General features: G+C 40.6%; 1 protein-coding gene across 1 annotated transcript; it reads left to right on the top strand.

The window, feature by feature from the left end:
• Nucleotides 1-15009: 15009 nt before the first annotated feature.
• CSTF3 (cleavage stimulation factor subunit 3) lies at nucleotides 15010-71268 on the top strand. Its single transcript, XM_035118292.2, has 21 exons — nucleotides 15010-15322; nucleotides 24912-25013; nucleotides 25139-25234; nucleotides 54795-54827; nucleotides 57052-57149; nucleotides 58700-58766; nucleotides 58863-58897; nucleotides 59003-59129; nucleotides 60589-60666; nucleotides 60852-61014; nucleotides 61627-61736; nucleotides 62323-62439; nucleotides 62619-62693; nucleotides 63262-63405; nucleotides 63490-63592; nucleotides 65103-65172; nucleotides 66550-66745; nucleotides 68013-68166; nucleotides 68481-68575; nucleotides 68722-68782; nucleotides 70551-71268. The coding sequence occupies exons 1-21, from the start codon at nucleotides 15293-15295 to the stop codon at nucleotides 70751-70753; spliced, it is 2157 nt and encodes a 718-aa protein (XP_034974183.1). The 5' UTR covers nucleotides 15010-15292; the 3' UTR covers nucleotides 70754-71268.
• The last annotated feature ends 821 nt before the right edge of the window (nucleotides 71269-72089 follow it).

Genomic DNA, 72089 nt, shown 5'->3' with positions numbered 1-72089 from the left:
AACACAAGTAAATCTGAACATATTCCGAGTACCTATCTACAGCTACCCCCTCGCTTCATCACCTGGCTCAAAACAGTGCTATAACTAAATATTATTACATTTAACAAAAAAGGAATACAAAAGGTGTGTGAACATTTTTTTAATTGAAAGATTTTCTAAGTCTACATTAAGTTGGAAACATCCCCCCAACTGTGCCCCAGTGACAGCATAAGCAATGATCTCTGCAATGAAACAGGAAAAAAATAGGCTTGATGAAACTTTAAATTTCACCCTACTTCAAATTGACAGGTCCTTCTCCCCCCGCCCCAATTCTGAGGCTATCTGGAATTAGTTGTGTGTTTTTCTGGGCTGGTCTCCTGTACCTGTCAGATGTCTCAAATTGTACATAGCCACTGGTATTTCATAATCTTTGCTAATGCCTGTCTCCTGTGGCTTTTTCTTTTGCAAAGCATTCTCCGAGGCTTGCACAGAAAATACAGACCTAGGTGCCGTAGGAATGAATTATTAGAGTACAAAGTGTAACCTGGAAAGGATTCAAGAACGGTGACGCAGTTTTGCAAGCCTGTTGACATAAACTAAGTCTCTGCGCTGAGGCTTCTGAACAGAGCCAGAGAGTTATTTGAATCCAGAATCTGAAACCCAAAGACTGTGGGCCATTTTGGCATTAGGAAACAAGTAGGCAGGAGGCAATGACTCTAGCAGATTACATTGAACAGGAAATGGATTTGTTTATAATAATCATCACTGTTTTCACAGGAGCCTTTTTATTATTAAAGCAGGGACATAAGGTTGGAAGGAACTGAGTAAGGGAGCGGGGGACCTGTCACTGGTTGAAGTTATCCCTGCCTGGCAAGTTAATTTAGCATAAGAGGGGTGTGGGTGAGTGTGTTTTATTTTACTGTTAAATTCAGATCCTCCTTTCCTCCAAGGAGCTCTGTGTGTTTTCTTTCCCTTCTCATTTTATGCTCATAACAACCCTGTGCAGTCAATTAGGTTGAGAGATAGCGACTGGCCAAAGGCCATCCAGTGAGTAAATGGGAGTGGGAACACAGACAAAGAAAGGGTGGCAGTGCCTCCGTCAAGGCTTCAGGCAACTCTGTTGATAGTTACCCAGGTAACCCTTTGTAACAGGATTCTGGTCCAGGTGCTTGACACAGTTGCTTCTAAGCTCCCAGTAGCCCCCTTGCTGGAATCAGGTAAGAGGAGAAGCTTTGAGAAACGGGGGAAATTTTTTCCTCTTGCCGTGTGAGCTCAGTCCCCTGCTCTCCTGCTTTTACAACGTAATTAACAGATGCACCCACCAATAATTTAAACACTGATTTAGTCAGCAGGCTTACTTCCTCCTCTCTCTCCACTTCCCCTTTTCAGGCAGACTGTCTGCCTTTTATAATATATTTGAAGTGCCACAAAAACACCAGTAAAAGTTAATTTGTCCCCTTGTGGATATGGAGTTTTCTGGAAAAAACGGGGGGGGGGAGAGCTGCAGTCCTCCTCAAGAAAGCAGGAGGGAAGTGATTGACTGGCACGTGCGATATGATGATCGACCAAACAATTATGTGCAATACTTTTCCTGCCAACTTGCAGAACTGGTATACCTCTAAATACCAGTTGCTAGGAATCACAAGTGCAGAGAGCGCTAGTGCGTTTTTGTCCTATTGGTGAGCTTCCCTTAGGCATCCAATTCACCCCTGTGGGAACAGAATGCTGGACCCTTGATCTGCTCCAGTAATACTCTTCTTATAGTCTGTGCTAAAAACAAAACACCCACACATTTGCTTGCACAGACCATTGTGCCACAGCAATTCCACAAACAAGTAATGTTTCATTGGGAGGATGTATTTTACTGGAACACCATCACCTGTGCATGTTATGTGGTACAAGAAGCTAAAATGGGACATTCTTAATCAGTAGGACATTCTAGTCAAAGCTTTCCACGGACAGGTGGGGAGGGGAAGCAAAATAATGCAAGCAGGCGGTCATTGTGCAAAGGGATGAAGATTAGCCTTAAGATCTGGGGTCTTCTAGGGAAGCAGGAAGAGTTGGCAGATATGCACAGATGGCCTTCCTTCTTTAAACATGAAATCTCTTTACTCACTCTGGCAGCCCAGCAAAGTGTTCACTGTCTAGCTGTGTTTCCAGCACCATCATTTGTGTTGCTTATTTATTTTGCTATCTCCCTGCTTAGAGAAATTCATCCAAACCACAATCAACAGGAGTCCATGATAAGACTAATTGTATACAGTATATCCAGTAGGAGATAAACACGTGGACAAATATAAAAATAAAGTGGGTGACAGATATGAAGTCACTGCCCAATAATCTGAAGCCACCCTGCACACGTCTACCACCCAATCATTTTTTGCCACTCAACTACGGGGCTCACGCAGTTTAAAATCAGCCTCACAGCTGGGAATGTGAGAAGACTCTCTGATGGCTGCCTCTTGCAAATAAATCGACCTTAATGTACAAAAAAAAATTGTGAACATTGTACAGTACTGAATACTGTAATGGGCAGCAGTGCGTTCCCAAATTAGTTAAAAATAATAGGTGATACCGAGGGACCCAGGTGGCGCTGTGGTTAAACCACTGAGCCTAGGGCTTGCTGATCAGAAGGTCGACGGTTCGAATCCCTGTGATGGGGTGAGCTCCCATTGCTTGGTCCCAGCTCCTGCCAACCTAGCAGTTCAAAAGCACATCAAAATGCAAGTAGATAAATAGGAACCGCTACAGCGGGAAGGTAAACAGCGTTTCCATGTGCTGCTCTGGTTTGCCAGAAGCGGCTTTGTCATGCTGGCCACATGACCTGGAAGCTATACGCCGGCTCCCTCGGCCAATGATGCGAGATGAGCGTGCAACCCCAGAGTCGGTCACGACTGGACCTAATGGTCAGGGGTCCCTTTACCTTTAATAGGGGATACAGATAACAGTGTCTCAAGGGCCACATTCACTTCTTAATTTTCTTCACTGAAAATATTTGTATGCCACATGTACTTAATTATTGGCCTGCAACAGTTAAAATACAATAGTTAACACGCTGCATCAGTATAGTATTCCAGTGCCCATCATTCCTGACTATTGGACATGCTGGCTGAAACTGATATGAGTTGTAGTTCAGCACCATCTGGAGAACCACAGCTTCCCCATCCCTGAACTATGATTCTGTGTCTACTCGTCGTCCCCCCCCCCCGCCCACTCATTGAGTTCAGTGAGACTCACTCCCATAAAAGTGTATATAAAAGGTAAAGGTAAAGGACCCCTGGACGGTTAAGTCCAGTCCAAAGCGACAATGGGGTTGTGGTGCTCATCTCACTTTCAGGCCAAGGGAGCCGGCGTTTGTCCACAGACAGCTTTCCAGGTCATGTGGCCAGCATAACTAAACTGCTTCTGGCACAACAGAACACCGTGACAGAAACCAGAGTGCACGTAAACGCCATTTACCTTCTAGCCACAGCAGTACCTATTTATTTACTTGCACTGGTGTGCTTTCGAATGGCTAGATTGGCAGGAGTTGGGACAGAGCAACAGGAGCTCACCCCATTGTGCGGATTCGAACTGCTGACCTCCCAATCCGGCAAGCCCAAGAGGTTCAGTGGTTTAGACCACAGCGCCACCTGCGTCCCTAAAAGTGTGTATAGGACTGCTTTCCTGAAGGTTTTCACAGGTATTCCAATGCACAGGCTGTTAACTGGGTGTTAACAGGGCATGAATACTTGTGGCAAACTCATGTTTACCCAGGAAGAGCCACCAGTGGTTTACTACCAACTGATGCAGGTTCAAGTGTGACATTCAGGCATCTGTAGGGTTAGATGTAACTGAAGGCTACATACCTGATCATTCAGGGGGAATGCAACCCCACACAGAACACACTGTATGCCAGGTACTTGGTCCCTTGTATCCAACAATGGAAGGATGGGATAGCCTGCTACTTTGGAGATGTGCACATGTTCAGGAAAAGCTTTGGGCCAACAGTGAAGGGAAATAACAAAAGGGAGGGGGTAGAGAGTAGATGGGGATGCAGTGCTAACTTTAGATCCTGTGGTGCTTCACAGTTAAAATGATCCAGCCTCAGAGTGCTTTGAAACAGTCAGGAGAGGTGGGAAGCAACCTGACAGCTGCTTCTCCACAAGTCATAAGTGTGCGGGGTGGGGTGGGGAGCCAGGCATTTCCAACCTAAAGCAGAGGCTGATATGGAAGCAGCTACCTAAACCTGCTCTAAGGAATAAGGAAGCCTAAGTGAAGATGTTAAGAGGGGAAGAAAAACACAGAGAAAATCATTTTTATTTTTTTATTTTACCTGCCTGCCTTCTCCATATATTTCCCCCCACATAGACTTGCAAGAAAGATTTGGTTAATTTTTTTAGTTGCCACCCCTTTCTGGACTGCCTTATTGGTTTAAAAAAAATAAATCAAAATGTTCTTCATTTTCAAATTGGTATTTATTTAAGATTATGATGGGCATTTCCCTTTGTTCTCTCCTGACTTTCCTGCATTTTTCTTCTCTCAGAATCTATTTCATCACAATTTGTATTCATCCTGTGTTTCAGATTAACCAACACTTGGTTCTATTTTTAGACAAGACAAGATTACTTATCATGCCACCTTCAGGAGAGTTAACAGACACAGTTAATTTCTATTTCTTGTCCAATTAAAACTGTATTGGAGTCATCAGCAGGGCACTTTCTTCTTGGCCAAATGAAGTTTTTGGCTAAGTTTTTCTTCTGGGAAGGTTTTGGTTTTCTATACCCGAATACAGTATTTAAAATTATACATACTAATGAATTAAAATCTGTGTATGCAAGGTTAGTAGGAAAGTTGAGAGAAACCTTGAAAAACAGCAATCATTATTGTTACTACTACTACTATTAATATTTTTGTTTTATTTATTATTTTTATTAGCCACTTTGAGTATCCCCATTTGGAAATAACTACCGGTATCATCTACTGTAGATTTTGGAAAGTGGTTTGTCCATTGCACAGAATAATAGAGTCATAGATGTGGTTGTCCATAGGTTTGGCCACATCTTGAGATATCTCCACCAAACTTGGCATGAGGGTTCCTGACCAGGAGCAGGTGGTCATCATCAAAGTTTGGATGCCAGACACCATTTTCACACAAGATGGCAGTCCAAAATGTCAGTTTGGTGTGACTTTGCCCGTTTTTTGGCCTAGGTTCAGCTACCCAGTATACCTGAAGGAGCGTCTCCACCCCCATCGTTCTGCCCGGACACTGAGGTCCAGCACCAAGGGCCTTCTGGTGGTTCCCTCATTGCGAGAAGCAAAGCTACAGGGGAACCAGGCAGAGGGCCTTCTCGGTAGTGGCACCCGCCCTGTGGAACGCCCTCCCACCAGATGTCAAAGAAATAAACAACTATCTCACGTTTAAAAGACATCTGAAGGCAGCCCTGTTTGGGAAGTTTTTAATGTGTGACATTTTAATGTATTTTTAATCTTTGTTGGAAGTCGCCCAGAGTGGTTGGGGACACCCAGGCAGATGGGCGGGGTACTACTACTACTACTAATAATAATAACAACCTTTCAAGATATCATCACCAAACTTGGCAAAAGGGTTTCCAAGGTGGGAGCAGCAAACTTTGTCACCATTTGGATGGCAGGTGCCATCTTGAATCAAGATGGTGGACCAAATCATGACTTGGGTGTGACTTTTTTGGCCTAGGTTCAGCTGCCTCTCTATATATTATTACCAAACATGGCATGGGGGTTCCCAATGTGGGGGTGACGGTTGTCATCAACGTTTGGATGCTGGGCATCATTTGATTCAAATATACTTTGGTGTGACTTTGCCTTTTTCGGCGTAAGTTTGGCTGCCTCTTTCCATATTATCATCAAACTGGGCATGAAGGTTCTCGAGGTGAGGGTGGCTGTCTTCATTGATTTAGTCCTCAAAACCAGTCCTTTGCTCAGCAGCACCATGTTCTTTAAGCATATGTCTTTTGAACCTGGCTTCAGTTGATAGATCTCCATGTTGATTCTGCAAGCCTCAAGTCTGTCCTTCCCTGCCTTCCTCATTTATTCTCTCTGGTCTTCCACCTTAATCTTACACATACCCATCCACTACTCTTATGCCAAAATTCTTTACCACTTTCTCATAACTTGGTGGTGCAGTTTTCTCATTCTTAAATCCCTACATTGGTTTTCTTTCTTCTTTTGTATCTTGCACAGGCTTCTCTTCCTGATTTTCAAAATCCCTTCATGAGCTTGCACTCCCCTTATTTCTTTTAAATTCGTCTAATCTTTTTTATTTTTAACAACAGCAGTGACAAATTTTAGTGTTAATAATAATTTAAATTCTCAGCTTTATAAATGGACACAACCCAGCTAATAACCTTTGCTTGTCCAGCTCCACCACTCCAAAGATCTCATGCTCTTTTATGCAACTCTACCCTTTCTCCTTTGCCCTTTCTCCTTCATATCCCTGGGACTGCCCTACCAGAACGTCTTTGTGAGAACTTATCCCATACTACCTTCAAATCCCGCCTCAACATTTGCCTTTTCTAGGAAGCCATTGGAGCAACCGTTTAGTCCCACTACAAAAAAGCTGAAGTGCGTGTTTAAGATATAATTACGTATTCACCCCACTGACTCCTGCTTCTGTTTCCCTTCCTCTGTTGTTTTTCTTCTTTATTTTTAGATGGTAAAACACGTCCCTTGGGTAGGGATTTATCAAGCACCATGTACGTAGGTGGTGCTATATATAGCAACCAAGTGTTCTCCTTGGTGCATCTAACCAGCAGTCACTTCCATTACGGTAATCAGATCTAGGAACTCTGACCTTCGGATATACTAATTGCTATGCTATAAAAGTAATTAAACGGAAACAACAGGACAGTGCTGGAAACACCGGACAGTGTTAATAGGCGCAGCGATATGTTCTGTTACATCTGATCAAGCAACTCTCTCTTTGCACTATGGGAAACGAAGACAAATAAATTCAACACACAATGTGCAACATGGAAGGTTGGAAAACCATCTGTGTTATGTGTAACTCTGTAACTAGTGCCTGAGATTGCTTTTCTTCCTCCTCCTAATCCCTTTTCCTTTTGTGTGAGGTCCTTTTGTCAAGATCGGGCGTGTTCAGGGTAGTATGGCCGTAGACCTGTGTGAGGTCCTTTTGATTGTAAGTCTGAGGGCAGGAATTATCTTATTCATAATATTTGTATGCCATTCTGGCAGTCTTCTTTTGGCCAAAGACTGGAGTGAATATACTTCATATAAATGAATTGTGAGACAGTGGAGTCATGAACTCAGCTCTCATCTGCGCTCCCAATATGTGTTTCACTTTGCAGGTACCCAGGACACAGGTACTGTCGGGTCAGCCGGGGGCAGGAACGATCCACACGCATAATGCAGGAACAAATCCAGCCAGTCTCTCCCATCAGCGTTCGGCGTGCAGCTCTAGGGAGTTCCGACAGCCCTTCCCGACGATTTATTACGACTCATGTCTTGGAGACACTGAGCACATATTCAGAGTCCAGCAGAGGTAAAACGCGGACAGAGCCAGGCTGAGGTTGTGTACTAAAAGCTACTTTATTAAGGCAGAACAAAAGAAAAACATGTCTCCTCTTGCTGAGAGAAGTCCGGAGAAGAAGGAAACAAACAGAAACAGAATACAGCAAACATCCGCTCCCGTGATTCCAACAGTCTTTGCTGGAATGCATAACACAGGCATGTGACCTGCACAGTGAGAGGAATAGAAAACTAACAGGTACCCCATTTCATTTTCTCTCCACCAGAGCAAACAACAGCAAGAGCAGATAATTTTGAGTGGGGAAAGGGTTAAGAAGCCCTCCTTCCAACAACCCCTCCACTGGAAATCACAATTTAAGAGACAGCTTTTGGCTGCTTGGATTGTGCAGTTTGGCTCCGAAAAACTAAAAACTGCCTCAAACCTATGCCCATTAGCATCATTTAAAAATAAATACAAATAATGAAAACCCATGTGACTTAGGTGGCTTGTGTATCTGCTCAGTGTGTTGTCCAGGTTCTAATCATCAGTTTTTAATTGATTGATTGATTGACACTATACTGAAAGATAAAAACTGATAAAAGAAAAGGGAAAAAGGAAGGAAGGAATGTGGAAAGCCATTGACGAGCAACTTCATAGCCTCTGTTCTCAGAATTTTTATATTTAAACTAGGCTTGGACCAGACAACCCTTCAAACAAAGGACAGTAAATCCTCTGTGAAATAGGGCATGTGGCCACTCTAGGGACTGATGCATAATAACTTATGTCTGTGGCCACCATGAAGAAAAAGGAAACTTCAGAACTGCCATATCACATGGGAGGTTATTTGAATGAAATGGTTCTTCATTCTCATGTTGCTTTGGCAGTTAGGCTATGCCAGCGCAACCACATGAAAATTGTGTGTGTGTTTGTGTAGTGGTAGGGAGATCAAGTGGCAGAGTGACTTCAAAATGATTGTGTGGGCTGGGCATTCAATATTGCATTCAGTTGTTTTGTGGTTATTGTGACAAAAACTCACACAAACTGCAATTTTGAGAAATCTTCCATGTACAGCACAGAATCATGTTCCTCACATCTAAAAGCCTGGTATTTTTTGCCTCGCCAACAAGTGGGTCTATAAGAGAGTATTTCATTAGTTTCCTTTCTAGAGCACTGCTGCCTATAAAATGAGCAAGAGGATATTGAGAGCAATAAAAATTAAACGTATATTTGAAAAACCAAGCAATGAATCATCTGGAAAGACATGTAGGGCAAAAGGCACCTTAGACATCCCACTGTAAATAGCAACTCCAGTGGAGATTATAGAGCGTCATATCTTGTTTCAGTGTCATAAGCAGCTGTATACATGAATACATTCATGAGTTTATTATTTTTTAAAAGGAACCAGACTCAGTGACTGGGACATCCAGTTTCGTAATTTTGGAGAGGCCAGTCATGCCCACATTATATCCCAGGGGTCAGGAGAAACAGATGATTTGTTCTAGCTTACACTCTCTCATCAAGATTTATAATTTGCCGTGGACTCAGGTCAGAAATGCCTTGGCTGAAGTGAGAGGCAAAGAGCTGAAAATATTGGTTACATAATTAGAACAGATTTATTTTACCTGAACATTTTCAATTAATGGATGGAATTCAACATCACACTAAAGCACTCCTGCTTCCCAGACAGAACCATCTCCCCTCTCCTCCTGCTGAGCTTCTGGGAGTTCTCCCAAGCAGCAGCTTCAAGTATTTAGGACAGGCATGGGGAACTTCCAGACTTGGGACCTAATCTGACCACAAGGCTTTTTAGTCTGTCTCTCAGTTCTCTTCCTAAGCCCTCACCCCTTTCCCCCAGGTCATGCCCATCCTCCAACTGTCTCATTATGTTGTGAGCTGCCTATGCAGAAAGAGACCTCTTCTAGCGTGGCCAGCTTGCTCTGTTTATTTTCTGTGTGCTGATAAAGAAGCCCTCTCACTGTGTGAAGAACAGAAGAGCCCCTTCTCAATGTGCGTAAGCCGACGTCACAAGAGGGTGTGTGGGCGTCTACACGATGCGAGTGTGTGTGAGGGAGAATAGCGTACATTTGTGTTTTGGGCCCTGCCCTCTTTTGACATGTGCCCCCAGACCATTTTCCCCCCAAGGGAATTTAGATCTGGTGGGCTGTGTGGGAGAGTTCTCCACCCCTGATTTCAGAGCACAGGGTTGTCTGATCACATATTTTAGACACTCACAATGCTTTAAAGACTATTTAAAAACGCAGCATTTCTTGACAACTAAAGCTGAAGATTTAGAGCCAGCCTTTTATATTTCCACAAGCATACCATGCAAGCCTTTTAGAAAAATTTAGAGACACCCCTTTTGGCAAGACACACCCCTCTTTGCACGCCTATGGTATGCAGCCTTTCTGAAAACGGCTAAATATAAGAAGAGAATGAAAGAAATTCAGCTAGCAAGATTTAAATGCAAATAGCCACTTGCTTTTACCCTAAATGTGAACAGGCACATTTAAAAATTAGCCAGTGACCTTCAGCAAAAGACATTTCATCCATCTCGTGGACTGCATTATATATAGATGCTTTGATTTTAGTAGCACTGACAAATGCTCAGACTTAACTTTGTCTGCATCCAAGACCCAAAAGATTGTGGAATCAGTTGCCTCTGGAGAGTGTTACTTGGTGAAGGAAACTGACATTAAATAAATAAAAAAAGCAATTATTCACTAGTTCCTTTGAAAGATGTTACAATAGCAACTCTGACTGACAGCTGGGAAAAAGCAGTGAGAGAATTCTGCTGGGACTGCCGCTTATTTATTTTGTTTATGTGATTAATAATAAAACTTAAACAATAAAACATACATAAAAACCATGTCAAGTCAAATACAGATGCAAACTGGGATAATCATTTTTAATTAAATGGCTTGCTGAAAAATGAAGGTCTTCAATAGGTGCTGAAAACACAAGCTGGCAATAGACAGATATAGACCATGAGGGAGTTCCAAAGGTACCAAGCTATAATGGGATTTATACTAGTATCAGCACCTTGAACTTAGCCCAGTAGCTAATTGGCAGCCAGTGCAATTGTTTTTAGCTGCCAGGGCTATCCAGCCATGATGATCCTGAATCCATTTATACAATCCTATAAAGAGTCCCAGATAGGTGAAGTTAGGATTGTAGTCTTAGTTATTTAAGGCTGGATTCAACTACATAGATGTGCTAGCAGGATGCAAAACATACATCCAACACACATACACAACTTTTTGATGAGGGCCCCAACTTGTTTTTAACTAACAGGCAATAACAGTTTTATCCCCTGTGAATCTGTCTAATCCTCTTTTGAATCCATCTAGGTAAGGAGTGAATCCATATATGTAAGGAGGGACGCGGGTGGCGCTGTGGTCTAAACCACAGAGCCAAGGGCTTGCCGATCAGAAGGTCGGTGGTTCGAATCCCTGTGATGAGGCAAGCTCCCATTGTTTGGTTCCAGCTCCTGCCAACCTAGCAGTTCAAAAGCACATCAAAATGCTAGTAGATAAATAGGTACCGCTCTGGCGGGAAGGTAAACGGCGTTTCCGTGCACTGCTCTGGTTTGCCAGAAGCGGCTTTGTCATGCTGGCCACATGACCTGGAAGCTGTCTGTGGACAAACGCCGGCTCCTCGGCCTATAGAGCAAGACGAGCGCGCAACCCCATAGTCGTCCGCGACTGAACCTAATGGTCAGGGGTACCTTTACCTTTAGTTAAGGAGTGATTACCATCTCTTGAGGCAAAGAATTCCATAAATTAGGCTGCAATCCTAGCCACACTTTCCTGGGAATAATCCTCATTGTATTCAGTTGACTCAAAGGGGACGGGGGTTAGTATTGTGCTGTTGCTTCTGTTCTCAATTCCAGCTTCTCCACCCCCTGCAAAATTGTTTGAGCCTCCATCCTGTTCCTCACACTTAGCTGCCCTAAAAAGCAAAATAAAACCTCCAAACCCAGGTCCTTGATCATTTCCATTGCCCTTTTCCAGCTTGGCAATATCCTTTTCAAGATATACCCAATATCCAGGGTATATGCCGTACGTGGGATCATCGGAGGCTTAAAGCTGGCAGGCATAAAGTGGCCTCTTGAGCTCTGCAAACATTTGTGTAAAAAAACCCAAAACCCAACAACCACAACAACTTGCAATTCAGACTCCAGCTCGATTGGAGTGCATCTTATGATATTAGGAACTACTGAGAGATGCCTACAAACAACGGGAAAAGTTGTTTGGAAAGCTTGCTGGATTTGTGTCAGTCTGCCATCTAGTGGAGCAGATCTAGTACAAAGCCTGCAGGATGATTAAAATAAAATACCTGTGGAGAGCCAAGAATTCACTTGTGTTGAGTCTCTTAAAAGTCCCCCAAACTTGTCACTTTATATTGAAGTTTGCTCCAGTTTTGACTCCGTACTTACAGTTTTCCCATATCATATGTGGCCTTAGATTAGCAGCATAGCATGAGCACCTATGACCCCAACAGTCCCTTGTTCCTCATTTCCTTACATAGGAGTCCATTATGTTGGTATGCTTGTCCCATTTCTCCAAATGGGGATATATTTCAGGGGTGCAGTTACTCCCCGGGTCTGGTTTCATCTGGAAGGACATCACTGGAGGCTTCACTGCCATTTTGTAACATTTGCAGTCATTTACTACTTGAGCATAGATGAGGTACAATGCCCCGCAAAATTCACTAAGCCCAGATCTGGTCCACTAGCACATTCCAATCCCTCCAAATCCCAGCAAATGTCCTTTTCTCAGGAAAAGGCTGTGAATGGGTTTTATTCTTCTTAGTCATCGTGCCTGCCCTGTGGAACGCCCTCCCATCAGATGCCAAGGAAATAATAATAATAATAATAATAATAATAATAATTTATTATTTATACCCCGCCCATCTGGCTGGGTTTCCCCAACCACTCTGAGCAGCTTCCAACAGAAATATTAGAATACAGAAATAAACAACTATCTGACTTTTAAGAAGACATCTTAAGTTTCAGGGAAGTTTCTAATGTTTGATGTTGTATTGTGTTTCAATTTGTTGGAAGCCACCCGGAATGGAGTAACCCAGTCAGATTGGCAGCATATAAATAAATTATTATTATTATTCCTTAGCTGGGCAGGGAAGATAAGAGATATTCCCCTTTGCAGAGCAGACTCTGGACAATTGTTGGCCCATTCACTGAAGCCACTGACTTAATATCTTTTCCCAAAAGAATTTATTTTTTACTGATTTTTAGGTAACAGAAGAAAACAGAACTGTTCAGACAATTGTCTATTCAGAATCAAGTCCAACAAACTTTTGTGTCTTTTATAAAAAATAGTCATTCCTTAATTGTCTGTGCATTCTAGGAGGGCAAAAGCTGCCCAATCCTCCTAACTGAAAGAAGGAAGGTGGTGGACAACTTTGTCAGAACCACTAAAGTCCAAGGTATGCTTCAGGCAGCCTGCAGTGATAATAAAACCCATTTGCAAGCATCTTAAGTATCAAGAATCACTGGGCTGGAAGTAGGGATGTTGGATAAATTTGATTAAGTTTGCATTCAAAGGCAAACCTACCTAATTCACGCTTTCTGAAACAACACAAAAACTGAAACGAAGTCATCTTATAAAAATTTTCACATCTCTGAATTTTACAATGCAGTTCACCAAACAAAAATACATCTAATGAAGTAAAATGTGTGTAAAAATAGCGAACAAAAATGCTTTTTGATAAGGATAATTGCTTTCCAAAGATGTGTGTGTATTAAGCAAAACGGCATTAGAAATGTTTGCATAAGGGCATCCTTCCTGTCATGTACATAATAAAAAAATTATGTTTGTAAAAGCAGATATTGGCACTCAATTGCTAATGAAGCCCCTCCCTATTACAGCACTCAAAGAACATTCAGCCCAACCACTGGTCATATAGCAATATGCTTGAGATGAAAGCTTGGTGTTTTCCATTTTGTTATGTCCTGTATTGCTATTCTGCTCTTCATTGTTTTTTTTAAAATAATAATAATAATATAATAATAATTTATAATTTATACCCCACCCATCTGGCCGGGTTCCCCCTGTAACTTGGCTTCTCGTAGCGAGGGAACCGCCAGAAGACCCTCGGTGCTGGACCTCAGTGTCCGGGCAGAACAATGGGGGAGGAGACGCTCCTTCAGGTATACTGGACCGAGGCCGTTTAGGCACTTCTAGAGCGAGTAATGATAAAATATAAATAAAACAATGACATACCGGTACATATTAACTTAAAACAACATGAATATTTAGGCAGATAAATTACAACCAAGCTTTTGTCTCACACCAAAAGCTCAGTGTTGGTGCCAACTTAGTTGGTCTCTAAGGTGCTACTGGAAGGATTTTTTTTTTGTTTCGACTACGTCAGACCAACACGGCTACCTACCGTACCTGTAACTAATCATATTTCAGATAGTTTAAATGTATCACATACCTATCCGTGCGCGGATTGAGAACTGCATAGAAGCAGCAGAAGGGTGAAAGATAATACATACTGTATTCAGAAAAGCATACAGTGGCAGCAGTTACTTTTCAGGTAATTCTAAGTATTACTCAAGCCTTATAAGTCTTACAACAAAAGAAATACTGAATGCAGATTTCCAGTCCTCTGTATCTGGCCTTTAAGATTCTCCCCAAGTTCTCTCACCAGATCATGACCCTCATAGGGCCTGCTCAGCATCCCTCTTGAATGCTTTTGCCTTCCTGCAATGTGTCCTTCCTGCAACGAGCTCCATTGAAGAAATTGGAAACACAAAATTTCTACGTGCAGGCACACGTGCACACACACACACCTGTCACCATCACGCACAAATCTATTCTGGGATGGAGTTTCAATACCCTGAAACTAGTTGTGTCTGCTCACGTGGCGTGTGGGGGATTCCTAGTCTACTCATTGTAAAAAGCATTGGAATTTCCGGCGTCCAGGTCTACCCATTATGCGAGCGAGCGGGGGTCGGAAGAAGAGAGATGCTTGGCAAGGGAGCAGGGCTCCCAATTGGTTGAGTTTGTGAGAACGGACTGAGTTCTGTTCTATTCTGGTAAGTCAAAGCAAACGTCGGGGCTCAGCGTGCTTTTAACTAAGTCCATGCCTTAGTTAGAAAAGGAAGAAAAGCGCAGACCACGCAAGCCTACCACCTGTCGTAAGTAGTACATGGCAGGTGTGGGAAACCTTTGGCCAGATGCTGATGAACTACGCCTTCCATCAACGGAAAGGTTGGCCACGCTTCCCGGGGCTGATGGGAGTTGTAGTTCAACAACATCCGGCTCCCCTCCGCTTACGGTATGCCGAGGCGTCAAAGAGCGCAAGCGGCTTCCTTCCCCCATGATCAACCATCCTTTCTACTTGTGGGCGTGTTTCTTACTGCCTCTTTTTTTTCCGCCTTCGTTCCCAGCATCCTCCTCGCTCGCTCGCTCTTCGCTAAAGTTCTGGTCTGTTTGTTGGCTTAACCCTTCGCGCGCCGCTGACCCCCGCCCCCTTTATCGTAGTGTGCCGCGAATTCCTTCCTTCCTTCCTTTTCCCAGCAGCCCTTGCGCCATCGCGCTTTCCCGATTGGCCCCGCCTCCACCCTTTACTGAGGAAGACAAGAGTTGTGGGGCGGTTGGGCCGCCATTTTGTTCCTCGGAACGAGGCAGGAGCGGCACTCAGGGGGTAATTTAGTGGGCTGCCTGGCCGGCTGGGTAGCTTTCTAGGTGTGCGGGGATTTGGGGAAGGGAAGGAGGAAAGAAGCGTGGGTCAAGTGCACACATTAAATAGCCGAGGCCGCTTCTTCCCACCCCCCTCGGGGGCCTGTTTCAGCCTGCCATGTCTGGAGAAGCTCCCGCCGGCGACCAGGTGAGCGACTAGGGCCCTCCCGAGCTGAGCCAGTCTCAGTTGGCGGGGGAGTTGTTGGGGGGCGGGCGGGGGGAATAGGGTTGTGGGCCTGGTAGGACGACCGAAGCCTGGAAGAGGTGAAAATGGCGATTTTCAGGATGGTGCGGGGTCGGGCCTGTGTAACGTGCGCGCCTTTGTGCTGCGGCCTCTTCTCAGTTTTCAGCCATGGTCCCCCAGTTCATAGATCCTGTTGAGTTTCATAATTTAATATTTTCCCATCTTCTAACTCGCCCCAGTTATTTCTCCCCATTCAACTCAGTAGCTGGTTGGAACCATGACCGAAAATGCTTGTCCCTGTGCCCGGTAAGGGTATTTAAGATTAATATTTATCCTAGTATTAAGGACTTATTTTAAAGCTGATCCAGTGTGCACTTAGTCGGGAGCAAGCTCCGCTATGTTCAGCGGCCCTTACGAGAATATGTATAGCGTTGAGGCCTTAACGTATTTTCCCTCATGGACTTAATTGCTCGGGCGCTGAGGGGGCGTCTTTCCATTCAAATTTCCACGTGTGAGATAATAGGCGAATCCTTGTAACTTTATATTACCAGAACGCAGGAAAGTGTTATTTAACACACTGGGTTTTCATGAAGATGGGTTTAAAAGTTTGTACAGGTTTTAGCAAAAAAACCCTTGAGTCCTATGTACCCGGTTTTGTGTATTCAAAGTAAAGTGGGTGTGGATGTGCTCAAACGCTGAATGAAACTGCTTTAAAATTTATTTTTAATAGAAGAGTTTAATATTACAGAAATACTATATTATGGTGAGCTTTGTGAAAAATGCTACTACAGTATTGTGTGTGGGGGGTGTGTGTGCCTTTAAGGTTAGAATTGTATCCAAGGTGGACCTATACTGAAGGCATTAGCCAAAATCCAAACAACACATGCACTGAAGTTGTGAGGCCAGTTTGTGTTTCTTAAAACAGAAGCTGCCTCCCAACTGTGTGGCAAATTACTGTTGAGGTTAGAAACATAATATATGATATAAAACAAATAGAACACAGCTTTTCAAGTGAAGAAGGTTCCACAAGCCCTTTAGCTTATTTTTATTTATTTGGTGATCACATTGAATTTGCAGATCACAAAACAAACATATGGTAACTCTGCTTTTAAAGTTAGGATTGCAGTTAATAATTCCTCCAATGCATTTTAAGTAACATATGCCACTAGTTTCTGTGGAACCAAGTGAATGTCAAGGATTGCTTCCTGTTGGATTTATTTCTGGGTGCTGAGTAGAGTTTAAATCTCAGGTGATCAGATATAAAAGTTTTGTATGTGCCTATGGATAGTCCTTCCTGACTGCTCCCTTTTCTTGTCAGCTGGGGGATAACTAAATCTTTCTCCACCATCTATTATGCCTGTAAATTTTTGCTTATGTTCCTTCTTATTAGTAGTGCTCTTTGGTTGGGTTTGGGTACATCAAGGTAATATTGGACATGGCAGGCTAAATTTCACTAACCAGTCTACGGTAGTCTCCTATACGAGGAAGTACTGTATATTCCGGCGTATAAGATGACCCCCCCAATTGTCTATTTAAAATATAGAGTTAGGCGAGCGGGCAGCTCGGTTCACGGGGGTCCCAGCGTATAAGACGACCCCCCCCCAATTTTGAGAAGATTTTTGGGGCTTAAAAAAGTAGTCTTATACGCAGGAATATGCAGTAAATTATTTTGGCAGACTGCATGAAACCAGGATGGTAGATGGTAGTGAGACTATAGTTTGCTTTGCTTCTGCGAAGGTGACAGAGTTTCTGGAGAGGCATACCTGCCCTTATATAATACAAACATAAGAAGAACCTTCCTTCTGTTTCTTGAAAGTCCATTGCATTTCCCACAGGACATACTCCCTGGTTTTCACTGGCTGCTGCAACAAATAATGGGATTGAGTCAGAAAAACAAATCCAAGTATCTTTGGGTGCAGTAGTCTGGATTAAGGGTTGTTAAAGGGGGGGTTATCTTTTGAGCCCTCCGAACCTCGTTTTATCCAACCTTCTGCCTCAGTAGTACAAGCTGAACCTGGAGACATGGTTTAGACCAGTGTTTCTCAACCTTTTTTGGGCCACGGCACACTTGTTCTATGAAAAAAATCACGCGGCACACCAACTCTGTGCCGCCCTATATTTAGTTTAGTTTGTCTAAATTTTGCCGCGACGTGCCACAGCACTGACCTGCCGGAAAGGAAGCCTGCCTCGCCACTCCCTACAGGGAGCCGCAGCCGTCACCTCTTCGCCCGCAGCGGTGCACACGGAGAGCCCACCTCATTTCCACCGGCGCTGCTGCGGGAGCCGCTTTTCCCGCCCGTTTTACCCGCCGGGGAAATCCAGCCGCCAGATACCGAGATCAAAACAAATGGCGGGGGGAGGGGGGAGTCAACCGCCACCAAAAAATAAACTTTCATCCCCGCCGCCGTCTCACTCCCTGGAGGAGCACGAACCCAAACACATCAGGACCCGCCCTCAGTGGCCGTGCATTGGCTAGCACTGCAATAATGTTAACACTGATTGGCGAAGTTACCTGGCGACCTGCCCCCTTTTCCATCCCCCCTCCTCATTTCCCATTGGGTGACTCTTCAACCATCTCAAGATGCATTAGTCACAGTGGCTGCATATCAAGCAAAGCTCCGCCTCATAAGTTTTTGATAATAATTGGGCAGCGTGAAAACCACCCAACTCCTTATTGGTGAAACCAGCTACCTATGCTGTTTTAACTTGCACTCCTCTGCTTTCTCCGCCCTAGCTTTTTTCCAATTGGACAAAACCACAGCTCATCTGGTCAAGTCACGCATTTGTCCCACCCATATTGTTCCTTACTGCAAGGCTATTGGCTACATATTCCGTCATTATAGCCAGCCAATCATGGCCACCGAATTCGCACCACGGTAAAAACGGAGCCGAAAATAATAATAAATATTTCAAAGCGCGTGCGCTTGGTCTTCGCTCCTGAAGATGTCAATCAATCTTAAACCGGATAATGGCAGATCTCGAAGCCTTCGGTACAGCCGAGTCACGTACCACTCTGGCCTCAAGACTGGAAACGTCATTGGTCGCCTAGGTGACCAGTTTGACGGGGATGGGACTAATTTCTCAGAAGGCGACGTGCGATTGGGTAATATGCCACGGTCCCTCAGATTGCCAAGAACAGCTCCGCCTTCTTATGAATTAGGGAGGGAGGGAGAGGCAAATACTGTAATAACAAGCCAGGTTTGCGCAGCCGCAGTGCCCCACGCTGTGCGCAGTTGGAGTACCGCGTGAGTCCTTGAGGCTGGTGCTCGCACGTGGCCTTGGGCTGCCTCCACGTCGCGGCACACCAACCAGTGTCTCGCGGCACAGTAGTGTGCCGCGGAACAGCGGTTGAGAAACGCTGGTTTAGACTCCTATATATCCATCGCTGCAGTCTGGATAACAGAAGGAGCTATATTGGGATGTCTTCCTTCCTGTTCTGCAGTTATTTATTCCAGCCACAGTATTTTTCTATTCATTGCAGTAGCATGGGAGGGGTAGGCCTCATGATTAAGTGGGGGCAGGAGTGAAGTTGAGTATAACTTGAACATTCTCAAAACCATTCAAGGAATAAATAAATGTGTGCATACACCAAATATTGAAGCACATTGTTGCTTTTGCTTTAAGAGACAGAAGTTGCCAACAAAAGTGTTGGAAGACAATTTCAAAACTTGTTGAAGTTCTTTTCTGTAGAGCAGAGCTTTCCAAACTTCACATTGGTGACACACTTTTTAGACATGCATCATTTTGTGACACAGTACTGTAATTCAATTTTACTAGCAAACCAGAGGTTAAGCTAATCCCTTATAAGAGTGTTCGCATAACACACCTGCACACTGCAGCCGACACACGTAATTTTTCATAACAGTTTGGAAAGCTCTGCTGTAAAAAGACAACTTTAAAATCCGTGGTCATAGTATCACAGGCTTGGGAAACTGAAGTGAAACGGTAGTTGCTAGCAATACCTTTACATGGAAAAGGATTCCAAACATCTTGGTTGTATTTCAGTTTAGGAAGAACAAAGTTAAGAATGATTATATGAAGATGCATGTCCTACTGAGTCCAGTGGAACTTCCTTGCTAATAAATGTGCAAATGATTTTAGTTTCTGCAGAATTTATAATAAAAAGGAGAACTTATCAGGTTGGCTATCTGCCTCAGAACTTGCATGTGTGGAATCTGCTTAATATAAACATAAACAGCACAATTTTGTCTAATCCAAAGCAATATTCACTGGCCAAAAACTGTTGGTGTATGTTGAATAGCATGTTTGCCACATGCTATTCAGTGCAATAAGGCAAACATGCACTGGTGTTACTGCATTGGTTTTCTTAGCACTATATGTCTATTCACATATCACTTTGGGTTGAACGGACCATTGGAATGAAAGTTCTCTATCTAGGCTAGAATTTTGACAGGTGTCCTGCCCCACCATCTATGGGCTCACATCAAGGGGCATGGCTCTTGCCTTCAGACTCAATTCAGCCAGAGTGGATCACTCATGGGAATGCATGGGAGTTTGGGGTGCATTCTAGAGTACAGTTCATGTAAGGCAGTGGCAATAGCCCACAGACCTCAATGTTAATTGAGTTTACATCTTTGACTATAGCCTGAATCCTCTGCAATGTGCAGAGGTTCCTTGACAGACAATAAATGAGGAGATTGCCACTCTGTAACCGAGTGGTTTTCAAACTTTTTAATATGGTCCCACAGGCAAGTGGAAGGAGTATTAGTATACATCACACTTTATCAGTGCTCTGCTCTCCTCCTCCTCTGCTTATGACCAGTTCAACAGTACAACAACAGAGGAGGGAAGGCGGTAAATGCCTCATTCACTGGTTTTCACTGTCATCAAATAAATGATAATAATTGATCTTACAGCAAAGCACAGTCATTTTTTTACCTCATTCATTCCCACATAAATTTTAAGAATGGTAACTCAACATAATTTTTGTCACCTGGCTGGGTTTAACATTTTGCATTTTCATCAGCTGTAATACATCTATGACCTGTTTAAAACTCAATTCCTGAGCCTGTGTTTGAATACTATCCGTTCTCTCAACCCAACAGCAACAGTTAACCAGTCAAGGAAGGTTTCATAATGTGCTTAGTTAAGGTAGATTAATCTAAGAACATCCTTATTGTGTTGTTCCAGACAACTCATTTCAGCTGCTCCATTTATAAGGAAATAGAGAATTGCATAAAATATCTGAAGCTCAGAAATTACACAAGAAGTTTTATGACTGCATCTTTTTGTTAATTATATAACTGTCCCTTCACTACTATATATTGAATCAGTTGGTTCATTGAAGCTTCATATTTCAAACACACCCACTTCTCACATATTCCTCCGTTTGGAAAATATCAGTGTGTGCATCACTGATTGCTTAACCTTGTTCTATTTTACTACAGTGTTCATTATCCATGACAGTAGATAGGCAGCTGTCTTTCTTGACTGAGAAGAAAGACTAGTAGTGAATGTCCAAGTAGTTTTGCTGTCCTGTAGAATGAATACAAAGGCAGTCCTCCAGCCACACATTTATTGCAATGGGAGGCAGCAATGTGCAGCTGAGATTGAGAACTCATATCTGTTGATCACTTTCTTAGGCTTGGAAGGGCAGATAGATTTGTTCTGTCATAATAAGTAGTTTACTGCACCTCTTTCAGTGAGATTCTTTGGCTTCATGCTATTCACACTTAAATTATTGTAGGGTTGATTGATTTAAATTGTAAAGACGACCAATTTAAATCATAGATGTAAATTGTTTCTCATTTTTGGTATTCATATATTTCCTGTGCAATCATACATGTTTACTGGGTGCTGTAACCATTAAAATGCATTGATTTGTTCTCAGCTTTCTAGGTGCCAGTTAAGGATGGTAGTTCCTAGGGAAAAGTGATAGAAAGTAAATGTTCATTTTTGATAAAGAATAAATATTCATAACTGGGGGGGAATGCAAACTGGAATGGTGGGAGGCGTAACAGAGGTACAAGAGCATGTAGTAGATGATTAAGTTGGGATTCATTATGACAACTCTTGAATTCTAGTATACATAACTACTTGCTATACTGGGTCCATGAAGAAATCCACAGTTATAAATATACAGTACTTTTAATATAATACAACACTATTAATCTATTATTATAATCTATCCTCAGTGGACCCCTCCCAGTGCTTTATCTTTTATTCATTTTTAGGACCTTTAATTTTGTTTTTGTTAGTTGGTCATGATTAAGTTTTCAGAGTAAGTGTTAAATAAAATTTCTTGTTAGGCAGGTTATTTTTTAAGCAACATGTTACAAATAAATTTTAATTAGAATTTTTTTTACCCACCCTGCACTGTTCAGCTCCACATATCACAAGCCTGTCCCCATGAAGTTTGTCATGCCTGCCATCTTTTTTCTTTCTTTATACAAATCTGAAAATGAAATGCACGTTCTCTAGTCAAGAGAGTGCTGTAATAAGGTTTGCATGTTAGATCATATATTTTCATTTGTAGCCCATAGGCATGTGGATATAGGAGAAGCCCTGCTTGTACTCCCACCCTTTACATTACTACCACTTACTGTAATAGCTGTATGGTGTCTGTTTGTAGAGGAATTTCAGTGTGAAAGTACCTGATTTTGTGGTTCTGCGCAATTGGGATACCCAGACAATTAATCAGATTACTGTAATGCACTCTAGGTTGGCCTGAAAATGGTTTGAAAGCTGCAACTGGTTCAGACCATTGCTGCCAGAGTTTTGACTAGTTCAGCCAAGTAGAATGCCAGTCTGCACTGGCTGCCTATATGCCACCAACCCCTATTCAAGGTTGTGTTACTTATTCTGGATGGCAGCTAGTGTTGTGCCAATGGACCTCTGCTCAGACAACAGGACTTCACTTTCCATTGCTGTTCTGCTCAGCCACAGACAGCATTGGGTAACAAACCTTTCCCTTTAACATGTCCTTCAACTTGAAGGTTCCCAAGGCAGCTGCAACATTTTATCCTACCTGGGCTACAAGATCTACTGGAGATGCCCTTGCTATTCCATGTAGAGTCCTGTGGGAGAGGGCCTTTAGAATGAATGCCCTGCCACTAAATTGCAATTGACGCCAACTCTGCTTTGTTTTAGGTGCTAATTAATACTTTTTCATCCAGGGCTTTGTTAGTGAAGGTGAGGTTAGTGGTGTATTGTGGCAGGAACAGATCAAGTATTACATGCTGTAAATTTAAATTTATTGTTATTTTTTTAACTTAATGGTTGTCACTGCATGTGTTAGGGATATAATAATAGGGATATAATAAATCTAATTGATAAATGAATACTGTTAGAAATCTTAGCCATAGGACTGTTTGAGCTTATGTGAATGAGTCCATATTGATCTTTTGTAGCTGAGTCTCATCAGCTCAGTTCATTGTGACATTGGTATTCTGTTTTATGCCAAAGTTGCATTTACCTTCATTACCTCTGCTGAAGTCAAGTCAGACTGGTTGTTGTAGTAGTTACTATTTTGCAAAGATACCTTTATATAGAATGAGAGAAACCATGCAAAAGAATAGATATACATAGATATAGGGTACAACGAAGAGTCGGACACGACTAAACGACTAAACAACAACAACAACAACAAAACCACTCATGAATTGCATGAGTAAACAACACAGGGCCCAAATCAATAAATTTAATGAACTGATTATTTCAAATTAAGTGTGGTGTTTTTTTAAAAAATTTTTTTTAGTAAAGTCCATAAAGTCCCGTTTATGGATTGCTCTCCCTGTTCGGATCTCTAGCTGTTCGAATGCTCTACCTGTTTGGACATCCTGGTATAATGTTCTGCTGAATAAAAGCTAAAAGCCAGGGGACTAAGTCAGGACACAGTTCTCCAAACCAACCATGCTCATACTTAAATTATTCTTCTTAGCAGTTTTGCTCATTTGAACCCTTTTACTTTGAATTGAATGGAATGTGAAAAAGTAGGAGTTGGGAGAAGGCAAGAAGAGCTTGCTAGGTTAAGCCAATGGCAGCCCGTGATTCTTTTGCTCTTATCTTTTGAGAAAAGGTACTGCCATGTACTGTAATCCTGGAGACACAGCCTTGTCTTGATTTTATTGCTTTTGAGCAGCTCTTCGTATTTTAGGTAAATAATAATAATAATAATAATAATAATAATAATAATAATGGGAAACTGTCAACTACCTCATATATACTGGCCTGCAAGGCTGCAGTCCTCTAATACACAATGTAAGATAAATAGGTTCAACTAGAATGTTACTTTTTCCTTCTTGTTGTGTAGCTCAGCCTTAAGGTTATACTGCAATCACACTTGCTTAGCATTCTTGAGTGTTGCCAAATCTTAGTGCTACTTGATGTATCAAGTAGTTAGATTCAACTCAGTCTTTAACTCTGTCACTATATTAGTTTTTCAAAATTCCATATATAGCTAGACAACTATAAATATGCAAAGGTTCGGAGTCTTCCCAAATGACTGAACCCGGCACTTACGCACTGTAAAACAGCTAGTGTAGACAAACTCTTCAACTTGCTTCATATTTTAGATTATAAAATAAAACACTAATTTCAAAAAAAATCTAGGCATACGAAAAAGGAAGCTTTCTTATTGGTTTAATATGGGTTGCTTGTGTGTAGTATCTGAAGTGTTGCATTTTTTTTGTTACACAATAATGGGCTACATTCTTTAAAAGAACGGGGAGTTGTTACTACAACTAATATGTCCCGTGTCTTCAAACTTACCTTTCTGGCATAGCTTATTCAGAAGATCCTAGATTCATGGGATTAGGGAAGTCCAGTCTAGTCACCTTACGCAAGCTCTTTGAAATCAGAATTATTTTAATTTTTTGATGATAAGTTGTTACTTTATTTATAAGAATAAAGTAAATCTTAAATCTTTGGAATCTAGTGTCAGGGTGAAAATCTATTGTTATCCTAAATTATTTTGAGGCTATAGAAGGAATTATTGTACCATTAGAGAGTACTGCCAAACAGCAAGATAGGCAACAGCTTTATGTAAAGCAGAAAATAATAAAAGTGTAAAATTGCAGATATTTCATTTAAATTGTATTTTTATTTGTCGTCTTCCCCCTTTCCTCCTCAGTTTGCATTGTAGACCAACAGTGAAAAAAGTTTCTCTCAAAGAATAGAAACTTGTTAAAATGATTTTTAACTAGTGATACTATTTTTGTTGTTGTTTGGGTGAAGGGAGGGAGCTATTCAAATGTTTTGTATTCCAAGACTGAATCAAACATGCATGTATTATTCTTGGTACTAATACAGAAGACTGGTGATGCTTATTACAATAACCTTAAGATTACTCTGTTATTTTAAACTAACATTTTGAGCCATGTTTTACATTGTAATGGAGAGCTTTTCTGTGGACTTGATGTGTGATTCTTGTGCATACTTATCAAAGTACCACTGTGGAAAAACGTGTAGGCTGGCATATATTAATCTAATGATAGCTATGGATATGTAAACATTGTTGATATAGCTAGCAGATGGCATTGATTTTATTAAGATATTTATATACCCTTTTAACCAACTACTCTGTGTTTTCTAGGCTGCTGAATATGTCCCAGAAAAAGTAAAGAAAGCTGAAAAGAAACTAGAAGAGAATCCATATGACCTTGACGCTTGGAGCATTCTCATTCGAGAGGCACAGGTTTAGTGACATAGGATTACATTTCCTTATCAATGGGTCCACTCACAGTGAATGGTTCTGAAGTAAATGTCAATACATTTTTACATTATAAATTTTGTAAATATTTATTGGTTTTCAATTTTTAGAATCAACCTATAGACAAAGCACGGAAGACCTATGAACGCCTTGTTGCCCAGTTCCCAAGTTCTGGCAGATTCTGGAAACTGTACATTGAAGCTGAGGTTAATATTTTCATTTTCTTTCTTAAACATATAATATGAATTTAAGTTGGCACTGAAACATAACTTGTTAGGCACATACACAAACTCAGGTAAAGGAGGGATTGAGCATTTCTTAATTCTGTACAACAGGTGAAAGGGGGTAATTAAAATGATTTCTAAATATTTGGGTCTCTTTATGATCTGATGATTGTTGCATTATGGACTTGCAACAACATTAAAACCGTTTCAATGGTATTGGAGTGCTTTAGCCTTTTATTTACTTGTCGTGTCAATTTATTGCCTCCTGTGTCAATTTATTTAGAGCTCCTTTTCCCCCATAAAAATTAACAAATGGCTTTGTGATTTGTTGGGCTCTAACATTTTTATTATTATTCCTAGGCTGTTTCAGTTTTTGAAATGTTTGCTAGAGGGGGGTTGGAAATGCATATTTTTATTTGAAAATCACTGAATGCGTTAAAACATAAATGAATTATGCAAGTCACATTTTCAAGTACCTGTCTAACAAAATATTTCATAACCAAAATGAATAAGCTTTTTATCCTGCTCTGTTAAAAGTGCATAGGATGACCTGAAATTATGACCTAATTATCATAGTAATACTTTCTCCATATAAATATGCCTTTCTCTGGCATGTGGAGATGCATGTCATAGGTTTTTAACATTATAATGACTTAGTATTTACGTTAAATTAGAGTAAACTTAAATCTTTATCTAAAATGATAAGTAAAATAAGTTGTTAGGTGTTGTATGTGGCATATAATATTAGTAACAGAGTCTGAAGTATATAACTATTGTAAGACTGCACAGGCTATATGCAATTAAATGTTAAGTGTATCTTAAGCACCCTCTGTGCTAATGCAGGTTCTCAGATGTAAGGCAGCCTTTTATAGAGATGTATTCTCTACACCCTGCCAGCAGCATGTGCTGATCCATACCAGAGGCAGTGCGGATATTGATCATACTGATGATTAGTTTCTCTCTTTATCTGTGCTGATTTGTCCATAGGTAGTATCTGACATGTTTGTTCCACAGATGAAAGGAGCATTCATGGAAGGATCTGTCCCATGAATGCTACTCTTGTTTATTCAGTTAACAGAGCAAAAAAGTTGAATGCCACCCCATTTTTCTTGTTTTTATGTGATGTGCTTGGTCATAGCTTTAGGCTGTGGACTTTCCCAGTTCTTCTACTTGTCTTCAGAAGGCTTGAAGAGCTGTTGGTTTGTGAACCCTTGAACCATAGATTTAAAATTTCATTATAATAGCACACTTGCCTATGTGAATCCAGTAGGCAATATTGTCCTTTCTAAGTGGCCAGTACTCACACATTGTAAACTGTTAGACTTAACCGTGAAGGGCAAAAGTAGATAGGGATCCTGTGCATTGTCAAAGTCTTAATCTTCAGTAATACTATTATAATTTCTTCTGGAACCTTAGAACATTCCTGCCCTCTTATCTCCCTGCACACTCTCTGCTCATTTTGTAAATTTGGTTTGACGTGTTGGGGGACAACCCCTCCCACCCACCCACCCTGGAACATTATAAGGAGTAGGCAAGGAGAGGGCAAGGTAGTGAAGTTTTATTGTGCAGCTAAAAGTCCTTGCACTGGCAGAACTATTTAGTTGGATACTGCCCAGCATTGGCAACCCTAGTTGTAAATAATGGTTTATGGTAGAATAAGCTGGAACATTCATCTTTAGTTTAGTATTTGAACAATATCCAGGATCCAAAGGCCTGATTGAACTACCAGGGCCTATTAGTGGAAATCTGCACAAGGACTTCTGCTAGCAACTCAAGAGTTTCACCCTCTCCTTCCCCACAACCCCCTTCAAATTGGCTTGGGAGTGGTGGTGGAAGATGCCCCACCTCTGAATAGCACAAGGGAGGAGAGAAGAGATTGTTTACTTGGGGAAGCAAAAATGCTTTTGCTGACAGAATGTTTTAAAAAGCATAGCGTTGAATTCCTCCCAGTGTGCCATCACTGCCTTCATACGCATGCACACACGCACCCCACTCCCCAGATCTCCCTTCAATGGGCTGAATGCCTTTTAAGAGCAACATCCATGAGCAATGAGATGGGTAATTTGTATCTGAAATTTTTTAGTTTCCCTAGAGAGCATACTTTAATGTTGTATTTAATATTAATGCTGTATTGTTTTTAACACTCAATTGGGAGCTGCCCAGAGTGGCTGGGGAAAATCAGCCAGATGGGTGGGGTATAAATAATAAATTATTATTAATTATTACTTGTTTTACTTCTATTTAGTAAATAAAGCTAAAACCTTTGAAACTCCAATGCTTCCTTAATATTATATTTGTAATTGGTATCCATTCATTTTTACTAATGAACCTACAAAACAAAAAAATTCTATCCCATATCACTTCCCATGAGACTTGGGGGACTGGCAATGGAAAGAAAGACAGGACATTTTTTTCATTCTTGAGCCCCTTTGGATGCTCAACCCATGGATATATGTCGCACCAAAGGTACACCCAATAATAATAATAATACAATGTATATTCTGTCTTTTCATCAAATGGGAACTCACTAGAAAGTACTCACTATGTTTGTGCTTGGAAAATAGGATTTATAAGCTGTTGGTTTGCATAGTGGATTTTGACTTTACAAATATTTTGTATGTCACCAGTTTTCTTGAGCCATTAGTGCCGGCCTCCATATGAATTAAGGTTGTGGAAAAAAACTTTTGACTACCATGTCTATGACTACAGAAGCATTGTCCAAACACTAAAGCATTATCCTGTCCACTCACTCAAAAGCATATAATTACAGAGCAAAATGACAGTTAAGTCTGACAAACTTCTTATCCATAAATATTATCTTGCCCTGGGCCTTTTACTGCCTTAGGAATTCTCAGAGTTTTCATGGGTTACATGTTAATGAATTAGCATTTTAAAAGAAGTAATAGAATTTGTCATCTTTAGTTCATATGCAGATTGTAAATATCTTTAAATTTTAAGAATATAAGAAATATTGTGTGTCTTATTCTGCTGATTTATTGCATCTAACTCCTATACTGTTACTATCTTCCTGTGTATAGTCTTAAACACATTGTGTGACAGTAACCCTTATTGCTTTTAATTAATCCTTTAAAAATGTCCTTAATCAGTTTTAATTTGAAAAATCCATAGGATATTTTTATTTCAGTACTTTCCAGGCAAAAATCAGCAGTTTTCTTGAGATACCTTTTGGCCCAATTACTTCGCCAGTCACATTAAAAATGGTGATACCCAACATTATGCAAATTGACTTCATACAGTAGGATATATCCTTCCTCTTCTCCACCTCAGGAGTGCTCCCCCACCCCCTGTTTGACCTCCAAATCTCCTCCAGCAGGTTACAGTAGTAGTCCCATTGCATAAGTGGAAGTTGATTCCACGGGCGAATGGTTCTTGTTGGATGTCACCATGTAAAGGACTGAAATTTGGACACATTGTTTTATGCTATGCCAGTGACAATAGAAGGATTATGTTAAAAATTATGCAATGTGTCAATTCCGAAATGAAAAATACACTCTGGGTCAATTTAGTCCTACCTGTGTCACTCAAAATGGTTATAAGTAGTATTAGGATGTAGGTAGGAAACAGGCACTGGCCTCCTCCCCTAAAGCTTTATATTTCTACTCTTAGTATCATTTACTGTTGGGAAAATTGCTTGTAATATTCTGATTTTCTAACATTATGAAAGAAATAATTATTTTATTGTAAGTCAACCCCAAAACTCTGCACACAAGCAAAATTTTTGTTTATCATTCTGCATTTGTCTTGTCAGGAAATAGGTACATGGCATTCCCTTTTCTGTCACTACTGCTTGATAGAGTTCTTCCTATGTGTATTAACAGGTTTTGCATCTGTGAAAAGTTTTGTGTGTGAGTTGAGGAGTGATGATGTATTTGATTGGGAAGAAACATGAATATTGGGCTGTGCCAATCTCCATCCAATTAAAAATTGGTTGTTTGACACCAAGGTAGTTAAAATGTGTTCCTGCATAACCAGGGATAGTTTGTGCCAGCTTGAAGGTAGATAGAGATTATAACTTTAAAGGCTACTGCTATGGGACAAACAAAGCAGTGTCGGCTAGGTATAGAGAGACTCCAGGACAGAGCTAGGCCATGGAATATTCCTCTTCTTCCAGCTTACCCTGTTTTGGCAGGATTATGTCCCAGCAATGCAGTTATGTTGCCTGGCAATCCTTTGCGTCTAAAATGTAGTAAGGTGTTTGTATTGCTCCTATACTCATTCAAACGCAAGAGTCTTTACTTCTACCTCTTCATCCAGAAAATACCCTTCCTTGCGGTCTTTTTGTTGCCATATTTTATTCTCTTGCCACATCATCTTGCACATCATAGTGCAAGGTACAGATACATTTTTATTGCAGCCTTATTTATCTTCATCCCATGTTTGATCATCCTTCTTTGTAGTTTCTATACATTCACTCACCTGGATTCTGCATCTTCACAGAGCGAGGCATAATACTGTATTGGTTAGCTGATCAGTGTTCAGGATACTGTATCAGGGAATAGATTTGAGTAAGTAGAACAAGAGACCAGATTATTCATTTGGTCTTTCTCAGTAGTAGTGAGCATGTGGATGGTGCTGGGCTAGAAGACATAATAAGTTTTGAATGCTAGTGAATCTGAAAATTTGAGCAGCAGCTCTTATGACAGCGCCATGCAAATGAATACAATTATACAGTAACATGTTTTTATAATGTACAAAGTTGTACAGAGGCTTAGCTATGGAAAAGGTTATGGCACAAGGATGGTGATACAATTTAACTTTAGAATATCTAACATGAACAGCTAAGTGAACACGATAAAAATTAATGATTGCTGCCAAATTCTACAAATAGTACTATGCCGCAGCTAAAGAAACACAGAATCTTGGTGAATCCTCATGGCACATACTGATGACTAGATCTGAGCTTTCTTTTCTTACCTCTTCTGATATCCTGGGTCATTTTTGGTAAGTTTAATTAAACAGCTTCCCATCCAATAGCTATACTGTTACCTACCTCACAGGGTTGTTGTGAGGCTTAATTTTATGTTTTAGGTCCAATAATAGTATGGAAATGTTATGAAGTACTATTCTGGGAATGTACTAAACAAGGGACGACAACAACAACATAAATTGACAAAATATATCCCTTTGATTTAATTTTCCAGACTGAGCAGATAAGTGGCAAAGGCTACAATTCAAAACACACCTACTAGATAAATGTTTCTTGCTATGTGAATGAACTGTAGTAAGCCTTCTAAAGCCATAAGAGATTTGCCCTGACATTTGGCTGCTTCTTAGTCTAAACAAAGGATAGCAACCCTGTGGGCCTACAGATGTTATGCTAAATTTGCATCATCCCTGAAGGTTGGCCATGTTGGCTGTGGCTGATGAGAGTTGGATGCTTCAACACCTGGAGGGCCACAAGTTCCCCACCCCTGGTCTAAGCAAACCACATTGTGCTAGATTTTGATCTTGTGGAGAACTGTAGTTAAAAGTGGAAGTTTCAGGTGTCCTTGTAGCCATGAAAGAAAGAGAGCAGGGAGTTCCTTGATCTGTTAACATAGTGGGGAACCATGGCTTCTGTTAACTGGGCCTGAGAGACTTCCTCCCAAATAAGCAGAATTCAGTCATGTGTTAAAAGTTTAACAATTTTGATACTTAGAACTTAATGTTATCAAACACTGTAAATAAAATAAAATAAAATAGGGAAATTATATTTTCATTCTTAATGTCCCACACTACTGCAGTTTGTATTTAAAAAAATCTAGCTTCATAATAGTATGCTTGAGTGTTCCAGTATAGTACAGTTGTACATAACTAAGATGGAAGTTTTACTTAGGCATTTTATTCCTATTGCTGAAGCTGTATACAGGACCCAGAATGAGTTACAAATTATCAAATAATAAGGAACTTAGAACAAAAACAAAAAAGGGGCTAAGACCCAAACCCTAAACCAATGTAAAAAAATGTCTAAAAATGTTCAAGTCAGGCTACTATTTATAGTTTTTTATGTGTACAGTCATACCTCATGTTGCGTCTGCTGCAGGCTGCGTTTTTCCAGGTTACGAATGCGTCGAACCTGGAAGTGTTTACTTCTGGGTTTTGCCGCATGTGCATGCACAGAATCGTTCTGCATGCTTCGTGCATGCACAGAAGCGTTATTCGCGCATGCGCAAAAGCGCTGCTCGGGTTGCGGACTTTTCGGGGTGCAAATGGCACCCCGGAATGGATCAGGTTGGCAACCCGAGGTACCACTGTACTTTATTAATTTTTAAAATAACATTACATTTCACAAAAGATTAACAGAATATTCATTAAAAACAACTTAAATACATTATTATGCATTTAAAGAAGGGAATGGGGAAGGAAAGTGGAAACACGGGCTTCAATGTGACCCACTGGGCCATGTACTTCATGCAGACAATTCCATATACAAGTCCAAAATGTTGACAGTCGCCTGTTGAAGGTCATTTTTTCACATACTGAAAGAATTGAGAAAACAGACTGCTAATTATTGTTAAAATTCAGTGATCTCTCCACCACCGCCCAGCCCCCCACAAAAGAACACAACCAACCAGGATAAGGTTTCCACACTTTTCCTTGAAAACATATCAGGAAAGCTACTCAGTGTTATGAAGCAGACTTTAGACTACGAAGGCTCATGAGGGAACAAATTCTGAGGGGTTTTTTTCACATTGAAGTGGGATCGTTGAGCTGCTTTTCATTAAACTAATGCTAAACAAGCATTAAGTAGCTGCAGTGTGTAATCCCCCCTCCAATTTGTCAAAGATTCATAAACAAAGCTCTTTTTAGGCTCCAAAAACTTACTGTAAAATTTTATTTGAATTTCCATTATAGTTGAGAGTGTAACTAACCAATATGTTGGCTTTGTTGCACTTTAGCATAGACTAAGAAGGATTTTTTCAAAAGGTATAGAGGCTACAGAAAATGTATGATTTTAGAATTATACATCTTAATAGTATTTTTAAATCTATTTTGATACAAACATTCTGAGAAAGACATACTTAGAAATATATGGGTGAAAATATAATTGTTTGAGAATGTGCTTGGAGTTCTTTAATGTGAAATACCTTCATATTGCTAAAATTTCCTTTGAAATTAATCTGATGCTATTGCTACAGTTATGTACTACCATACTACAGTAATTTTTTCCGAAGTTGCATGTGGTTTTCTGTAAAGCAATTGTTTATTCTAGACTTTGAAACAGCTCATGAATCTCGTACCTTTTTAAAAAATGTACTTGTGTACTGCTCCTTACCTGTTAATAAATATTAATTTCTATGTGCTTGTTGTAGCTTTGCATCAAAAATCAGATGCAATTGTGTCTGTGATTTTTGGCCCATCATTTATTGTAGTATGAGTGTAACAATCAATGGAATTACCAGCAACTTAAACACAGAGGATGTTACTTTCTTGCCTTTGAAACACACTACAAAGCTGGGATTTCCCACGTATGTCATGAGATTATATAATAAGCAATTCCAATAACCTGGTATACAAGGCAAAAAAAGAAGATAGGATTTGACATATGAGCTTTCTAGTACAGTGGTACCTCGGTTTGTACACAATTGGTTCCGGAAGTCTGTACTTAATATGAAGCGAACTCTCCCATTGAAAGTAATGAAAAGTGGATTAATCCATTCCAGACGGTCCACGGAGTACGCAACCTGAAGCGTACTTAACCCGAAGTATGAGTGTAATTGGTTCTGGAAGTCTGTACTTAACCTGATGCGTACTTAACCTGAAGCAAACTTTCCCATTGAAAGTAATGGAAAGTGGATTAATCCTTTCCAGACGGGTCCACGGAGTACTTAAGCTGAAAGTACTCAAACCGAAGCGTACTTAAACCGAGGTATGACTGTATAGTATATATTTCTAGTATATATTTCTAGTATCATCATTCTTCCTCTTGTGTGTGCTCACATACATTTGTATTTCCCCCCTAAATATTAGATTTTTGTAGATAATGCAAGAGACTTATTCCTAAAGTCATTCGAGAACATTGGACCTAAACATTGGACCTAATAATAATAATAATAATAATAAATTTTTATTTATACCCCGCCCTCCCCAGTCAAAAACCGGGCTCAGGGCAGCTCACACCAACAGAATTACAATGAAACATAAAAACAATTAAAATACAGATTAAAATACAGTATTAAAATTTAAAATGCATCCTCATTTCAAGTAGTCCATAAATCCAAGCCATGAGGGAGGCTGAGTCTAACCCAAAGGCCAGGCGGAACAGCTCTGTCTTGCAGGCCCTGCGGAAAGATGACAAATCCCGCAGGGTACAGAATCATATTGAGTGACATCCAACCCCAGCTTGGGCCAGGAAGGCGCTCCTCATCTCTCGTCCCTGCAGTCCTTAGTGTGCTTCCAAAATCTGCTCTGGAAGTTTGGGAGACCCTCTAGAGCAGATGTTTTTGGGAGTAATGTGCAGTTGCAGGGAGGTGCAAAGGGAAGCAAGCAGGCTGATGCAATAAGAAGTCACATATAATTATTCTGGGTATCACCCGTGGTAGAATTATTTCACCAAGTACAAGAATGGCATGGTTTCCTTTTTGCTGATCATGGCTTATCATTTTGTTTCTTTTATTTTGTTGGCTGTTGAATAACAAAGTTTTTAGATGTCAAAGAAAAAGCAAACTAAAAACTCACGATACAATAAAATAAAATTAGAAGCTTCTCCCCGGCCCCCTTCTCTGGGTATTTAAACTTGGAACAAAAATACTTGTAGAGGGGTCATATGATTTGCTAAAGGAGGCTGCTATATTCACTTTCTTCCTGAGCTATTTCAGAAGCCTAAGGCTGTTATTGAAGTACCTAGCTGCTAAATGTAATGTAAAATATAATGTAAGCATTCTTGTGTGTGTCTCCATATAGTCTGCAAAGCACACGTAAGGCTTATTTTCAGAATTTATGGTATTAAGTACACAATCCTAGTTCAGGAGACTGCATTCTGTGTCATGTGTTAAATAACTAGATAATATTTGGGAGGGGGTCAAGTTCTTTGGCTGCAGAAATGCAAAAGGTTCTATTTGCTATACTCAGGATTGTGTACTTTATACCCTGCACGTAATAATCAAATTCTGTTTAGGTAACAAGTTTTACTACATAAAAAAACTGAAGTTACACACATTCACATTTTGCATAATTCTTCAAGCTAGTCATGGGGAGGCAAAGGATCTGTGGAGTACAACACATTGCTCATTGGAAATCATACTTTGCCCTGGTCCAGCTTCTGAAATGTCACTAAGCATGTTCACATATTTTCAATATGCAGGGGTTAGAATCTTTAGAAGTGGTGGTGGTGGGAATGGAGTTATAGAAAAATTGATCAAAATGCTAAATTTGGGACTTGCACACAGCTATGGAATGGACACAGTCCAGAAATACTTTTACTGGGGAGCATAATTCCATTTCATTTTCACGTTCTAAGCTTTAGGTTATGCCTTAAGTTCTCAAGTGGTTCATGGAGTTATACTCCCCCTTAAGTCGTGGACTCAGTTTAACCATGCTGCTGCATCCAGTGCTGCTTTTGGGTGCCCATGCTATCTGTGGCCTAGACCATGTTTTATCAGCTTTGATTGATTGCAGTTTCAGCCCTTGCATAAACTAGAGGTCTGGCAGTCCTTTTCACGAGTTGCTAACCTCTAGACTTGGTTACAGTAGTGTGATGTAACTCTTGAAAAGCAGTTTGGAAACTTGTTGTTTAGTCGTCTCCGACTCTTCATGACCCCATGGACCATAGCATGCCAGGCACTCCTGTCTTCCACTGCCTCCCGCAGTTTGGTCAAACTCATGTTCGACCAAACTGCGGGAGGCAGTGGAAGACAGGAGTGCCTGGTGTGCTATGGTCCATGGGGTCACGAAGAGTTGGACACGACTAAACAACAACAACAAGTTGTTCGCTTCAGGTTAAGTACGCTTCAGGTTAAGTACGGACTTCCAGAACCAATTAAGTACTTAACCTGAGGTACCACTGTAGTTGTAATTTTAAAAGATTGCCACAGTTTCACTGTTGCTATTCCTCCTATGCTAAGGGCCAGGACAGACTCTTAAAATTGTACCCCCAGCTTGAGGGAAATAATTTACAGTATATGGGATTGGACAATTGTGTGTCATGTGCTGTTATTTAACATTTTTGCAAATGGTTATACCCAGCATAACAAATTACCTTTATTAGGTAATACAAGTTAACTGCAAATCTTTCAGCTTAGAATATGTGTGTGAGATAGATTTGTAGCAATAAGTCATTTTGCCATAGTGTAGGAGATTCTGGGATGGACTGTTGGCCCATTATTATCATATCCTGTGTGTTTCCCAGAAACATCTAGCTGGCCAGTATTCAAAATAAAACCAATGAGCCCTTGGTCTGATCCAGCAAGGTAATTATTGCCCTGCAATTCATTTTTGGGAACATAATGGTTATGCTATGAGGCAATTGGTAATGTGTTCTAATATTGGGCAGCAAAAGGTTCAGCCAGCCAGCCAGCCCTTTTATCCTTTCCCTTTCCAGGGTGTTCTAACATTATAATATGGATAATTTCCTAGCCTTCTCTAGGATTTTCTAAAAGTATTGGAAAGTGTATGGATCTGGGCAACTGGGTTGAATCCCAGCATTGCATGAGCTGCGTTCTGCTTGTGCAAGTGCGCTTTCCCCTCCTTTCCTCCCCACCCTCAAATCTGCTCTGGAGGCTCACAACTTTCCAGAGCACATGTTGGAGGTACACATGGGTAAGGAATGGAAGTTTTAACATACTTTTAATGATAAACCTTTTAAATCCTTGATTTTTATTGTTTGTTGTTGTTTTACTGTTCCAGTGCCCTTTTACATTCACAAAATGCATGTCTTGTCATGAAATACCAGTTAGAGCATAAATAATTTTTTTCCTTTCCTCCATATGTATATTTGATTATGTATGCCTTATTTAGCTGTACAAAGTATACATACTGTTGTGAATACGACTGAACTCTCCTTTCACAAAAATACAGAATAAAGAGGCATTTTTAAAAGAACAATTATTTTCTGTATCCACTCTTTTCACAGTAGTTCTTCATTGGCTTGAAATGAATCTGTCTTCCAATCAAAACCCTCCCCTAATCCAAAAATCTTTCCTTTATTAATACATATTTGCTCCATATGCCAGCTATTTAATAGACCCACACAGTTCACTTTGTATGCGACAGGTGGAAATAGTCCACAACACCAAAGGGATGCTGTTAGCCCCAACAGTGAACCAAGCCATAGAAAACAACCACACGTGTCTGTAATTATTCCCTTAGGGAAATTTATGTGAGAAGACACCCACCCAACCCAATATTTCTGAAAACAAATACCCTGTCATTGGACTCCAATATAATATATCTTTGCAATAAACTTTGCCACTAAAGGTAGAGAGCTAAGAGCTAATAGCTAATAATATTCAGTATTGGAGACCAACTCTTCTGAGCTAAGCATATCTGGCATAATACCTAGTTAAAGGATAGGGCTTAAATAACTAATTTTTAATTTCACCTTTTGCACTGCTACTTCTTACATGTATGATACCTAAACACTTAAATGAGAAGTGGCCTATTGGTTTTTCATTTAAACTTGCAGAGCTTTAAAAGCAATGTGAAAAATGAAAATTCAAAAGCTCTCCAGTTGTACGTGGGGAAGGGAGACTAAACTTTCTTTTTTGTACACTTTGTTCTTTTTTTTTAAATATAATTTTTATTGATTTTACAAATTACAAAAAGAAACATATATAAAAGAAACACTTTCATAGACAAATTTTCCACCTTCTTTCGACCCCCCCCTCCCATGGGCCTGTACACTTTGTTCTTAAGTGGCCTTTCATTTGGGCTGCAGCTTGCCTTGTTTTATCCAGTGCCTTCAGATTGTCCCTTGAACACTCCTTACCAAAATAGTAGAATTGTTCTGAGACCAAAGGCCCCCCCCCCCAATTTTTTTGTCTTTACCCTGTTTTCAGCTGCTGGTCATGTGATTCTATCCAGAGAGGAGCAAATGAAATTTCTCATCTTCCCATGCCACACAATTCATTTTAGGGGCTTACAGCTGCACTGCTCCCTATGAGTTGCTTGTTATGGTGCAGAGTAGAAGTCTCCAAAAATAGGATATTGTTATTTTTTCTAAGTATAGATAGTGGCTTCTGAGTTTTGTTTACATAAATTATTTGTAAATAATTGTGTTGTCATTCATAATCTTTTCTTCTGCCTCTTTAGCTTAGACTTTGCTCCAAGAACTTTGCCTCGGGCTGTTAGACCTGACCTTAGCACTTGATGGCTACATAAGCAAGGAGGGTTTTTTCGGAGGGAGGGAGGGAGTCCTGGACAGAAGAAAAGGGGAAAGGTGTCATTTTTTTCTATTCTTCCTTTAATCTCATAGCATAGATTCCATCAATCCTCCTTTTCTTCTAGAATACTCAATATTAGCTGTATGGGTTCAAGGAGATTCATTTCATCTTCCCTCCAATTCCCCCCCCCTTTCTCTCAGTTCATGACTAAACCATATAGTGGCTCCATTAAATCATTTTGTTTTTATTTGTAGGCTTGGCTGCTATAAACATCGGTCATAGAACTTCAGAGGTGCTGGTCAGACCATTTTATATATATGCATACTTTTATCTGTGCACATGTAGAGAGTCCATGTAACGCCTTGCCCAGAGTATTTTCTAAATCTGAAAATAGGTTCCAAATAAATTACTGCAGATAAAGGTTGATGAGAAAGAGTGTGCATATATTTTCAGAAAAAGCTCTTGTCAGGAATGACTTTAATACCAAAGTAGTTTTTTTGTTCAAATCCTTATTTTTTCTTTGTCAACCACCATTGCGATTATTAGTGTTCTAAACTTCATATTACTGTATATGTAATCAAAAGAATTGAATCATTTTAACCACTTTCTAAAACTAGTTCCTTGTGTGGCATGGCTGGAAAGAGACTTCAAATATATTCATTTTTACATAAAATACAATAAAAATTAAACTTAATTATAATAAGAAATTAGTTGGTCCAGATTTAGAAACAGTGTTCTGTGTTGGAGACGACAACCTTGCTTAGCCTGTGGGCACATTTTTATTTTTGAGCAAATGCCGTGGACACCCCTCAGGTTACTTCACACTCTTCTCCCTAGATCAGTTCCCCACCCCCCGAAAGTCAGTGAAAGTGGCAACTTGAACGCACACTTTGCTTTTCCAGGAGATCTTTGCAAAAGTCCAGTGGAATTAATTTGAGCTTTGAAAAGCTCTTCTCATTATTATTTGAACTTACTACTTGCTTTTTTTTAAAAAAGAAGGTAGTTCTAAGCGACTTGCAAAAAATAACACATGCATGAAAAAGTATAAAACTCAAACAGTAAAAGCTGAATATTATATTTACAGTGGTACCTCGAGTTACAAACACCTCAGGTTACAAACTCCACTAACCTGGATGAGTTACCTTGAGTTGAGAACTTTGCCCCAGGATGAGAACGGAAATCGTGTGCCGGCGGCGCAACAGCAGCAAGAGCCCTCATTAGCAAAAGCATGCCTCTAGTTAAGAAACAGTTTCAGGTTAAGAACGGACCTCCAGAAAGAATTAAGTTCGTAACTAGGGGTACCACTGTATAAGAAAGTAGGACTAACATATCTCACACAGATAAGGCCACATACAGTCAAAACCAAAGGCCTGACAAGAAATAATCCCCTCCTCCAGGACCTAAAGATACATATAGATTGCACCAGACATAGTTCCTTGGGGAAAGCGGCCCATAAGTGGAGAACCATCACTGGAAAGGCCTGCTCTTGTTTTTACACCTCCTGCACCCTCCTTGGAGTGGATATATGAAGAAGGACCTTGAATGATGAATGCAAGGGTATGGGTTGGTTTATGTTGCAAAGAGTCAGTCCTTGGAGTATTGGGGTCCTGAGACACATAAAGTCTTTATAGATCAAAGCCAGCACCTTGAATTTAGCCTGGAAATTAATTGGAAGTCAGTGTAGTTTGCCAGAATTGGAGCTGAAAGAGAATTGGGAGAGAAAGCAACCCTTCTACTGTAATGTCCGTCTGTTTCTAATCAATTATTTAGTTTCTCTCCCTGCTTCCTCAATGTTACAGTAAGAACTATTGTGTCCATAGTGTATTCTGTTTTCACTCTTTGCTACAAAAATTCTCCCTGTATACTTTTCTGCATTCCACATGAACATAATCTTGGTTTTGACCACATCTCCCAACACAAACATTTGCATTTCATATTAATACATTTTCTAAAATGCTTATCCATCTCTTGTCTCACTTCTTGTAGACAAAAGCGCCTGCTAAATCTTTCTCTTGATTTCCTTTGGAATTTCAACTCTTCCAGTTTTTTAAAGCTCTGAGCCAGTTGGGTTTCTTTCTTGTTCTAGTCGCCTTCCCATCAATTTCTGCTTGTATATTTGAATTTACAACATTTTCTCTAACATATAAAAAAATATTTTGGGTATCATGTCAGTTGTCTTTATTTAATCCATAATGTTTATCAATCTCCCCATCCATTCAATGATGGTATTAAAAAAATTCCCTGAGAATGGTTTGTGTGTTGCCTTTAAAATCTCTGGTTAATCTGCAGTAAATCTATCAAATATGGGACCATCTGGGATTCTTGACTCCACATTGTCCGCACACTTTTTGAAGAGCATTCAAGGGTGGACCAAGATTGGCCCATGAGCTTGGAGTTTCCCCCCACCCCTGTTCTGTACATTTGGTCATTTTAATGTTTTCCATCAGTTTGCCCCAGAGTGACCAACATTAAGCTAAGTGGCCTATAATTGTTCCTTGTCCTTGCTTTTTCTTTTTAAAAGATGTTTATTGTTAGTATTGCTAATAATTGGTTGCCGTATTTGAGGACTAGAAACTGCTCAATCTTGGCAGCAATTTATTTTTGTTAGATGATCAGTAATTCCACATTTTGGATTCTTTTAAGAATTCTTGGGTTGATAATTTTTTGTTTTTTAAATAGGGCATAGAACTTCATTTCTTGCCATCATGTTCCTCAGTTCTTTGGACAAACAGCTATCTGCCTAACATGTTCTGTAGTGAGAGTAGATGCAAATAATTCATTCAGTTTCTCTGCAGTCGTCTTTTCCTCCTTTAGTACACGCTCGGCCCAAACATTTCTTCAGCCCTATTATCGCAGCTGGTAAAACTCGATTAGCAGGCTTTTAAAACAATAGAAAATCTGCTTAATGGAGAGAAAGTGTGATATATGTATTTGTTATTCTATAAACTTCTTCACTTCAGTAAATTTTACCAGGGTGGTTTACAAGACTGTAAAAACAAATTAATGATAAAGCAAAATAAAAAATAAGAATAATTATTATTAATAAAGTAATAAATAAAATGGCATAAGCAGCAAATTCGTCTTTTACACTGAATTCACATGGGGGAGGAAAGTTTTTTCCTCTCTTAAGAATGTTTTGAACTTGAAGCAGGTTGCAGTGAGAAGTGTGGCTAGAAGAGAGGGCAACAGAGTTATAAAGAGGAGATTTTACAGACTTGGGACAGTGGTATAGCATAAGGCACAGGAATTGTAATGGCAGGGGAGAACTCTGATATTTGATGAAAACTACAGCAGAAAAACTACAGGGATGCAGGTGGTGCTGTGGTATAAACCACAGAGCCAAGGGCTTGCCGATCGGAAGGTAGGCGGTTCGAATCCCCGCAACAGGGTGAGCTCCCGTTGCTCGGTCCCAGCTCCTGACTACCTAGCAGTTCGAAAGCACGTCAAAGTGCAAGTAGATAAATAGGTACCGCTCCAGTGGGAAGGTAAAACAGCATTTCCGTGCACTGCTCTGGTTTGCCAGAAGGAGCTTAGTCATGCTGGCCGCATGACCCGGGAAGCTGTCTGCGGACAAACGCCGGCTCCTTGGCCTATAGAGTGAGAGGTCAGGGGTACCTTTACCTTTACAGCAGAAAAGTAATGTGCATGAGGAAGAATCCACAACAGGTGTAGCCTGAAGGGTGGATAAAGTTAAATATAAGAACAATAAACTTGGAATTTGTGTGGAGCATGTACCCAGAACAGAAGGAAAATTACCGTATATTCCGGCGTATAAGACGACTAGGTGTATAAGACGACTCCCAACTTTTCCAGTGAGAATATAGAGTTTGGGGTATACTCGACGTATAAGAGATACAACCCGGCGTATAAGACGACCCCCGACTTTTGAGAATATTTTCCTGGGTTAAAAAGTAGTCTTATACGCAGGAATATACTGTATTTGGGAAGGTCAGATATGGGAAAAGGGAAGGCTAGCTTGGAAAGGGGATCTAGCCATCAAAATAATAGCAGTATTTTCATAAATCAGGTGTTTTAACTTGTTTTGCATAATGCCCAAATGTGAAGTTGGTTTAGTTCAGGAGTACAGCTGTACTTTGAAATGGGGAGAGAAATTCAGCATAGTGCTATGGCTATCCTGTCAGGCCAAGGTTTTCATCTTGCCAGATGGAACACCCACCCTCCCCCTTTCCCCCGTATGCTGTTCTGGAGATTCGCCCAATTGTTCCCCTCCTCCCCTGCAAATTTCAAGACACAGGAAGAGGAGAAAGAGAAAAAAGCCTGTTGTGCTGGTGGAAGTCCTTGCACAGGATTTTGCTGATGGGACTAGTTAGTTGAATCCCAGCTGTGTTGATAAGAGGACATTACATTTAAAACACTTTCAGGAAATGGGAACTGCAATTTTGCAGTTTGTCCATGCATTTTGTATGTCCAATTGAAAAATAGTGGGACATAACCACTTGTGCATATGTGTAATATTTCAGGGAAGGAGCAGGACCCAAAGAACTGCTTACAGGTGAGTGCAAGGGTTTGCACACACTGGTGGATTTTTTTTAACAGTACCCCCACTCCCCCAAGTGGCAATTACAAATTGCTTTGGGAAGGCCCCTTGGTACTTAAAAGTCATTCACCATGGAGCATGCAGGCTGCTGTTTTCAGAAAGCATATGCACAAAGCACATTAGCTACAGAGAATTAGTTGCATGATTTGTTAGTCTGGCGAAACTCTTGTTTTCCTGAGTAGCCAAGGCGATAGAGGCAAATATTTATTTGTGCAAAAGCAGAAATGTGATCTTTAAAAAGAAAAAGGGTTTTACAAGTCAATGAAATTTCAACAGCATAACTTTTTAAAGTACAAATACAAAATAGCTTTTAACCCATTTTGTTTTCATGGTATTAAGTAATTATTCCTCAAATAGAGAGGGGTGTGTGTGTCTTGCTATAGGACTTACAAACTAAGAAGACACAAGGGAAAGGGAATGCAGGGACAAGGTACAGGAGGAAAACCACTTCTTTCTTCAAGGCCAATACAAAGTGGTGAGCAGCAAGCATGTATATCCATTGTATTTATTTGGTTGTAGTAAAAGCTCAGAGCAGTTTCCAAAAATAATACATTTCATAGTTCTGTAAAAGCCACACACTCATAGTAGCTTGATGATGATGATGATTTATTACTTACACTCCACCCATCTGACTGGAGTGCTCCAGACTGGGTGGCTTCAACATAGTATAAAAACAGTGAGACATCAAACATTAACAATTCCTGCTGCCTTCAGATGTCTTCAGAAAGTTGTATAATTGTTTATCAGTTTGACATCTGATGGGAGGATGCTCTACAGAGGGGACGCAATTACCAAGAAGGCCCTCTTCCTGGTTCCCTGTAATTTCTCGCAGTGAGGGAGCTGCTAGAAGGCCCTCAGAACTGGACCTCAGTGTCTGAGCTGAATGATGCTCCTTCAGGTATAAAGGTTTAGTAGAAGACTGGGGAGTGGAAGCAGTGAATTTCTGATAAAGGTCCAGAATCCTTAATGAAAGTTGGGTGGGGTTTAGTCCCTATGTCCTATGACATTTTTTGGGAAAGGTAGAAACATAGTTCTACTGGTGCTTTCAAATGGAGAAAGGATCATTTTCAGTATATAGAAAGGCATCCAAAAGGGGAAAGGATTGGGGAGGGAAAATGTGATATGGGCCCCTAAAGTGTAAATTGATCATTACTTCTTCTGACCCAGTAATAAAATAGGCTGTATATGTGAAGCTGTTTACTAAGCTTCATTGCTGTGCATAAAGCTGCTTAATTTCCAAGCTTGTTGAAACTTCTGTTTCCTTTGGTTTCATATCCAATTGTATTCCTAAGATCTTCCTGATTGAATACCCCCTTCGTGTACCTCTGAATTCTAGGGTATGTCTTCACCTGGGAGAGGTATTCTATACCAGTAGCAATACACACACCGAGAGCACAATCAACTTATGTTTTATATGTTTCTGTCGAACTTGTTCTCTCCCTGACTCCAACGTCTCACTTCTCCATCTGCTTTTGGTCCTTCTCTCAAAAGCGTTTTGAATCTTCTTTGATGTCTTTGTGAAAGGTATAGAGCATATTTGTGTCTTTTGCTCCTGTGCTCCAAAGACAAATTTCTACTGAATTTCTGTTCACCTTGAACTTCTTGTAGCTATAGCACTTCACAAATAGTAGGATATATCTAATCATCACACTACCTGCCTGGTGCCTGATATGTTGATTTCTACCATGGGTTCTACCATATTCTTAACATATCCTCTAAGAATGTGTTTTGCCTATGTGAGGTGCATTGTTAACCACTACAGGTAGGTAGTAACCTCACCCTTTTGCCCATTTCATAAGAGAAACAAAACTAATATAAAAGAACAAATGTTCACTGTGACTTTTAAATGTTTGCTCAAATTATTGTCTCTCTGTGTTGAATTAGTGGAACCTTTGACCAATGCTGACAGATGGGTTCCAAGCTTCTCATTTAGAAGACATTTCTGATCTTCCATGCCATGGCTAACACATGGCTCATCCACACATCCCAAGTAATTTTGGGTAGCCCAGAAATGTCATCAATAACCTGGCTGCACTTTAAAAATGTAAATGGGTGGTGCTGCCCCCCCCTGCATTGCAGAGAAGTCTATATTGACCTGATAGTAAAGGGAAAGGAAGGTGGCACCTCTACCTTTTTACTAAAGGGTCCCTTCTGCCCCCTGGGATGGCACTGTTCTTAAAAGGTTGTTGCCACTGTTAGGTCTTAGAAGGCTAGAAAACAGGAAGAAGACCTAGCAGTGGTGTCACACCAAAGAAGGGGCCTTTCTCCAACAGCAAGAAGAGGCAGGAAAGTGCTGGGGCAGGGGTAGACCCTGCTTGAGAGCAAGAGCACTGCTAAGTGATTATGTGCGTTTTTGTCTGCTGCTGAGTCCACCCTTCCCCTGCTCTGTGTGCACCTGTGTGCAGGCTCTTGCCTATCTCCTGTGGAGTGCATGAATATGTAAGTGGCATGCCTGTCTTCACTGGCTGCTGAGGGTACGTACGTATATGTGCCTCTGAATTGGGCTTGGGTTGGCATGCAGCCCTCTAATCTTCTGCTGAATTACCACAAGAGGACTGAACACATGTAACAATTTCCCCACCAGTCTGTAAACCTGCATATAATTGGCATACATCATTACACATGCAGAGCCTATGCATAAACAGCTTTTATGTTGGTAAACCATTTTACTTGTTGTGCTGAACTCACATACTGTAGTTTGGAATACAATACAACAACACAATTCCACCGTTTTGCTTTTTGTTGCATTTAGAGTTTATAAACAAATCTTGGTTAATTTTTACATTTCCACAAGAGTCAAAGTAGTAGAAGTTTTACTCAAGGTGTGTAAAACGTACCCTTCACTTGGCCAGTATTCCTGACTGGGTTATCATCAGCCTATAACTCCTTAAATGGTAGACTATTTGGCCAGTATTCCTGACTGGGTTATCACCAGCCTGTAACTCTTTAAATGGCAGACAATTTTTGGATGCTTTTGAAAATGAGTTTCTATAAGAAGCTCAGACCCTCTAAATTATAATATTGTTTACAGTGAGTGCTAAATTGACTGAAAACAGAGTAGAATGAGGGAATGATAAGGGAATGATAAGCATTCCCTCCCTCCCCCCTCTCTTGTCAAGCCTATCTTTCATTGTTTGAGGTGACTATTGTCCTTAAATGGTCTTCCCAAGATACATTAGATAATCATTTACTTGTTTCCTGAAAGGGACACATTCTGCTGTGAAATTTATACAGATTTATACACTAATCTCCACCATCCTTTTCGATTGACTAGTTCATAAGATGACGTTGGATTCTATTTGTAGTGACAGAATTCTTAAAATTATGCCCACACAATGTGGTGTTGAACACTGAAAAGGAAGAGAAGACCTAGAAAGTTAACTGCTCCAAAAAAACAGCTCCAGCAAAAATAGACAATGCCAGAAAACAAGAGTCAGCAACTTCAAAAATGTCCAAATTGACATGATGTCAAGCTCTTGAGTTGGGACACCTTTAGGATAAGTGTTCCATCCAAAGAGAGAGATTGAAGTTGATGCTGTTCTCAGGTAGATAGAAAGACAAGCCATCTGACTATACTTTATCGCAATTCTGTAGACTTGATTTTTTAAAATGGACGAAGTTTCCATCATAAAATTAATCTCCATGGTTCAGTAAAAGAAAAAAGGAAGAAACAAGGAAAACTTAAAAGATCACAAAAAATACAGTATTGACAATGAAAATGCTTCTGAGAAGACTTCTCCAAAACAGCCAAACCGTAACTTATAACCATTATTCTACCATAATGTAGAGAACACAAAATAACAGTTGTTTGCCAAGTTCATAAACAAGTGCATTAGTTGCATGATTTTTTGGTGGTTTTTCTTTTTAAAACTTGCAGTAGAGTAAATTATTGGTTTTCGTTAACTCTCCATAAAATACTTCTAAACTTGTCATAACTTTATCCTCATACTATCCTATCTCTGTCTACTAATCATTGTTCCTTTGATAATAATTCTATTGTTCCCTGAAAGGGACACATTTTGCTGTGAAATTTATGCAGATTCTCATACCAACCTATTCCCAGCTACTGAAAGACACCCAAAATTATCTGGGAGTACAGTCAGTCTAATGCTGTCCTAGATTATTTAAGACTTGACAGTAATCAACTTGAATTGTGATTGTGCCCATAAAGAGTAGTTCAGACACTGGAGCACTGGTGAAATGTGCTCTCGATTATCGTTCTCACACTTGAAAGCAGGACAGAATCGTCATATACACATTGAAGAAGATAAGGGGCAAAATGGGATCCTACAGTGACCATTGCAGTGGGGTGACAGTTTCCAGTTTCTTAGTGCTTATTGACAGGAATGAAAGAACCACTCTGCCAAATCATGGCTTGTAGCCAGCACTCTAACCAGGCCAAATGAAGTATCAAACGGAAGTGGCATTCATCAGTCAAATTTCAGATGGTTATTGTCATACAGCCAAAAGTACAGTACTGTACATATTTTTTTACACTGTGAATGGGTGAAGAGACTGAAAAATATTTCAAGATGACGAATCATAACCAGAGTGCTGCAAATCCCAAGTGAAAATCAATATTACAGAAAGCTGAAAACTGCTAAGAATGAAGACACCCTGGGTCAATTAAACCATTCATCACTAAAAACAATTCAGCTGGCTTTGGAGATGCAACAGCAATTGGGAAGGAGTTGCTGTTATCACAGCTAGTGTTTTACTAGGCAGAGTTCTGTACTCTTTGGTGTGAATTGAGACTCTGGTACTCTCCCATTTTCTGGCTCAAGCTCTGCAAAATTCTAATCAGAAAATGGGGAAGAACACAGCAACAACCATGTCAGCCAACTTCCCATATTGCTAGCCAAGCAGGCTATTGACTGAATAGCTTTCCTAAGTAGATGAGTATGTCTTCAAAGCTTTATGGGATCCTTTTGGGTTCACGAGCGCTGAGGGATTGACAGTCTAACAAGGACAGAAAATCTATGTAGTCTATTCCCTTTGTTAGCTAAACGACGTTGGAAGTACATTGCTTTGGAAGTACTGCATCCAATGATCTAGTGGGTTTCAAATTGCAAAGCAGTACCATGGCGAAGTTGTGGAAGACCAATAAGACTTTTGGGATTTCGTAGGTGCTAGTAGAGTGGGGAAATTAGAATTGGAAGTTTGTGAGATAGAACAATCTCATCTCATCTTCCTCATCTGTTCAGTGGAACACAAAACCTCCATTTTGGATACTGCCCTGTTCTTACATGTTCACTAGAAAGCAAAACTGCTTATTCAGACTTTGCTTCAGTGAGGTTTCTGCATCATGCGCCTTCACATCATTATATTCTGACAGGGCTAGAAAGAAACTCTTAAACAGACAAGTACAAGCTCAGCTCTTCAGGTGATAAAACAGTAGCCCTCTTTACAGGCTAGCAACAGTGCTGTGTATTTCCTTACAATGATGCTCTGTGCAGAACTTGCCCAACTGTGAGCCTCCAGGTATCCTGAATGCTGGGAAAGCCAGGCTACATGGCTTTGATTTTCTGCATGGAACAGCTGATACATTAGTAATACATTAGTATATTTGTGTTCTTAATCTCCTAACCTGTGAATCAAAATGTCCTACCATCCTTCATAAGCTGCAAGCAGGATTTTCATCAAGGATTAACTTCATACCTTTTATTATTCCATAAAATTCATATGCCACTTGATGGTTAAAACACCTCAAAGCAGTTTCCAAAACTTCAGTTTCAAAGTTTTTTTTTACAGATGAAGCAGAGGAAGAGCCTAAGTTTTTGACATAAGAAGACAGCAAAGCATGGCCAGTGGTTAACCTCTGACAAACTGTTGCAGTTGTCTTAAAATTTATGATTGCTGATTTTACCACCTTATCATTTTTACACTGCAACTTTTTTTGCTTGTCCAATAGGCCTGTTCTTCATGGCAAACTGATTTAAAACTGTACATATGACTAGATTTTCAAAAGCTTCTTTGAATGCAGGTCTGCTGTTCAAAGGAAGAAGCCAAATTGTACTGGGCATATCCAAGTCCTGACTTTCAGTAACAAGTTAATATAGTGGTACCTCTGGTTAAAAACTTAATTCGTTCCGGAGGTCCATTCTTAACCTGAAACTGTTCTTAACCTGAAGCACCACTTTAGCTAATGGGGCCTCCTGCTACTGCCGCGGCGGTGCCGGAGCACAATTTCTGTTCTCATCCTGAAGCAAAGTTCTTAACCTGAGGTACTATTTCTGGGTTAGCAGAGTTTGTAACCTGAAGTTTTTGTAACCTGAAGCGTCTGTAACCCGAAGTACCACTGTATTTGTAAAGAAAAATATAGAGGCTCAATTCACCCATTTATGTAGCCGCCACTCAATGGGAGGCCTAAGCAATCCCAGCTATGTGGTAAAGGTAAAGGGACCCCTGACCATTAAGTCCATTCACGGTCGACTCTGGTTGCAGCGCTCACCTTGCTTTACTGGCCAAGGGAGCCGGCGTACAGCTTCCGGGTCATGTGGTCAGCATGACTAAGCCGCTTCTGGCGATCCAGAGCAGTGCATGGAAACGCCATTTACCTTCCCGCTGGAGCAGTACCTATTTACTTGCACTTTGACATGCTTTCGAACTGCTAGGTTGGCAGGAGCAGGGACCGAGCAACGGGAGCTCACCTCGTCACGGGAATTTGAACCGCCTGATCAGCAAGCCCTAGACTCTGTGGCTTAACCCACAGCACCACCCGCGTCCCAATGTGGCAAATGTACTTTTATGATATACGCATTCACTGTATTCCCAATTTAAATTATTGGATTGCATTGCATTTTTCAAAAAGAAAAGATTGCATGTAGTCCTAAAGAAGTCATCTTTAATACGTCTCAGGGGCTGTTGTTGGAAGAAATGCTATATTACCCTCAAATTTTCTGTGTATCAAAATATTTCTGAGTATACACCTATAGACTTGAACTGGAAAACCTTGCATATTTTGAACACGTTTCAAGCAAGTCACATGGAAATACCTGCACTTAGAATTAATATTATCCCTGGATACAAATCATACCTGAAATGCATTTGAATTTTCTTTCTGTGGATTAACACCGCTTTCAATTTTTTCTCTGGCTGCGTGGAGCGCTTTTCTGTAGTTCTTTGTTTCCTAGCCTGGATTAATATTAGTAAGCAATAAGAATAATTAAGAAGGTAACTCAGACTATGAGCAGGGAGCAAAGCTGGTTACATCTAGATCCACAAATTCACCTTTAATTATAGCTTTTTGTTTTTACATAAAGCAGCTTTTTAGTTTCTTCACATACACAGTTGCTAATTCATTTTCTTTTCAGGTATTCAAATACTGTATAACTTTCCTCACATGTTAAAAGAAAAAGAAAAAAAGTATCCAAATCTCTGATAGAGGATTCTCTCCACCTTCTCTAACCACTGTCATCCCACTCAAATTTGCCATGATCTCTTTAGTAATTCTTTGTTTCCTGAGATGGCAGACTTTCTATCACAATACCTTCCTAAATATAAATAATATGTTCTTGTTTCTTACTTTTTGTGCTTCTTTTCGCCACATTGAATTCTGCTCTGGGAGGTGGGAGGTGACTTAGTGCGGGAAGGAGGGGTGTGTGTGTGTGTGTGTGTGTATGCCCCAATGTGTAAGCAGAAAATGGTATAGCCATTTGAGTCCTGACCTATTTAGCTAAATATTAGAAGCCATGTCTGGCAAATCTAGCCTCAAATACATTTCTGTAGTAACAAAGAGATGGAACCAATGTAATGTTGAACAAAAGGAACCTGCATCTTTGTTAACAATGATCTATAGACTCGATGCCAAGATATTGGTTAGTTTGTAATCAAACTCCTGCTGCCTTTAAGTTTTACAAAATAGCTTTAATAACATGAGGGGGGGGGTTGTTAGCAAAAACAACACCTCTGTCTTCAGGGCTTAAAAGAAGGTATCTTAACCAGTCAGTGAACTTTAGTCTCATATTTCTCAAACAGTAGCTTCCCATGCCCCCTGGAAGACTCTTTTAGGAGCTGAAAAGAATTTCAAAAGCAGCTTGTAATACAGGTTTTACTGTTTGGGGTGGGGCCAAAAATCCACAAGGCAACTGTTAGCCATTGCAAGATGGAACTGTGCTGCTCCTGTTTCTTGTTCCCAGAATCTGATAATTAGAAGACAGATAAGATGTTTCAGTTATTATGACATTGTAGGTGTATCCTTTGAATTTGCTTCATTCTTTTTTCATAAGCTGCCCGAAGCCTATCACTAACTCTAGTGATATATTAAAAAATGAACACCAAAACAAAAAATGGCTACATTTGGCTGTTGTACGTTGGCTGTATATGCAGAAATATTTTCTCCCATACACACAGCCTTTTAACAGTGAGCCATGATTAAATCAGGAAGTGTTCGGCCACTGTTTCCCATTTCATCCCAAACAGGAAACTATGGTTACCAGCTTTGGAGCAAGCCAAGTTAAAAATTGGTTTATGATCCTGGTTTATTCCAAAGCTGGTAACCATAGTTTCTTGTTTTGGATGAAATGTGAAGCAGTGGCTTAAGACTTCTTGATTTAATCATGGCTCACTGTAAAAGGATTGTACGTACAGGCAGATATCTCAATCATCCAAACCAGGTCATTGTGCCACAAGCATTTTTAAACAATGGAATGACACAATTTCTTATTCCACTGTTTGAAACAAGATATGAGAAAGTAGAAATAGAAAAGTTTTCATATATAATGGTATAAAAGCTGACATCTTTATAAAGACCAAAGGAATTCAATGGTAAAAATAGCATACCCTCATTTATGCTTCAACTAAATATTAGTGTAATATATGTTCGTAAGAAATACATTTGTACTGGTCTCAGCTATGGTTGTAAAATGAAAATTTGGGGTGTATAAGGGTATATTGTATAATCACACTGAGGCTTACAAAGCCTGTTAGACACAAAGGGACTTCTGTAATATGAGACACTGTGTGGCTTAAAACAGTGTATTGCGACGCTCTTGCACAATTAGCATTCATGTCAATGGCCTGTTGTCTTCCACCTTGTTCCAGAGAGAGAGAGAGAGAGAGAGAGAAAATATTGAATGATATCTTTTTGTGCCCCTGTAAATTGGATGCAAGAGTTAGAATTTATGCTTCCTTGAGTTATTTTCTTTTTTCACACATTCTTGAGTACTACTGAAGCATCTTAATTCAGCCTCTCTTGCTCAAGAACGAGCAAGGATTTAATTGAAAATGGACAATTGAAATCTAAGGCTTTCCTACTTTCTCTGTTGAAAACATTCAGCATGGAAAATTTCAAAAGGAAAGAAATGCAAGTTTGGGGCCTTTACAGCTCCTTATTTGTAGGAAGAAATGTGCAGCTAGTGTTTGTGTGGTGGACAAATACTTGTTACTGGGGAAAGCCTATTCTTCCCCCAGCTACGGTAGCAATGAAATTGAGAATACAGTGTGGAAGATATTTTAACTGGTGTCATTGGTACAAAATGGTGCCTAGTGAGTGATAGAAATATCTATTGCTGCTACATGCACCATTTTATAAACTGTTTTTAAGTTTAATTCTTAGTTTTTTTAAAAAAAAATAATGGCAGAGGATGAGTATTCTGTGGCAATATCACTATAGCAGGGAGTCATTCATCTGGCGTCTAGAACAGTGGTTCCCAGCCTGTTTTTGGCCATCATCCACCTAAGCATCTCTAAAATTCTGATCCACCCACCCCCCAACATATAATTCTTATTATTCAAAAAGTGAACTCCTATTCACGTGGGGCGTGTGCCCCTTGTTGGGAACCATGGGTCTAGAACATAGAACATGCAAAGTGTCACAGGATCAATCCCCAGCATCTTCAGCATCTTGCTACAAACATGGGAAATTAATGCCAGTCGATGTGTGGTCTGATTCTGTATAGGGTAGATTCTTATGCTCTAATCTCCCATGCAAACTGGAGACATCATCAAAGTTCCTCCTTCCTTCCAACAGCAACACCAACCCTTCCATTTAATGAACCTTTTGCTATTTCTCTTCTCCTTGTCTCTCAAGGATAAGCACTCTTCCCTTCTGATGCTGGAGTAGACATCTACCCTTGTAAACAATTTAGTGAACAGGGTTATGCTATACAGCACCCCACAGTGAAGCTAAATCCTTCCCTTCCATTATAAGTGGGATCTTCTTTCATGTGCTGGATCAGGAGCAGCAAGAGTTTAGTGCTACCTTGTAAATACCCTCTAGAAGATGGTAGCCTGCTCCCTACCCCAAATTACTAGCCTACGGGGGGCTGGAAGAAAAGCTGCAGAGAGCTATATTTCAATGCTGGACATGGATGAAGGGGCTTCCCTCCTCTAGCAGCCCACTTGGCTACTATACTGAGCTCAGTGGACGAATGGAGCACTCTTGTGTTTCAACCAATGAACTCACCTGCATGCAGTTCCTGGTCACCTGTGGTTGCCAGGGAAGTGTTTAGATGCAATAATGGTTTAGTGCTAAGGGACGAAAAAGTCTTACTGTATGGAAAGGCTAATAGAGATTTTGCAGCCCCTCTTGGTTTTGTGCCACCTTTGCCCTTCAGTGGTAGTAGAGACAGAAGCACCCCACATGTCTGGACTATGATGATCAGAAGAACTGAAACAGTGCACCTGCTGATCCTGTAGATGTACTCTAGAAATCAGATATGTAAAGCAATATAAGCTTACCAACTCATGGTGATCTTTGCAAACTGAGTTGGAATGTAGAGACATGGGTGGAAAAAATACGAGCACTTACAGTGACTTTGAACATTTCATTGCTGATCAGGAACAGGCTGCATAAGTTCCTAGTGCTTCATATTCATTTACAGCAGGGGTTGTCAACCTGGTCCCTACCACCCACTAGTGGGCGTTTCAGGATTTTAGGTGGGCGGTAGAGGGTTCTACAGCACAATCTGAATCCTTCCATCGAGCACGGGTGGGCGGTAAGGAAATTTTACCATCAAGAAAGATGCATTAGTGGGCGGTAGGTATAAAATGGTTGGCTACCCCTGATTTACAGCTATGTTCCATCTACAATGTAGCCTTTGCTTCAGAGTGCAGGCTTCATTGCAGAACCTTTGTTTCAGATGTGACATTGCACAAATGCCAGAGACTTGGGCACCCTATTCTTACCTAAGTAATATCCAAGCTGCTCTTAGACTGGGTTTCAGTCCCCATGGTCTGCTTCTGAGTCCTGATTTTAAATTATTATTATTTAATTCCTTTACAAAAGGAACTAGCGCTTGGAACCAAATAAGGAGAGACAGTATTGGAATTGTGGCTAAATTGGACAGTGCATAGCAGTATGTTAAGAAAGAAGCCTGTTATTGTTCACCTGTACTGTGGAATGGAAGCCCGCAACTGCAGGGTGCATGCGACCCTCACTATATATTATGTACCTTGTTTGGAAGCTTATCACTAATATGACCACAGTGTCACCTGGAGAAAAAAGAAAGCACCCAAATAGTGGCTCTCAAATTTTGATTCTTCAGGGAATCCATTCCATGTACATTTGTCTGCTAAGAAAATCCCATTTGTTGGAAACTTGACACCAGCTAGGCCTTTTGGGACATAATCACAGTTGTTCTATGACCACTGAAATTATGCCCTGCAGCTGGGGAAAATCTGTAACGGAAAACCTCCTTCATAGAGGAAACCCTTCAGAGCAATCGCTGCGTTCTTTTGAAACAAAGTTTGAAAACTACTGCAGGAGGACAGAGTGCTGTTGAACTCGGGTCCTACCTTCCGGCTTCCTACTGGCATCTGGTTGGCCACCGTGAGAACAGGGCACTGGACTTGATGGGCCACTGGCTTGATGCAGCAGGCTCTTGTGTTCTTACTGCCATAAATGGGTGCCTTGTAAGCTTTAGGTAAAGCATTCGCCTTTGACAAGCTTTGATGGCTGCTTGCACAAGAAGTATTGCATCAAACACATAGCTAGACATACATAAATGTTATCAAAACCAACTCCATACCAAACGAAATGCACATATACGGTTTTTAGTTTTTATGTCTTGTTCGTAAGAAGAGTTCCAGTTATTTCAGGGAAAGCTGTATTATCCTTTAAAAAGTTCTTCAAGTTGAAGAATATTTTTCAGTTAATGATGAAATGGAAGTCCTAGAACACCAAACCTACTGAAGCTAGATCAGGATGCAGACCTTCAACCCAAGGACTACATTCTCTCATAGGCAATCTCTGGAGGCGGCATGCCAGTGCTCAGAGGGGCAGTGGGGAGAGGCCAAAGTGTGTGGGCCAACAAATGAAATTCTTAACTTTGCGCAGTAGGCTACGTATCAGCCACACAGAAGTCAGGAATGCATACACGTGCCTAAACTATTAGTTGTAATTGAAGGACACATTCCAGGCAAAAACACTTGAGGAGTGCCTGTGTGGGGAGGAGCCCAAAGGAGTCTTAAGGGACCATGGGCTGGAGCAGGCATCCCCAAACTGCGGCCCTCCAGATGTTTTGGCCTACAACTCCCATGATCCCTAGCTAACAGGACCAGTGGTCAGGGATGATGAGGATTGTAGTCCAAAACATCTGGAGGGCCGAAGTTTGGGGGTGCCTGGGCTGGAGGTTCCCCATCCTGACTTAAATAATAATGTAGAATGTTTTTACTTCTTTAGTGCAATATTGACCTAACCATTTGAGTTTTGTTTGTTTTACAGATAAAAGCAAAAAACTATGACAAAGTAGAAAAGGTGAGTGTATAATTATGGCCTATATTTTAAATAGATTTGGAAGGAAGAATAAATACATGGATCATCTATTCTCCCTTGTTAGATGATGTGGAGAAGTCAGTCTTAAACTTGCAAACAGCTAATTTGTCCTAGCATTTGCCTTGGAAATTAAGTATAAACTATCTCCAGTGTCTGCCACTTTGTGGCAAAAGGCAAGAAACTTGGAAAAAGGAAGAGACACACATGCCATCCCATTTCTAACATCTGCTTGAAGACCCATTTTCCACAAGAAGGTTTTGGGGCCATGGCCTAGTGGCGGCTCCCATGTGAGTACCTCAAAAAGAGGTTGGGCCATCCCTAGCCTCGTGACTTCAAAAGCATTTACATGCAGGTGTCATTTGTGAGAACCACATCGGGTTCTCTTCCCTCCATATGGGTGCTGTCTGTGGCCACCACAGTTAATCCAATCTGACAAGTCTTTTTCAAGATACTACACCAGGCATCCCCAACCTGTGGCCCTCCAGATATTTTGGCCTACAGCTCCCATGATCCCTAGCTAACAGGACCAGTGGTCAGGGATGATGGGAATTGTAGTCCCAAACATCTGGAGGGCCGAAGGTTGGGGGTGCCTGTACTACACTCATGCAAATTGTAGCAACTACACATGGAGATGCCAGACACTGCCTCTGTGTGAGTGATGCCAGTCTGCGAGCTCACATTCTTGTAGCACTCATAAGGGAACTACCATTAAGTATGAATTGAGTCTGTATTTTTGCCCTCATGAAGGGAAGGGACATTCCACAGTGGGGATGCCACCTTTGAAAAGACCATTTCATTCACTATATCACATGAGGCTGCTTCACTTACTTGGCAAGGGGCATCCTGGGAAAGGTCTCTGAAGAAGATTATAGGATCCAGGCAGGTAAGAATGGGTGGAGGGAATCCCTCAGGTAACCAGCCCCCAAGCCACTTAGAACCTCAAAGTTTTACAGCAGTGTTAAAAATCGAGCCTGGAAATGGACTGGAAGCTAGTGTAGATGGCAAATACTAGCATAGTATGATCAGAATAACCAGTCCCAGTTTGTGATCTTGCTGCCCTATTTTGGACCAGCAGAATTTTTCAAGGCAGCCTCACATATTGCAGTAATCCAAATGGGAGGTTACCAAAGCATGAATAACTGCAGCACAGCTGTCTGTCTAGATAGGATTGCAGTTGATATGTCACCTTCAGCTGATAAATTTTGACACTCTGTGCCACTGAGGCCACCTCTGCATTCAGTGACATGATAGATCTAGGAGCAGCCCAAACTACAAGCCTGGGAAGCTGGCTCTGGCCTGCCCTCCATGGGCCACTTTTTACAGGTAGGAGGAATGCCTACCTGTCAATCACCTGATGTTATATATGACATTGGATGATTCAGATTTCAAAGGAAGAATCAAAGCTGACTCAGAAGTGTGCTCCTGATTCTTCCTTTCTTCCTTTGCAGCCTGACTTTCACTTAAGATGAAGCTGAAAAGGATTATTCTTCCTTTCCAATCCTGGTTTGAGTTCAAAATGGGGTTGCAAAGGTTTCTACCACAGGCTTTGTCTGCACTCAGAAGCTCTGTTCTGGAGCTCATGAGTGAAGCCAATCCCAGTCGAGCTTGCATTTATTACGAAATTTTTAAAGCACCACTTACCAAAGAACAATTGGGAGCACACTTTTAAGGCTCCTGGTCATTCCTTTGCAGCAGCACTTTTACCTGCCTCAATCCCTGCTTTAGGGGGAGTGCAACTCTCCCCAGAACAGGTTTAAAACCACTCAGATAAACAGATGAACCACTTAGTAAAGTCATTCCTCCTTGTATGCTCATCTGCTGTTATGCTCATATTTCCCAGTCCCACTTAGTCCTTTTCAGCTGTGATCCAAAGTTTATTTACTACTCCTACACACAGTAATTTACAGGTTTCCAGGGCATGTATCTGTGCTTCAATATGTGTAAAGTGGCAATGTCAAAACAGAGGTACACTACTATGCCAAACAGAGGATGCATGAATTGCAAGGTTCTCTTACTGGATGGATGCATTTCACAGTTCTGACAGCATCCTTACCTTTACATTAAGACTTGGCTGTTATTCCTGAGACTATGCCTGTCTGTCTTAAAAGGAATGCAGACTGAACCTTAGTTTGTTTGTTCAAGCTCCAAAGTGCCTCCTGATGTCTATTCATGGATTCCTGTTGTTGTTTTTCTTCAATGTGAATAGCTGTTTCAGAGGTGCCTTATGAAAGTTTTGCACATTGACTTATGGAAGTGCTACCTTTCGTATGTGCGAGAAACCAAAGGGAAGCTACCTAGTTATAAGTAAGTAAATGCTGTTTATGTTAGCTTCTTCTTTTATTGCAATCTAATTCCTTTTTCAGTTAAGGATGCTGAAGCAGGATCACAGTCTCCCAAGTTAGCTTCTCATTTAAAGAAATAATTAGACAACTTCTGCCAGTGTAGACCTGCCCATGTAGCAATGTGAAGCAACCTTCACCAAGACAGGAGTTGGTAAAGGCAAGAACTGATGCCTGAAAGGTTCAGCAAGACATTTTAAAAAGTGTTGGCTCCAGTGGGGGGTCACGTGGGGACACCCAACATAGAATGTTGTCCTAGGTGGCCTAGTGCCATAAATTTGGGTCAGCACTGACTCCTACATGGTGTTCTTTGTCATTGTATATATGCCTCGATTCCTTCCAGTTGATTATTAAACTTCATTTGCTGACAAAGTGGCACTTCTGAAGCAGCCGTACACAAGATATCAGAAGGATCTGTTGCTTTTTTCCACCGAACTACTAATCCAAAGAAGGCGTAATTGTCAAAGCTGTTTCCCCCTCCTATTGACAAGTTTTGTTTATTTGATTTAGTTATGAAATTTCTAGACTGCTCTTCATCACACACAGCAATTACAGGGCAGGTTCTCAATATAAAATTACATCATAAACCTAAAACAGCAATAAAATACAATCACTAAGAGGCCAATTGACAGTTAAACATAGCCAATGCAGGATAAACCTGAGACTTTGGGTAATCTCTGCTAATTTCCTCCCAAAGCCAGGAAGTACCAGTATGCTTTCACTTGGCACTGGAAACCTAACAAAGTTCTTACCATCTGTACTTTCAGGGAGAGAATTCTATAGTCAGAGCAACAAAGTGCCACAACAAACCATGCCTGGTGCCATTTTTATTTACTCTTTTAAGTATTTTTTCCAATCACATCCCATGTAAGAATCTTAACAATAAGGGTTATACAACTTAAAACAAAACCAGTTAAGATCCTGTGCCAACTGCATAAACCCAGAGAAAGAACAATAAGAGCAACATTTACAGGATAGTATCCCCTCATATAAACAGGCGTGTATTGCATTTCTTTAAAAATATTAAAAGGAGGAACCATTAGTGAGCTTTGGATAAGTCAACCAGCTACAAATCCCCCTAACACCTCATCCAGCCTGCATTTTACCAGCTTCTCCACAAGAATATCATGGGGGACTGTCAAAAGCCTTACTGAAATCAAGATACACTACGTCCACAGTATTCCCCTGATCCACCAAGTGGAATGAGATTCATCTGGCATCCTTTTCTAAGTCCTTTTCTGTTCTAGGACCTTTTCTGGTATCAACATCAAGCTGACCAGTCAGTAGTTACCTGGGTCTTCTCCCACCCCTGGAGATTAGAATTCTTATAAAATAGCTAGATGCTCCCTTACCACCTTTTTTCTTATCTTAGATGCAGCTCCTTCCATGCATAATTTATTCTGTTATCACTAGGTTGGGCACTGTTTATTAAGATTGTAGTTTAAAACAGTATTTTTTGTAATTTTAATAGTAATTTTATTGTGTGGCTCTAATAGTGTATGTGTTCTCCTCCAGAGAAAAAATGGCTCAGGCATATGACTTTGCTCTGGATAAAATTGGCATGGAAATAATGTCGTACCAGGTATGTTTCTTTACTCATTAAATATTTATTTGTGGTGTTTGATTATAGCTACAAACTAAATGTTCACTGCTCTGATTCTATATATTTTTACATTAGATCTGGGTGGATTACATCAATTTTTTGAAAGGCGTGTAAGTACAAAAACCTGCCTCCTCTCTTAATTAATGCAGCATTAATATTTGTACAGGTTGCAGTATGTAATTGCTGGTATGTTACTGTCTTGCCTCACCATTTAGTGAAGCAGTAGGATCCTATGCAGAAAACCAGAGGATAACTGCTGTGCGCAGGGTATATCAACGGGGCTGTGTGAATCCAATGATCAACATTGAGCAACTCTGGCGAGATTATAACAAATATGAAGAGGTAAATAAAAAGATGCCTGATGTTCAAACAAGATTTAGCTACTTTCCTCGACCTGCAGCAGTGAGGTTACTACTTGAATAGTCTCTCTGCAAGTCCCTTTCTGAGTATTGCAAGTGTAGACCTCTGAAAAACATTGTGAAGGGTGGACAGAAGGAGTAGGACAATAAAGTCTTTTTCTGTAAGCAGCACAAACCTGCCTCTCAAAATTGCGGGGACTACCTTTTTTGTTTGCCAATTCTAGGTGGATGAGGCTACTCCCATTGCTTTAAGGATACTGGGTCCTCCAGGCATCTTTAGATTCTTCATCTGATGGTGTTCTTTGTACAGTGGGAAGGATCATCTTCCAGTGCTAGGAACAAGAGAATGAGGAGCTCAAGTGCACTGACTTGGGAGACCTGTATCTAATCATATCAAGGTTGCTTTAGTTGGGATTCCTGCATTGCAGGGGGTTGGACTAGATGATCCTTTGCATCCCTTCCAACTATAAAATTCTATGATTGTATATGTTTAATACCACTGGGCTGCAGAACATAGGACTGTCCCCTACTGAAACAGCAACTTGGCCCTCTTTGAGAAGGACCCTAATCCAAATGACAAGTGTTTCCCCATTTTGTCTAGCAGAATAAAATTGTAGAATAAAATTGTACATAACATAATAGCAACAAAAACAATAACCCCTCCACACACTTTGTTGAAAAAGGTCATAGATTGCTTAATCAGCTAAAGTCCTGGGAGAAGAAGAATGTTTCCAGCATGTGCCTAAAGATATGTAATGAAGGTGCCAGGCAAGCTTTTGTGGGGACAGCATCCCCAAAATGGGGAGCCATTGCAGAAAAAGCCTGTTCTCAAGTTCAATCCTCCAGACCTCTTGTGGAGGAAGCACACAAAGAAGGGCCTCAGGTGGTATTCTGGTCTTGAGCCATTTAAGACAGGCTTCCTCAAACTCGGCCCTCCAGATGTTTTGAGACTACTATTTCCATCATCCTTGACCACTGGTCCTGCTAGCTAGGGATAATGGGAGTTGTAGGCCAAAAACATATGGAGAGCCGAGTTTGAGGAAGCCTGATTTAAGGCTTTATAGGTCAAAACAAGCACTTTGAATTGGGCCCGGAAACCAATTAGCAGCTAGTGTGGTTGGGCCAGGATTGGTGCTATAAATAAAAAAGCCCAAACACTTAAAGTAAGGCTGACCCCACACCAGGCAGCATTAAGGGGGCAGCCCTTGCCTTTGCCTTTGCTCTCCCACTGAAGTGGCTCTTCCCAAAGGGAGCCCAACTTTTATTCCACCAGCCCAGCTAAATGCCCAGCCAGGAGAGAAGTTTTGAGTGTTGCTGGGAGCTGCCAAGTCAAGGCTTCAGGAGGCAAGAAAGCTCAGGAATCCCACTGGGAAGCAGGCAGCAGCAGGCAGCTAGTTCCCCCTTCGATGTTCAATGTTCACTTCTTGTTTTCTGTCTTCCAGGGAATAAACATCCACTTAGCTAAGAAAATGATTGAAGATCGCAGTAGAGATTATATGAACGCTAGACGTGTGGCTAAGGTACAGGCTCCCGGTTGTTTTGTTCCCCTTTTGTCTTGATTTAATACAGCATGAATATTTGTTGCATGCTTTGAGCTGCAGCAGATTACTAAGTGGAGTTGATAAAAGTAGTAACTTTAATATAAAGTTTTGTTCCGACGCCCACCTTAATGAAACCTCTTCTCTGTTTCTTCCTCTCTCTCCAGGAATATGAAACTGTGATGAAAGGTCTGGACCGCAATGCTCCTTCGGTCCCACCCCAAAATACACCCCAAGAAGCTCAGCAGGTAGACATGTGGAAGAAATATATTCAGTGGGAAAAGAGCAACCCTCTACGTACTGAAGACCAAACCCTTATAACAAAGAGAGGTGACTATACATTTTTGTTGTGCTGCTTAGAAATAGTGCAAAGATAACCATAGTAATTAAGTTGTGCTGATTTTATTTTGGGGTCCAGGACTCTTATAAACTATAGTATACAAACCTAGCTGCCTGGACTGTGTACTTAAATCCCATTGATTGCAGTGGGCTTCGTTGCACTTTGCTTTTCTCCATAGGTAGATAATTTGCAAAAGGAACCTGTTGGTGCCTCTTGAAACAGTAGACTTAAGCTCTCATGGCTCAGGGTGCAAAAACATTTGAAATCTTATAAAGAGAACATCATGTTGGTCCTTTTGCCATTCAAGGACATGTATAATGAGACTTTCCTGTGAGGACAGAGCTCAGCGTTTTTTGACCACCAACAGTTTCAAAGTCAGTATTTTATTAGCTGGAGAGGGGCCAGGAATTATATGTCTGGAAATCTCTATAAAGATGTTGATAGGGCATAGAATTGAAGAGGGCTGCTCTTGAGATCATGTGTGTGGCTCTTTAAGAGACCTTTAAGTTACATTTGTGAATCACTGGTAGAAATGCATCAGTGATTCAATTTGTAAGGTGCCACCCGCTAGGAATCTATCTTGTTTCAATGTCTTCCCTTAGTGATGTTTGCATATGAACAATGCCTGTTGGTGCTGGGACATCATCCAGATATTTGGTATGAAGCTGCACAATATCTCGAACAATCCAGCAAACTTCTAGCTGAGAAAGGGGTAAGAGAAGACAGTAAGAAATACTGCATTTTATGTACAGCAATTAAACATATCTATAGTTGGTACTAAACAAAATAAGTTGAACTTGGGTCCATTGAGATCAGTGTGAAGTTAATCATGATTAAGTCAAGCCACGATTTCAGTGACAACTAAATTCAGCTAATTTAATCTGGATCCAGCCTATGTTTTCATTTGTTTGTTTTGTGGGACCTTGTTATTTGACAATGAAGTGGTTAATTCTATCAAAGTTGTATGTGATCATATGCAAAAATATATGATCCCATTTTTAAATTGTGGGAGATCTTTAAAATAGAAAATAAAAATACCAAGTCCATAAAAGTAATTAAGTATTCTGAATTTACCATGTTGCTAAACTATATTCAATTTTTGCTATTAGCATGTGAAGTGAAATCACGTTTCTAATAATATCCATTATTGTAGCTGCTGAGTTCTTGCTACAGGGTAACCCACTTGCGTTTACAATATTCCTGTAGAGCTGTTAATGAGCACAGGACTGAAAACTGTTTTTATTTTTCATACTAGTCCTACGGTTAGTTGATTTTCTCATATTTTCTCTTGATTCCAGGACATGAACAATGCTAAACTGTTTAGTGATGAAGCTGCAAATATTTATGAACGAGCAATCAGCACTTTACTAAAAAAGAACATGCTTCTTTATTTTGCATATGCAGATTATGAAGAGGTGAGTCCTTAGGTGACATTATTCTTTCCATCTCCAGTTTAACCAGATTTTTATTTCTTGTGCATAATCTTGATTGGAGAACTCCGTCTTGGCAAATTCAAATAAAGAGGTCCAGTAAAATTTTTGAACATAAATTAGTTAAACTAAACATGGGTTGTTGTTTTTTTGTATTTTCTCAGAGTCGGATGAAATATGAGAAGGTGCACAGCATATATAACCGGCTCTTAGCTATTGAAGATATTGATCCCACTTTGGTATGTTTAGTCTTCATTGTTTCACCTTGTTGGGATGACTATAGGATAAAAAGTTGTGTATTTCTCTTTGGTCAGTTCCTAAAGTTGAAAATGTATAGATAATGTCAAGTCACATTTTCAATTTTTGTTATCAATTGCCTTTTTTCTTCCAAAGTACAAAGAATGCCTCCCAAATTTTGTGACGCAGCAAAATTTGAAAGATTTCATGTTGTAATCTGTTTCTACCCTTCCACTTACTTAAAAATAATTATGAGCAGAACTGTTGTTGACATTAAGAATGGCCTTGCTCACAAGTAACAGCAAGCCAAACTTAGGAATAAGCAAGCATTCTGTTGCTTAGAGGGGGGGGGGAGTGTGGCCTCTTTGCACCTCTGCTGGTTCTGCTGCTGTGGCCCTACTTAGAACTAACTATGGTTTGGCTTAGGATGGGGCTCATGTTTTGTCTCATTTGAAACAAATCACGAGTCACACGTATTGTTCAGAAGCCATGTCTTTAATATGCTGTTGACTTCTAAAAATAGAGTCACAGCTTAAAGGTGATCCTACCTTTTCGACCTATATGTTTCAGGTGTACATTCAGTATATGAAGTTTGCAAGGCGAGCAGAGGGCATAAAATCAGGCAGGATGATATTTAAGAAGGCACGAGAAGATGCCCGGACCCGTCATCATGTCTATGTTACGGCTGCTTTGATGGAGTATTATTGCAGCAAGGTATTATTGCACACAGTGAATGAAACTTTTGCTTCAGCCTCTGGATTCTTCTGTCTTCAACTAATAACGTTTTGAAATCTGCAGGACAAATCAGTGGCCTTTAAGATTTTTGAGTTGGGGCTAAAGAAATATGGAGACATTCCAGAATACGTCTTGGCATATATTGATTACCTTTCTCATCTCAATGGTAAGTTCTGGGAGCTGGGATAATTCATTACACTGGACTCTTGGATTACAACTTTTTTCAAGACAAAAACCTCCTTTACCTGAAATTGAGCAGTTTGTTTGACATGGACCTGTGAAGATTCAGAGCTCAGTTATCACTGATATTGGTAGCATCCCTCCATATTGTATCATCAGTGAGCAGATGGGACTTCGCTGCTCATTGTTTTGCATACTGCTTGTTTGCTCAGGTCTTTAGCCAATAATGTGTTGGGGAAAATTGACTTCAAGAGTGTGTAGAGCAGGCTTCCCCAAACTGCAGCCCTCCAGATGTTTTGGCCTACAACTCCCATGATCCCTAGCTAACAGGACCAGTGGTCAGGGATGCTGGGAATTGTAGTCCAATACATCTGGAGGGCCGAAGTTTGGGGGTGCCTGGTGTAGATGGATGTTGATGCATCGTAATGTATAGCTTATATGTAGATAATTTGTATAGAATTGTGGCCAAGAATGTGAGCTGAGAACCTTCAATTCAAATTTCTCCCCATTCAGTAGTAATTGTAGGCAGGCTGCTATTTCCCCAGTTCTTCTCTCCATCAGTAAAATCAGGATGATAGTGGAAAACACTCAACATTGCACAAGTGGATTTCTACTCCCCTTGTTCTGCTCTTTTCTGAAGTCCTCCACAATATCAAAATTCTCCTCTGGAGGGTTGGGGGATGAAATTACTGTACTGTAAAAGCAAACATCTGAGAACAGTCAAATCTCATGACTGTTCTCCAACTGGGTTAGCTTCGGACTTGTGCTGTGAGGAGTTTCACTTGCTTTTTGGGAAGATGGGCAGGGATTTCCTTCTTCCCTCTGCAGCCCTCTGAAAATCTGTTCTGGAGGTTTGTAGCAACCTCCAGAGGAACACAGGAAGTATGGGGCAGTTGGTAAAAGTGAAAGGGGCAATTGGTGAAAATCACTACCACCTTTTGAGGAACATTTTTTGTATGGATGGAGTCTTGCTGTTTGCAGGTAGGAAACTCAGATCCAATCCATAGACTGCTAATTTGAGTGAGGACTTCAGATTGAAAAATCAGCAGCCTGCAAGAACACAAGGGGCACAAAAACCAATGGCCAGTATTGTCCTAAGCAGCTGCTTCTTGTTTAGTACTTAAGTGTGCTGCTGCTGCCATCAATTTTTAAACAGAGTATTTAATTCTTATTTTATGGTTCTGGTTTTAATTCATTTTTATTGTCTTTTTATACCTACCTGTCAGCTGCAGTTGTAATTTGTGGGTGTGTCTTCTGCAGAGTAGAAGTGAGACTTCCGTAGCGTTTTTTAAAGCCTTTTCTCTGTGTGTCTCTTCTCCCAGAGATTACTTTAGCAATAATGAAATTGGGGTTGCAAATTGGGTTTTTCATCTTTCACAGGAATTGAAATTATGTCAAGCTATTGTCCCCTCACCCCCTGTAATTTCCAGTTTTTTAATATATATATATTTAAAGCTTGTTTTCATCTTTCTTTTTTAATACTTTTTTTAAAATAGAGGATAATAATACAAGAGTCCTGTTTGAACGCGTATTAACCTCAGGGAGCCTCCCACCTGAGAAATCTGGGTAAGCTTCGCCAAAGCTCCATTCCAAGTCATCTGCTTTGCTGTACGTGAAACCCCTTGTACAACATAGATAATATCCCAGATTAATGAGGGGGTGGTTGTTGCAGCCTGTACTGCCATTTTCGTCCTAAATAAGGAGCCAGCTGCTGAGAGAGAGAAGCCAGAGATTGTAAGAATTTTCTATGGAGTTCATTCCTTGGATGCCAGAACGTACTCTCATCTCCATTGTGAAGATAACAGCTATATGGAGTGTTGTTGGAAAGTATATTTGGCCAATATAGAATATAGACTCAGAGCACTTGGGGCATTTTTGCTTGCATGCATACACACAGGGGCTCAGATCTATACCTCCCTCCTGCTTTCGTTCCATGTTTACCCACGGAGATCGTCTCTCTTTGCAAATGCCCTCCACAGCCTCATAGCCAACTCTGTGCTGCCTGAAGCCTATTCCAGGAAAAGTAGAATTTGGGAATTATGTAAGTGGTAACTAGACATTTATCCACTGTTACCATTTTCGTTTGTCAGTATCAGGTAGTAGTTTCCCCCAGCAACCATGGCTTCCAGTTACAGTGCAGTGTCATGCGGTTTTTGCATGCAGCTTTTTTCTTTCTACATTCTGCCTCTAAGGACACTCTCTCCTGCGCCCTTTGTGCAGAGGGGACATGCACACCAACTGGTTGCCTCTTGCTTTCAACCTGAAGCACCTAGCGAGCAGCACCAGCAGCAGGGAACCAGTTCCTTTGCCTGGCACTCCTTGCCAGGGCTGCATGTACAATGCATACAGATGGTCTGCAGGCCCCTTTACCACTTCCCAGCTGTTTGGCACTGTAAACTACCCAGGAGTGAACCAGTGAGCTCTTTGCATAGTGGGGGGGGGAGAGAGAGAGAGAGCAGGGAAGAGGGGAAATATCTGTGTGTGTTTCTGTGTCCATGAGTGGGGATAAGATTGGGGAGCAGGAGAGAGGGAGTCCAGGCCCTACCTACTATCAGCATGCAGCTTATGAGCCGCTGGTTTGCTGCCCTGGATGCACACAGACTGGCCATTGCTGCCTTCTAGGATGCCCTCTGGGTACAAAGCAGATGTATCTGCTATGGCTTCTGGTTGCAGAATAAAGACATGATAGTTGACTGGCAACTGCCCACAATTCCCTTCTCCATCTGCTACAATGGTTTTCTTGCCAACATAGAATTGGATATCCTGGGTATCAAGCCACCGGAAAGAGCAGACGAGGGGGTTCCTTAGTCAGTGGGCAAGCAGCTGGCTTGCAGTGGATTGGGCCTGCTGGTTGCTGATAACTGTTGCAAGTGATTGTAGGCCATGTGTGCTGAGCATGTTTTCTTTTGAACATTTGTACTCTTTCTGTCTGTTCTTTCACAGAGAGATATGGGCCCGATTTTTAGCTTTTGAAAGTAATATTGGTGACCTGGCTAGCATACTTAAAGTGGAGAAACGGAGATTTACAGCCTTCAAGGAGGAATATGAGGGCAAAGAAACAGCTCTACTAGTAGACAGATATAAGTTTATGGATCTGTACCCTTGCTCTGCCAGTGAACTCAAAGCTCTTGGTTATAAGGTAAGGAGATGATGACATTCCAGACTGTTTAGTTGGAGAGGGAATGCAGTTCCATAGCATTGCTACTTGCATGCCTTCAGTGCTGCTTTAAAAATGTTAAAAAACCCTGACTCTCCTAAGCCTTTAGATGTCCATTCAAGCACAAGCAGAAACACCTTCTCTTTGTTTGGAATTACTATTCATTTCCATTTCTTTTTTGCTGTTCTTGTCATCATGTAGAGAACAGTTCATATTATTACAAATTGCTGGCTGTTACCCTATGATAAGCTATTTGTGGGCAGTAGCTTCCATCATGGAATCACAGGAGGGAGTTGGGAGATTATGCTGCCCCTGCTCGATGATGGATATACAATGTAGGATGCAACAACCGCATCCCTGACAGATGGCCATTCAGCCTCTGCTTAAATAATCTCCAGCCAAGAAAGTCCCACCAACTCCTGAAGCAGTCTGTTCCACTCTCCACATGGCAGGTGTGATTTTCCTTCTCGTGTCAAGAAGAGAAAGGTTGGCATTTTGGAAAATCGCACCAGCTGCATAGTGAGCTGTTGCAAGCATATGATTTAACTCTTCATAGCAGTGCTTGTGTGGAACAATTTAAACCACCTTCATGTGGTACCTGTAAGGTGAAGTCCAGCTCAACAGTAGATGTTAAAAAGCCAGTATTAAATCCATTCAAAGTTTTACTCCATTCCAGTTCTAGAAAGTTTCATTTACCACATCCTTCCTATGTGACCCCAGCTTAAAATACTCTTAGCTGATTATCAGTTGCCTGCCCACATCTGTACATATGTAGTGCTGGTGCATTGATCTTACTGTTTCCTAGCCAAGTCCCTAAATCAATATGGAGCTAGTTTCTTGCTGTATCTATTATGTTTCAAGTTTTTGATACTGTAAATTGAAATTAAATAATGCATTGCCTGTATTTTTAATATTTTGCATTGTTTATTGTAAGTAATTCTAGGCAAACTTTTATTAGAAAGTTTGTTGATAAATTTTAAAATTATGAGCAGACAAAAAACTTCTCTTCCATAAAATTGGGCAGGGTTTGGTCTGGTGTCCATTGTTGCTTTATGCAAACAGAGATGCTACTCTGGACCAGTCTATGTTGAGCATTATGGGATCCCCTCCTGCTTGTGAGCTTCCCATAGGCACTCAGTTGGTCATACGATAAACAATATGCTGGACTATAGATCAGCCTTTGGATTGATCCAGCAGAGCTGCTCTCATGCTATTTATTTATGCTTCTTCTCATGCTATGAACTTCCAGGATGTGTCTCGGGCAAAGCTGTCAACCATAATTCCAGATCCTGTTGTGGCTCCTTCAATAGTGCCTGTGCTAAAAGATGAAGCGGACAGAAAACCAGAGTATCCAAAACCAGATACCCAGCAGATGATTCCATTTCAGCCAAGACATTTAGCACGTAAGCTAATATTGAATCATGTAAATGTGAAAGAGAATTCTACCTTATTCTGATTGGCTGTTTCTTTAAAAAGCTTCAATTCATTCAGTTCATTCTCATTTGGGCACACAACTAGAATGTTTCATACCCTTCCAATTCTCTGCTAAATTGGAATCGAAGTACAATAAACGAAAGTTTGAGTTTTTGTTTGTTCTTGCATAGTGCTTGTAAGGTCACTTAAATCAACCAAAGGAACTCCCATCAGCATGCAGATGATTCTCCTTAGCTAGAAGAGCCATGAAGACTTAAATGTGTTTTGTTTTAATATTTACTAGCTCCAGGTTTGCATCCAGTCCCTGGTGGTGTCTTTCCAGTCCCGCCTGCTGCTGTAGTTCTAATGAAGCTTCTCCCACCTCCTGTGTGTTTTCAGGTTGGTCATGAGATCCTGAAATGTTTTAATGGCCTTGCAATCCGGTTGTGTTTTGCTTCAATGCAGTAAACTTTTCATTTTCTTTAGTCTCACTGGTTTTTACCATAGCATTTCCTGTTAAATGGTCCATTTTTTCTCTCTTGCAGGGCCCCTTTGTGCAAGTGGATGAACTCATGGAGATTATCAGGAGATGCAAACTCCCAGACAGTAAGTTGCTTTTGTCCTTTTAAATGCATGGTTGCATCAGTAGACTACTTTACTTAAACCCTGAAGACTTGGGGGTGGCTATTTGAGGTATTGACAATCACACAATTTAAGGTTAATGACATTGCTGTATGTGTGTACTCAAATTAGCCAAAATAGTATTTTTATTTATTTATTTTAGGACAGTGAGTAAATATTTAGCGGCTTCTGTAACTACTGTCAATGGAGAACTCTGTATTGAAGTCCATAGAATTAAAAGCAAAAGGAAGTGGCTGTAAGATAGAAGCTGAAATTACAAATCCATGCTATTTTTTAATACATGTGTGACTTGCTGGCTATATGGTTGTAACAACCGCCCCATAAAAGATAAAGTAGGATTTTGCACACATAATGACACAGGAATCATTTAATATTTTGTTGTTAAAATCAACAGAACTGAAGATATTTGTGGAATGAATTCAACACTCAGTTTTGTTATCTGTGTTTTTTATTGATTTTCAACCACTTCGCATTTTCAGTAGCAAATGACTTTCTGCATGGTTAGCACCTGTTGCAGGGTGAATACTACAATTTGAAGTTGAGGGGGCCCCGCATTTGTCAACACAAAATGGACACACACTAAACTTCTTGATGCAAGTCAGCTATCCCTATAGACAAGTCCTTTTTGGGGCGGTAAAAATACCCCTAAACATTTTGTGAATGTAAGTTTGGCCTCATTGAGGCCAAACTTCAATAGGAGTAGGAAAATGAGAGTAGGATTTCAATAGGAGTAGGAAAATGAGAGTAACCCTAAACATTTTTTAAAGAAAAAAAAGCACTGCCTTTAGTGTGTAATGTCAAAGAGCTGGGCATACTTTGAATAAATCAGCAAGCAAGGGCTATCATAGATAATTATATACCACAACTATTTTCAAAGGTATATTCAAATGTGTGTGTTTCAAGTATAGCTCTTCATCAATGCAAAATCTAATGTAAACCCTCAATATTCAATCCCCCAGTGGAATATCATTTCCTAATTGGTTTGCTAGAGGATGTTCCTCTAGTTCTAGTATTGATTACATTGGTACTTGGCCTTGTAAAGAGCTGTACTTGAAAAACATGACAATTGCATAATTTCAGTATACTTTTTGAAAGGACACCAATGGCTTGTTGTTCTGTGATCTTATTTGAAACAAGAATTTCAAAATGAAGTATTTTCCAAAAGCCATTCTCATCTGTTTCCTGCTAAACATTTTTAAATTGCCCTGCGAGTTATTAAATGGAAGGGTAGTATGGACAATTTAACGCACAAACAAAATTAATGAAGCATATAATGGATATCATAAGGGACCCAGGTGGTGCTGTGGGTTAAACCACAGAGTCTAGGGCTTGCTGATCAGAAGGTCAGCGGTTCAAATCCCTGCAACGGGGTGAGCTCCCGTTGCTTGGTCCCAGCTCCTGCCCACCTAGCAGTTTGAAAGCACATCAAAGTGCAAGTAGATAAATAGGGACCGCTCTGGTGGGAAGGTAAACGGTGTTTCCATGCACTGCTCAGGTTTGCTAGAAGCAGCTTTGTCATGCTGGCCACATGACCTGGAAGCTGTCTACAGACAAACGCTGCCTCCCTCGGCCTATAGAGCGAGATGAGCACCGCAACCCCAGAGTCTGACACGACTGGACCTGATGGTCAGGGGCCCCTTTACCTTTACCTTTATAATGGTGGGCACTGTCATAATTTTTCAGCCTACAATAATTATTTATAACATCAATATTTTTCTTCCCTGTTCCAAAGCTGTGGATGAAGCTGTGCGAATCATTACTGGGGGACTGCCAGACTTAACAATGGAAGGGAATGGACCTTTGGAAAATAATGCCCTTCTTAATAAATCTGTAAAAAGACCAAATGAAGATTCAGATGATGATGAAGAAAAAGGATCAGTGGTTCCTCCAATTCACGACATTTACAGAGCGCGACAGCAAAAGCGAATCCGATGAGACATGTTGCAGTCACAATGATGAGGACTAAAGGACTTGTAACAATTGTTTTCCTTCTACAAAATCAAATGTTTAAAAGGGATTGAAGTTTCTAACAAGCATCTTGCAACTGAGGTTGTTTTATTACTGTGGTGCCTCTTTTTTACCAGCTGATTCTTCATCAGAAAAGAAAAGGGCAGGTGAATTTTACAACAAGCAAATTTGAGCTCCAGGTTTTGAACACAATTTGTGCAGAATGTCTGAATTGCATTTGGTTGCTCTTCACATGTGTATCCCCATCTTACCACTTGAAATCTTGCAGGGGTCCTGACAGTTTTATTTTAAAAACTGGATAGCATAAAAATTGTGAAATATTTTTAGTCCACACCTCTGGAAAACAAAGTTGTTCTCAGTTTGCTCATTTAGTGTCTGTCCTGCCTTATTCTTTGTTTTTATTTATGGCAGAATGAATGGAAACTGTTTTTTGTAGTTTAAAATGGAAGAACATTCCTTTCCAATAAAGGATCTCTCCATCATGTCATGCCTCATACCACTTTATTTCTAGCACACGGAGCTAGAGAGGGGTGACAGCTCCTTCCTACCTTTTTGTTTGCAGTTTGTCTTTCCTTCCCCTCCCATTGTAGGCAGGGGTGGTGGGGAGTCAAGTACACCCAGCTCCAGGATTCCTCCTGTGGAGAAGGCAGAGGAACAAGGGAACCCAAAATTCCCCACACCACTGGCAGAACTTGTCCATGACGTACCACCAGACAGCCTCTGACAAGCTGGGTACAGTTGCTTTGCTGGGGCTCCTTTTTGGAAACTGGCTTAGCCCCTCACAGCTGGCCTTCTAACAGCTTTATTAACTTATTACAGTGCAATTTATTATTCAGAAAATTGATATCTGAACATACATGACAAACTAAAAGCAAATGTCCAGGAATGTCATTATTTCAGGTTATAAATATTAGTAGTGACTGATCTGCAGCAAGAGCCCTCTTTACATCTGATTCAGCTAAGAGCTGAGCCTTCATGACAGCACTGTAATCATGGAAAATTTTATTTTATGCCTTCCTAGGGTGGCTTCCATGAATTAAACGCAGTATATGGGTTTGCCTCCTTCTAAAAGGCTATTTGTTATACTGGTCTTAAATAAAATTCTCAGTGCAGTCTACAATAAAATCTTCAGTAAACAAAGAGAAACAATTGGGTAAATTATTATTTCGTTTGACTGTGGACCAATTTCCTTGTTTTTGAAGCCTTGGCGATTTTTTTTCTAAACATGGCACCAGTTCCATTGCTCCTAAAAAGCAATATTGTTGAAACCAAGCACTCACAGTTGTTGAGATTTAGCTACAGT

The sequence above is a fragment of the Zootoca vivipara genome, chromosome 1 (genome assembly GCF_963506605.1).
Source record: "Zootoca vivipara chromosome 1, rZooViv1.1, whole genome shotgun sequence".
Lineage (NCBI taxonomy): Eukaryota > Metazoa > Chordata > Lepidosauria > Squamata > Lacertidae > Zootoca > Zootoca vivipara.
The sequence above is the reverse complement of the archived record's forward strand: the minus strand, read 5'-3'. Positions and strand labels throughout refer to the sequence as shown.

Coding starts and splice junctions, on each gene's coding strand:
- CSTF3 (XM_035118292.2), top strand. CDS start 15,293: ATGTCTGGAGAAGCTCCCGCCGGCGACCAG. Junction 58,767..58,862: donor TGGAAATAATGTCGTACCAG/GTATGTTTCTTT, acceptor TTTTTACATTAG/ATCTGGGTGGATTACATCAA. Junction 68,783..70,550: donor GAGATGCAAACTCCCAGACA/GTAAGTTGCTTT, acceptor CCTGTTCCAAAG/CTGTGGATGAAGCTGTGCGA.